Genomic DNA, 71,629 nt, shown 5'->3' with positions numbered 1-71,629 from the left:
CCCGAAATAATTGACCATTAGTTAAAACCCGCCAACTCGTGTTGTATTAGTTTGGGTTTATTTTCGATTTGGCTTGCTTGCTAAGAAGATTTAAACTTAAAAATTAAAGTTAAATTTAATAAATTATAGTTGTATAATTAAAAAAAATTATAATATAAAATACTTTAGACTAAGAAATATGGGAATTTTCCCACTTTCCCATATTAAAAAATTATATTTAAAATATAAAATATTAATATATATCTATGATTGGGTCGGTTCAGTTTTTGTTGGTTTAAAAATGGCCAAATTGAAACTGACCTAGAAAATCAAAGCTAATCGGAAATACTAGAAAACCGACCGACTTGGATCGAGTTCGATCGGATTGGTTATTAAAAATTAATATATATAAAACAATTATATACTCCTACGTATTTCTATTGTTTAACTTTTGCTTAACAAAACTCGTGCATTGCACAGGTCCCCACTAGTGTGTATATATATATATATATATATATATATATATATATGTTAAAACAATGAAGTTTAGAAATGTTCTCCTTTTTTGAATTTTTGAATTTTCTTAACCCATGTCATTTTCGAAATTACCAATTAGACTCTACTATCCCCAAACAAATTCTCCTAAAATCTCTCTCTCTCTCTCTCCCACACACATTCCAATAACCTAAATAATATAATATACTAAAATTTCTCTTAAACAACTTCCCCCCCACTATCCCCATATTTCTCCTAAGTTATCTCTAATTTAGTAGAGAGTTTCTCTCCCAAATTATCTCTAATTCTTATTTATTTCTTCCCCACTTTTTATCTACATCTATCTAAATAAAGTTTGAACTAAAAAATTTAAGAATTATTTAAATATTCTAACAAAATTATCTAATAGCTTTAAAATATTTATTAAAAATACAAAAATAATTATACTTGATTTAATAATATTCATATTATTAATAATTATATATTTTCACAAAATTCATTACGAAATTATGTAAAAACAATATAAATTATGATTTTTTGGATTATTCAATCTAAATGTTATTCAAATAATAAAAATCTAACATTAAAAAATGAAATATTATTCAAATATTTCATTAATTAAATATCTTAAATAACAAAATATTAAAATTAATATTTTAAATATTTATTGAATAACTTTCAATTATAATAAATAGATTAAGATTTTAAATATTTAGTTAAATAACTAAATATTTTAAATAATGAAATATTTAACATAACTAGATTTTAAATAGTTAAAATAAAAAAATTATGTATTAATAGTACTATACTTTTATGGATTATTAAATTCAACAAGTAATTAATATTTTAAAATTTAAATAATGATATTATTTCAATAAATAAATAATATTTTAAATAACTAATTTCATTTATACCAATTTATAATTCTAGAAAATAACTTTCAAAAAAATATTGTTTATTAATAGTAATTTTGAATACTTAATCTTTATTTATTATATATTTATCCATACTAAAGCTAAAATTTATCGTATTTCAGTAATTATTCATTGTATTTTTGTGATAAATATTTTCAATAATTATGTTTAAATATATTTTTGTTTTGTTATTTAATAGAAAATTTTCAATAGTTATTGGAGTTTAAACTACTGTTAATTAGCTTTTTAAATTTAATTTATTGTGTATTTTTGCTATAAATTTATAATAATTATTGGAGATTAAACTATTGTTCAGGGTTGGTCTGGTTCAATTGAAGATTGTTTGGCCAACCAAATCGACCTTATCAGGTTGGGGGGCTGGTCACTTAGGTTATATTGGTTTAGGCCAATCTTTGATTTGGTTGGTCAATTCAAGAGATTTAAACTTAAAAAATTAAATTTAAAAAGTAAGTTTAAATTTAAAAAAACAACAATGGCATTATTAACAAAATTAAATTTAAAAATTAAGTTTAAATTTAAAAAAATTACAATGGAATTATTAACAAAATAAATTTAAAAATTAAATTTATGATATAAACTAGTTTAGCCTAAGAAATTAATTTTGGAATTCTCTCACTTATCCATATTAAAAAATATATTTAAAATATAAAATATTAATTTTGGAATCTCATGTCATTCGATTTTAGCCAGATTACAAATTGCCAAAGTGAAATTGATCCAACCCAGTTGGGTTGGGAAATTGTTTAAACAAAACTGATTGGAAATACTAGAAATCGGGTTGGTCAGTTTCATTAGTTTGATTTGAAATGGCAATTAGGCAAGGCGGGGATGATGAGTCTCTCCTCATTCCCGTCCCTATGAAAATCCCCATTCCAAGTCTCCGTCCCCATCCCTGCTAACGAGGACAAACATATTCTTTATAATGTCAATCATTATGTTTTTTGTTTTTTTATTTAAAAAATAAAAATAAAATAATTAAAATTTACAATTCTAATAGAAAAGATTCAAACATATTCAACCATATTTTAAAAAATATTAACATGTAAAGATATGTATACATATATACATATACAAACATATGTGTATATATACATAATATATTAGCGGGGGTCGAGATCCACATGGGGCAAGGAGTGCTCTGCTTGTTCCCACATTGTCTCCACCAACGGGGGTGAAAATTTCCCCATCTTTATACCTGTGGGGGAAAATCATCTCCATCCCTACACCATTCGGTGCAAATCCTTGTCTAAGTTTAACAAACAACCTTATCTAAAATTAATTATTACTATTTTATATTATTAAAAATATTAAGAATAATATATAAAATATAAATAATTATTAACTATTATATAAAATAATTGTATACTCATACATGTTTCTTTCATTTATGAAAGGATACGTAGAAAAACCTCCAAACACTACCCCAACCTACTGTGTAGTCGATCACCTACCCATAAGATTCCTAAGATGCATGTGTATATCTCCACCTTCCCCCACGCGATCGGCAACATATTATAACAATTTATTTTGACTATTTCTCTCTCTCTCACCGACAATGACACTAAGTGCTAATGCCAAATGTTGACATGCATATATGATATATCCCACCCAGACCAGTGCAACTCACATGTGAAGTTGTCCCATCGAGACCTTAACATCGCCACCAACTCCATTCCCATCACTCTACAAATGCAAATGCAAAATTAGCTACACGCTTATAATTATAATTAACATTAATTCTTAGCTCCATCTCTTTGGAGCGGGACGTACGGTCCTTAATAGATATTTTAATGCTAATGCGCATGCTTGAGATAGAGGAATTTGGAATTTGTGCAATTCTATTTCCTACCCTAATTTGGCATATGCTGTTTTTGACCATCCTTCAATATATATATAGTCTCATGAATAGGGGTGGATTCAAGCCGAAACGAATAGTATGAGGTTTGAACTCGGCTCAAGACTGTTCTATAAGGCTTGAACTCAAGTTTGAGCTCGACTCGGTTCGAATTTGATTTTGAGAAAAATGTTTTATAAAAATAAAACATTATATATAAAAATATTTTTTATTTAATATTTAAAAATTAAGAATTATAATATTTTTATTATTATATATATATATATATATATATATATATATATATATATATATATATATATATTCGAGTTGGCTCGCGAGCCTCATGAGCTAAGTTCTAGTAGGCTCGAGCTCGGCTCATTTCATAATCGAACCAGTGAATTAGGCTCGAGCTCAGCTCGAAGCTTGGCTCGTTGCCACTCCTACTCATGAGTACTCATCCACCCATGTGCATATTTTAGTTTTACCCTTTCAAGTGAACTGATTATTATTTTCTCAACTCACCTAAACTCACAAAGGTTGCATTTGATTTGAACCCAAACAGGAGAAATAGAAAGTTGAAATCAAACACATTCTCAAGTCTTAATAGACCTTTCAATTAGGGGTGTTAATTGGACTAGATTTGGTTTAGTCCAATTCATTTCAATATGAGTCTATTGTAGATGGACTAGGCCCAATCTGATCTGATGAATACTCTAGACCATTTTCGAACTAGTTTGGATATTGGTTCAATCTGACCCGGTCCAACATAAATCCATTAGAAATGGACCGGGTCCAATCTAATCCAATAAATACTTTAGACCATTGAGTCTGGACTGATCAATTCAATATAGCTTATTGGTCCGTCCAATCCTCAAATTGATTTTGATTTGGACAATGTCCAACCCATTGAGACCCCTACTTTCAACTTAGAAAGAGAGTAAAATAGTTTAGTCTGCGTTTCCTCATTTTATCTTGTATACTAGGGATACTTCAAATTTCTTAAGATTTATATGAGATGTGATTCAAACCAATAAAATTAGTAGAATATTTTAAAATAAAGCAAAATAAATTAGGGAAGAAGAAGAAGATAGCAAGAAGAAGAAGGAAGATTGGAGAAGAAAGGAGAAAGAAAGGTAGAGTTCGATAATCTCCTCTTTCTCCCCCTAATCCTTTTTAATAAACTTGCTTAAGTTACATAGTTTATAAGATTGCCCTTAAATAGGCGTCCACATCAGCACTATACTTAGAAAACATAAACAAGAACTAAAGGCCCAATAAGAAAACATAACAAGAAAGAACCAATTGCCCTTGAGTATAGATATCTATTATGCCCATCTTGCTTATACAATGAGCAAGCTTTTCTTTAGAAACACTTTTTGTCAAAACATCAACCAATTGTTCTTCAGAAGCAACAAATGGTAAACAGACTTCTCCTAAGGCAACTCTCTCTCGTATAAAATGCCTGTCAACTTCAATGTGCTTAGTTCTGTCATGTTGAACAAGATTATGTGCAATGTTGATAGCAGCCTGGTTATCACAATATAACATCATTGGTTTCTCATAGTCTATACCCAATTCATTTAAAAGTGATTTCAACCACAAAAGTTCAGAAACTCCATGTGCCATTGGCATATACTCCGCTTCAACTGAAGATCCTCCACTATAGACTGCTTCTTATTCTTCCATGATACAATGTTCCCTGCTACCATAGCGTAGTAAACTGAAGTAGACCTCCTATCATCAATGCATCTGGCCTAGTCAGCATCAGTGTATGCTTTCAGCTTCATGTGTCCATACTTAGCAAACAAGATACCTTTCCCTGGAGTCCCTTTTAGATAGCACATAACTCTTTCAGCAGCTGCTAAATGTGCATCTCTGGGAGAATGCATAAACTGGCTGATTAAACTAACTGCATAGGAAATATCTAGCCAAGTCATGCAAAGGTATAGTAATTTCCCAACTAGTCTCTGGAACACTCCCTTATCAGGCAACAGTTCACCTTCAATCGCTAACAACTTATGATTTAGGTCAATAGGAGTAGAAGTAGGTCGAACCCCCAGTTTCCCAGTCTCTGCAAGGAGATCAAGAGCATACTTTCACTGAGAAATGAAGATACCATCCTTAGATCTGGCAACTTCAATTCCCAAGAAATATCTGAGTTCTCCCGAGTCTTTAATTTCAAACTCAGTGTTAAGAAAACTCTTGAGATGAACAACTTTCTGAGTATCATTACCTGTAACCACAATATTGTCAACATAGACAATCAAGAGGGTCACTAAGGAATCTCTCCTCTTAACAAACAAAGTATGATCCGACTGAGTCTGTGTGTACCCAAAATCCACAAGAGCAGTTCAAAATCTATTAAACTAGGTTCTAAGAGATTGCTTAAGGCCATAAAGAGACTTCTTTAGTTTACAGACATTTCCTTGCATCTCCTTCCCATACACCCCTAGAGGTAAAGACATATAGACCTCTTCATTTAGGTCATCATTTAAAAAAACATTCTTTACATCAAACTGATGAAGAGGCCAATCAAAAGCAGCAACTAAAGATAGCAAAACTTGAACTGAAGCCATCTTGGCTACTGGGGCAAAAGTTTCTAAGTAGCCAATACCACACATTTGAGTATATCCTTTAGCAACCAAATATGCCTTATATCTCTCAATAGTACCATCAGAATGATACTTAAAAGTGAACATCCACTTACAACTAACGAGTTCCTTTCCCTCAAGCAAATCCATAATTTCCTAGGTATTGTTCTTATGCAAAGCATCTAGTTCAATCATCATAGCATCTCCCCATTCTAGTTTAGACAAGGCATCTGGGACAGATCTGAGAGTTACATGTGTGAAAACAGAGGCAAGGAAAGAATAATAGGAAGGAGAAAGAAGGTTGTAGGACAGGTGTTTGGAAATGCAATGAGTTGTACATTTTCATTTGCCTTTGCGAAGGACAATAGGGAGACCAAGGTCAAGGAAGGTATCCGAAGTGATAGAAGAGGGCTGACCTATTACATCACTAGTGATGGGAGGAGCAAGAGGCACATCTGAAGGCGTGGAAACAACTTGCCTGTCTCTGAGTCTTTGTCTCTAGTACCACCTCAGGATAATAGGATGGGAAGGAAAAGTAGGGGGATGAGAAGGAGAAGGAGGGGGAGCAGTGATAGATGACTCGACTGGAGGAGATTCTATAGAAGATTCAATAGTAATTGAAGTGGAATAGATGGTGATAATGCAAATAACTCATCTGAATGCTCCCCCTCAAGAGAAGTACCAAAGAAAGGAACCGACTCTGCAAATATGACATCTCTAGAAACAAAGTGAGTGCCACAAACTGGATCAAAACAGTAGTACCCCTTCTGTGTGGAGGCATATCCCAAAAAGACACACTTATGTGCTTTAGGCTCAAACTTATGTCTTTGATGACTGTGAACATGGACATAGCAAGTGCATCCAAACACCTTGAGAAGAAAAGAGAAGAGATCCTCATTTGGGAAAAGCAAAGTAAAAGGAGTTTTAAACCCCAGAACCTAAGAATGCATTCGATTTATCAAGTATGTAGCTGTAAGGACAGCATCACCCCAAAACTTAACAGGAACACGAGAAGCAAAAAGGAGGCTCCTTGCAACCTCAACCACATGATCATTTTTGCTTTTTCACCATTCCATTTTGTTGAGGAGTATAGGAACATGAACTCTAATGAATAACTCCAAAGGTATCAAAGTAGGAGGAGAGACTCTTCTCAAAATTTGGTACTTCATATCGAGATTTTAGAAGGTAAACCCATGTGTAATGAGAGAAATCATCAATGAAAAGAATGAAATATTTGTAGCCCCCCATTGCAGGTAAATGATATGGCCCCCACACATCAGAGTGCACAATATGGAAAGGAGAAACAAATCTTTTATTACTCATTGAGAAATATTGCCTACAATGTTTTGCAAGTTCACATGATTCACAATGAAGACTCGATAGAGATATTCCCTTAAACATTTCTGGAAACAAATGACTCAAGGCTGAAAAAAATAAATGACCAAATCGGAAGTGACATATCATGACTTTATTAACTGACTCTGATAAAACTAAAATAGACTCCAAAGCTACTCCACTAGGTAATCCAGGACTTTGATCAGAAACATCCAACAAGTATATCCCATTCACCTCATGGTCACTCCCAATCGTTCTCTGAGACTTCAGGTCTTGAAAAACACAATAAGTAGGAAAGAAGGTTATGCTGTAGTTCATTGATTTTGTTAAACTACTAACAGATAAAAGGTTAGTGCTAAGTTTGAGAACATGAAAGACAGAGGATAATACAAGTGAGTCAGAGGCTTTAATATTCCCCTTTCTAGAGATGGGAACAAGAGACCCATCGACAAGAGAAATCTTCTCTCTACCCGAGATGAGCTAGAATGAACAAAAAAGGTTGGGTATGCTAGTCTTATGGTCTAATGCATTAGAATCTATGATCCAAGGAATTCTACGATTACCTGAGATTGTAGCATGATTTGTAGAAACATGGATACCTGAATGGGCAAAAGCGGATGTAGAGGGGGTGCCTGAGGAGGAAGATGCAACAATAGACTTCAAGTGGTTTATCAACTTCCCATATCTCTCAAATTTTGCCTTCACTACTGCCAACTGTTCCACAATAGATTTTTTTTCACATTCAAACACTGTAGCAACATTTGCATTCTTGAGTTTTCCAGATTGAGTCCGGCTTCAGTTCAGGCTCTTTTAGTACGCGCATCGTTCATGCATTCGTAGGACGTGTCGTGTGTCCTCCGAAGCGTGTGGTGTTTTCAACGTGTGGAAGGGTTTAACCACCGTTAGTAGCCTCTACTGTTAATGGCTAAACCTGGATACGAGTCTCTCTTTGAGTCTCCTCTCCTCTCCTCTACCAAATGAGTCTGAATCTCACGCTCGCTCCTCTCCGCTCGGCTGCGATTGCAAAACCATCACTGTCGAGACTATACAACCATCACCGCCAGCGGATCACAAACCTCAAGTATTGTGTTTTTGCATCCCATCTTCCTTCCATCTCTCATCCCCTGTCTTGACTCGTGGGAGACTCTCTCCACCACAACTTCGATTTCAGAGGTGGGAGTATACCTCTATAGACCCTGCCAAATCCGCCGCTACCTAGAAGTTCCTTGTCTCTGAACCCCTTGATGGCGAGGTAGAGATCCTTGTATTTGAATCTGTGAGGCTCATACTCCATTTCCCAATCTTCAACTAATTCCGTGAACTTTCTCTTCCTTGCCATGATAAATTGGACTTCGTAGACCACGGTGGACACAAAAACTATGATAACAATCGGCAACCCAAGGGTCAAAAACTTGGATTTCTCTTTTGGTCCTACTCGAGGAAGCTTGGAAAGTTGAGAGAAAATGAGTTTTTTTGCTGGTCCATTCAGATTAAAGCTCCATCCCAACAGTAGTGAGGTGAAAGAACAGAGCCCGTTGACGATGAGGATCCAACGTACATGGGGTCTTTCATGATCGAAGAAAGATTGATTTTCAGAGATAGGAGCGGGATATCAGGTTTATCTATATTAAACAGAGCTAATGTCACATTAATTTGCTTTTCCCGGCCATTATACTCTATCCAAAGTTGCATAGGCTTTTAGGTCCTGACTGACACCATTATGATGTGTATAATAGGCCGGGGCAGATACAGAAGAATTTAAACTGTTAATATCAATACCGACATGAATATCATTGATACTAGAGAACACTTTGCTTTGGTTGGTATCGATCTCAATGGTGACAACATGGTTGTTCAAATCACCACTGCTGGACTCATTAAAGAGGCCAATAAACTGGCTTGGTAGAGCTCTTGAAGGTGCGATCACGAAAGCGATTCCGTGACCACTTAGATCTGGGTATGGGGGGACAATTCTGAATACAGAAGTGGTAGAGAATGAGACAACATTACCGTCATCCAATTTGGGATTCTTGAAATGGATTGGAAAAGGTAGAAAGCATGGCCTTGCTTCTGTATGGTTTTGTTGGTCAGCATTAACAAGCCAGTTGGTGTTGATCCGCCGCCGGAGATGGTTTGTGTAGTTTTCGGTGGTAATGGTTTTACAGTCGCCACCGGGCGGAGAGGAGCGAGCATGAGGTTCGGACTCGTCTGGCAGAGGAGAGGAGAGGAGATTCAAAGAGAGACGTGGTTAAACCCCTCCGCACGCTTGAGAACATCACATACGGCGCGTCCTCTGAATGCGCGAACGGTGCGCATACAAAAAGAGCCTGGACTGAAGCCGGACTCTTCCAGACTGACCACCCTTCTTAAAGCTGTTATTGTTCCGAAACCTCTCAGGAGGAAGATCTAGATGAAGCTTCCAACAAGAATTCTTAGTATGTTTCGGCTTCTTGTACTATTCACATATCACCTCTTTTTTTTTTTCATTTAGCCCCTTTGGTTTTATTCCAACATGTGTAAAATGTTCTGGAGGAGGTGGGGTCTGTAGCTGTACCTGTCACCTGCTCTCTTCACTGCTCACCATAGAGTATGCCTGTGCAAGTGACACTTCATCCTTGGCCAAGATATTTTGCCTTGTAATATCAAATTCCAGATTGAGTCCTATAAGGAACTCAAACACCCTTTTTCTTTCCACAATTTTTTTGAAAGTTTCAGCATCTTTGGTGCTTTCCCATACAAATGTTTCCATAACATTTATCTCTTGCTATAGTGACTTCAACATTGAATAATAGACAGCTATACTCTTCTCCCCCTGTCTTAAATTCTTCACATCACTCTTTAGTTTGTAGGCCCTTGCAATATTTAATTTCTGAGAGTATGTCTCTGTTTCACTATCCCAAATCTTCTTGGTTGAAGTCATCCACAAATACTGTTGACTTATATGGGGCTGCATAGAATTTACTAACCACCCAATAATTGTGTAGTTATCATGCCTCTTTTTCTCATATGTAGGATCAGTCTCATCTAACATCGCCTTACTACCCGTTAGAAACCCTAATTTACCTCCACTACAGACATGGATCTTAATAGATTGTGCCGAATCAAGGTAATTTGTTCCGTTAAGTTTAATGTAGTTACTCTTGTCAAAATGGAATCTACGAGACCAACCCTCGACACCGGGATCTACTTCACCTCACTTTCAGATTGCTCCATCAATCAAACAAAAATAAAAAAACAATGTTTTTAACCTTTATATACCTAACTAAGGTCAGCCAAGCACTTAAAAGTCCCAAAACTAGGGTTTCACCGTACCTGGCCTCCGAGGAGAAAGAGAGAAGAGGTAGTTGCTCAAACCAGAGCTATCCAAACCACTTCCAACTATAGCTGCCCACTTCTGGAGATAAAAAGGAACCCTCCAAGCCTTGAGCGCCACACTCAAACAACCTCTTCAACCCATAACTAGAAATTCTCTAATCGGCTAGGGTTTTGGGAAATAAATCTGCAATCCCACTTTCTTGGCAATCTTCGACCAGATTTTAACTCTCCAAACCCTCTACCAACTAGGCAAACAAGATCTCTGAATAATCAGCAATTTATCTCTCCATACATCTTTCGATTAGAAAAAAAAGTGTATGGGAAAAAAGAAAAAAAAGGGAAAAAATGAAAGGGAAACATGCTCTGATACCAAGATGTGATTCAAAACAATAAAATAAGTAGAATATTTTAGAATAAAACAAAAGAAATTAGGAAAGAAGAAGAAGACAACAAGAAGAAGGAAGATTGGAGAAAAAAGGAGAAAGAAAGGAGGAGTTCCATAGTCTCCTCTTTCTCCCATTAATCCTTTTTAATAAACTTGGTTAAGTTACATAATTTATAAAACTGCCCTTAACTAGACGTCCACATTGGTATTATACTTAAAAAACATAAACAAGAGCTAAAGGCCCATAAAGAAAAAGCCCAATAAAAAAACATAACAGAAAAGAACCAATTAGAAAGACACGAAGGCCAATCTCTCTACAATATGCTTGTTTTTGGAAACATTCTCTCATTGGAACATTTCTGATATTCGGCTTTGGTGTAAGATAAAACAGTTGGGGCCTCAATAACTTGTAACGACCAAAGGATCAGGGCCTGCAAATGAATCGGTTCCATCTAAACCAAACTAAAGAATTAGCACTTTTGGTTGGATCTAACGGGCCGGTATCCAAAAAAAAAAAAGATACCACTACCAATATGTATGTGGACTGTGGCATGTATAATAAACACTCCCATGTCCTTGATCATGTAGCTTTACTAGAGTCTCTGGTCAAGGTTTTTCCTATAACTATTTTACAACAGATTGGCCCCCACGCTGTTTTATTTTAATCCTCCATTAATTTTATGGATTAATTGTGAACTAATCCATCAGAACCCTCGCCTACTAATACTATATTTTCCACTTATTTTTCGTTTAGGCTATATTTACATCGTTGATGATTGAGGCTCCGGTCCAATGAATGATGTAAAACAGAACCGGTGTCTTGCTGGGATTTACTCTATTATCGTTTGACACTCATGGTGTAAAAGCGTGGATGCAAAATTGCAGGCATTTGGAAACAAAGGAATATGAGAAGAGGAATGATGGTGTAAATGCATATTTACTCTATTGAATGACGGTGTTGATGCCTTTCGGGCTGAATCAATTTCTACAAATAGAAAGTAAAACCTAATTGAATAACAAAGCAAAACCAATGGATTACGTCGAAAAGCATAGACCTTGTTGAAGTAAATAAGTATTCCTGTTTCAGAGAAAATGACTTGGGTTTTTGGCAGCAGAGCTGAGAGGACCTTCAACAATCTTAAAAGGGTTTTTAAGGACAGAAGGAAGAGGCAGAGAATGCTTCAAACGGTGGGTCTGAACTTCCCTATAGACTCAGAAAAATGGTTGAGGTTGAGTACTAGAACAAGCTTTCCGATAGAGGCATTGTTGTTAGGGATGACCAAAGGAGAGGAAGACATGATTAGCATGGATCGACGAAAATCATGAAGAGAAACCAAAAACAAAAACGATGGAGATTTGAACAGCGAAATCCCCAAGATGGAGACCTCCTCATGTGGTGGAAGTGGCATAGCGGCAACTTCTTCCTCTTTTTTCTTTGGTTTAATCAGGGTAGTATGAGCTTCTTCGACTACTTTTTCGGCTTCCCCTGGCTTCTCTGGAGAAAAAGAGGAGATCTTCACGATGGTTTCTTCAATGGTGCAGATGTGAGAGTGATAGGCATCCCTTACTTAGATTCAGTACCAGTCTTGTAGAGCAGGCCATTTTATGGTGGAAGAGTCATCATACATGCATTGTCGTCAAGAGGGAACACTAGTGCTATTTGACCTTTGCAGCGATTGAGAGGAGGTATGAGCAGGGAGTTTTACACCGATAGAGAAGATGAGTTTTACATCAATTTCATCGGTGGTTACTTTCCACTCAATTTTGATGTAAAACATGCCTAAAGCAGAGTTTATCTGTGATGTAAAACAATACCTCAACCAAACGTCAGCAAAATTGGTCTAAGGTGTAAAGTTTATCCCGATTCTCATTTACACCTTAAATAAACATGGCCTTAATTTCTTGCTTTAGCTTCTCATTTCCCAACCAATAAATGTGAATATTAGACATTGTAGTTGTAGGATTCTCATGGTATTCTCACTTAGGAGAGTGTTTTCATCAAATCATCACTTTGATACCACTTCACTTTCTCCACCTTCTGCTTCTAGAACCGGTCTGCACCGGTTGCCCTTACACCACCCTCCTAATTGCAGTTTGGGTTCTCATAACTCACAACATTGAATATGGCAGATATATTCAGGAGATCGTGACCCATTATTGGATTTGAATGGGTCTTAGACTCTATATAAGCTTCAAATAATTAATACTAATTTTGATTTTTGATCACCATCCAAGTGTTTTCTTCAAAGCATCTAAGTTGATTTTTTTATTTTTTTGCATGGTAATCTTTAGAATCGAATCCTTTGAATTGATGGTTAATGGCAATTTATGGGGCCTCAAATTACATAGTATGGCCATGTGTCCACAGACCTAATTTTTGCCTTGTCAAAACTGATATGACATTGAATAGAGATACCTCAAATCAGCATATCCTCTATTCTTTAAAGATCTCACTCTTATCCAGAAAAGGGTAAAGAAAAGTGTATATTTCCCCTTGGTTTTGTTTAAATTTGGCCAGGCGAGCAATCAAACATCTTTCTATATACCCTTTTATATCTCCCAATATATATATATATACGTTAAAAACAAATAAATATTTAGATTTTATGGAATGAAGGATGCCCGAGTATTTCACTCACGGCCAGCTAACATCAAGTTGAACGTCAGCTTTGAGAAAAAAATCAAGCTTTAATAAAATGTTGACTACGTGGGTCTCTCAGTACGTAGACGCTTGTGTCCGGGCAAGATTTTTCTTTTTCTTTTTTTGTTTTTCATTCTTTGAGTAGATAAGGTAATAAACTAATAATAGGATAGATCCAATTGTTAGACATGATGATGTCTGATCCGAAGTATTTAGAATTAAGGATATAATCAAATAGTCTAGCCAATTGGATGAGACTGAGGTAGATGAACAGAGTCGTGCATCGAAATCTACAACCAGGAGAAATGTCAGAGGCCCGATGAGTTATTTTTTGGGTAGGTATTCTAACGTTCAAGTCAATAGGGTAGAGAATTATGTAACCGGGACTATAACAAGTTAAAATAGTACTAGTTCAAGCCAAAGATATAATGCAAAGATGCATTCAAAGAGTGTAATTCCAAAAGTCCCTTACCTCGAACGAGAAATACCTATTTATAGTTGAGCATCCGTATCTTAGATAGATAAGACTTCCGGGATTGTCGAGATGAGGACGATCGCCAAAGTCTTTGGGTGGTTTCCCCTTTCCCAATGGAATTAGCTTCTTTATTCATACAAGACACTCCTTAATTGCACTCTTTCGTTATGCATAATGTCAACTTGGCCTAAGAGAAGAGCAGCCACAAAAATTATCGCGTGACATCTTGACCAACTCAACCATATTCTCCCGAACAAAACCCATATCAAATTATCAATATATCATCATCATCAATATTATAATCACAACATCAATGGAAAAGACTACGTACCTACTACTTCATACTGCTTTCCATTGTCAACCTTTTGCTTTCGATTCAGAATCAGACTATATATATATATATATATATAGTAATATAGTCTACGTCACCATATTTTTTTTGTTTCAAATTCTTTTTTTAATTTTCTGATTTTTTAAAATTTTTATTTTTTTAATTTTACATAATTACCCATTAATCCAATAAAAAAATTATATAGGCTTAACTATTTCTAACAATCATAAATAAAGAGGAATTTGATTTTCTAATGTTTAGCCAATTGACACCACTTTCTCCTATTTTCTTTTAAATTGACTCTTATTCCTATTTATCTCTTAAATTATCTATAACTCATATTTATCTTCTAAATTATCTCTAACTCCTATTTATCTCTTAAATTATCTCAAATTTAACAAAGAGACTAGTGGGGCCCTATGCGATGCATGGGATGGGCACTCCTCCTTGAGTCCCTGTCCTTCCCTTCATAGTCAAGACACTAAACCCCATCCCCGCTAGGTTCTTGGTGGTGGGGCGGGTTCAAGGTGAGGCACCCATTCCTTGTCGGGGATAGGAATCCTCAAATTTTTTCCACCCTGAGGCAACCACCTAAAAATAATCTAATTTATGGATACTTTACAAATAGGATTATTAGAATTTGGGGTATTTGAGGAATTGGATTATGACAATTTGGGGGTATTTTATCAATGGAATTATGGGATCCTAGGATTATAAGAATATGAGAAAAACTTAGAGATATTTTAAAAATAAATATTAATTATGTTCATATTTTACTAATTTACCATCGGGCTTGGGGAATTATATGCAAACCTCATACCTGATTTGGAGCAAAAATATGTTCCCCATCCCCACCCTATCTCTTCACCATCCCTATTTGAAATTCGACAAAACTTTTTATTTGTATCTATCAAAAGAAAGTTTCAATTAAAAATAATTCAGAATTATTTAAATATTATAACAAAATTATATCTATATTTATATCTATCTAAAGAAAGTTTTAGCTAAAGAATTTCAATTAAAAATTTTCAAAACACAAAAATTAATTATAATCAATTTAATAATATTCATATTATTGATAATTCTATATTTTTACAAAATTCATCATGAAATTATGCAGTAACAATATAAATTATAATTTTATGAATTATTCAATTTAAATATTATTTAAATAATAAAAATTGAATATTAAAAAATAAAGTATTGTTTTTAGTAACTAAACATCTTAAACAAAAAACATTAAAAATAGATAAATAATTATATAACAAAATATTTAATATTACATAATAACATTAGAATAAATAAAATTCAAATAATGAAAATTTTTAAATATTTTACATATTATTTAAATATTTATATAACAAAGTATAACATGACTAACTTTTAAATAGTTAAAATGACAAAATTATGTAATAAATTAAAAACAATTCTTAAAAGTAGAAAAATAATTATAATAGATTTCATAATATTCATAATAATAATAATTTATTATTTTACAAAATTAATGATTAATTATGTAATAATAGTATAATTATAATTTTATGGATTATTAAATTAAATAAATAATATTGTAAATAACTAATTTCACTTATATTAATTAATAATTATAGAAAATAACATTCAAAAAAATAATATGTGTTAGTAATAATTTTACAATAATAGTGTACATTCACTATAAATTTATATATACTAAAATTAGTAGTTATTTTATTTCAGTAATTATTTATTGTATTTTTGATAAATATGTTTTCATAATTATTTATAAATACATTTTTATTTTGTTATTTAACAGTAAATTGTCGATAATCATTGGAGATTAAGCAACTATTATTTAACTTTTTATGTATTTTATATAATTTATTGATTAAACTATTATTTGATATTACACTATTTATTGACTAATTTAGTATATTTTCAGTATTTATTATATTTTTATTCGATATCTATTGTATTTTCATTATAAATTTATTTTCAATAATTGTGTAGTTTCGCTATAAATTTTTAATAATTATACAAGATTAAACTATTGTTATTTATTAGAGATTAGACTATTAATTTAGCTGAAATGAGGAGTGTTCAAAGATTGGTTCAATTCATTTGCAGGTTGTTTTGCCAACCAAATTGACCTAGTTAGGTCGGGAGTTTGTCACCCAAAATGATTGACCATTAGTGAAAACATACCAACTCGGGTTGTATGAGTTTGGGTCTATTTTTTGTTTGTTCAAAAGATTTAAAATTAAAAATTAAATTTAAATTTAATAAATTACAGTGGTATTATTAAAAAAATTAAATTTATGATATAAAATATTTTAGATTAAGAAATATGGGAAATTGCTAAACCAAAGCCAACGGAAATAATAGAAAACCGACCAACTCGGGTTGAGTTTGATTGGATTGGCTATTAAAAAGCAAGGTTTTCAAATCATCATTGACCTGGACGATTGGACCGTTTGACCCGACAACTGTTCAGGCAACCGGTTTTGTTTTACCCCACACCTGGTCCCTGGCTAAAAACCATTGAATTGATCAACGACCCATTGGACAGGGCAGTCAAACCGTTAACCCATTTAACGGTTTTTGGTCATTTTTTTAATTATTTTAAGTATTTTTTGTCAAAACGAACCGCTTGTTCAAACCGAACGGTTGAACTGTTGACCTTGAAACCGGTGCCCAGAACGATTCCAGTTCTGAATTGTTTTTTGGAATATTATTAAAAAGTTAAAATATAAAACAATTATATACTCTTATATATTTTTATTGTTTAACTTTCGCTTAACAAAACTCGTGCATCGCACAAATACCTGCTAGTAATAAGATATAACTATGCAGGCTCATGAACTAAATTGAACCCCAATCTGATTATCTTCCTTCGTCCTTTTATCATAGTCAGTTTTTTCTTGTCTCTAATCCATGCATTAAGAATCGTCAAATACCGTTTGTTATTAAATTAAAACTTCGATTAAAAGAGCCAATACAGTTTTACCTTAACTTTGAGCGTATGGCTCTTAGTTTTAACCCTTACCCAGAAGGTCGAATTTTGATTCAACCTAAGCTCCATTTTTGTGAAGTTCTGCGGTTCAGTTCCGTGTCACAAAGAGGGATCAATTGATTCAACAACACGTTTGATGGGCACCCTTCAAAGTTGTTTTCCCATTTGATGTCAGAAGGAAAGGTGAGGAGATGATGCCACCACACCGTCGTTCATCAGAGGCGCAGTACTGAGACAGAGTTCTGAGTTCGATCTGATGGAACGAATACTGTGAATACCCGCATAAACCAGTCCCGGCCAATAAATATGTGGGTCCTGTCTTAGCCGTAACAGGAAAGTTTAATGAGGATTAAATGATTAAAAAATTTATTTTTTGTTTTTATTTTAAGCACAATTTATTTCCATTTTGGTTACAAAAGCAATCAACAACAGTCATGGTCATGGCCTGTGCTGTGCAAACAGTCTGCTCGGACCTGGATGTTAACCTCATTTGCAAAACCATCGTCGATTTATTATATATTAATGGTGATGCCTCCCTTCCATTACTGTGATTTTTGCTTTTCCTTTTCCGGTCCCCCCCAAAACGTTCCATGGATCTTCAAAGAGTCAAAGACAGATTGTCCCGGTTGGTGTTGGGTCGGTTTGGGCTTATGGGCCCATTTGAGTAATGAGTTTTATTCGAGGTTCAAACAGCAGGAAAAATATAATCAAGTTAAAAAACCCTAGAGGACTTCTCATTTCCGAATTTATGGTAAGTTATTGGTAACAAGATGGATTGCGTGGGAGGAAGATAGATGTTGTTGCACATAAAGGCATCAAATCAAACGTCAGGTGGTTGGAAATTTGAATTGAAGCCAAACGCATGCATTATACGCAATAGACCGAGTCCGGCCCGGACTCTTGACTCAACCCCCGACATTGTGACGTGTGAACCACTTATCGGAGACCCCATTAGAAAGTGTGTTGAGCCATATTGATATTTATATGAGCTGTTAGGTTTTAGAATTTATACCATGCACGATTATATACATGACATGACCATAAAGGAATAGAAACCAACGCCACAAATCAAAGGTTTCCGCGAAAAGGCGGTGCAAAGTTTGTTCAAGTGCCCAAGTGTTCGTCACACTGATTAATGTTATATCTCAAAGGCATTTAAATTACTATAAAATAGTGTTAGAGATAGAATAATGCAAAGGTGCCAATCAACTGGTTAATTACTTGAAAGAAAATTGAGTGAATTGCATGGGTGGAGTTCTATTTCCCTCCATCTTGGAACATACTTCCCCTTTTTCGAGATGGATGTTTAAGTTATCTCATTTAATATTTAAAAATTTTTTCGCATGCGTGTAACTCACTCAGCCTTATGATAGATCATCGGCCGAGTCCCGATAAACCGATAAAGTATATATAATATAATACTAACTACTAAACAATTTTTTTTTCTTAATTGACAGCGCAAATAATGCAACTAAGAAAATGCTCATGTTGGGGTTTGGGGGTCATCAATTTTATAAGTCAATCTCGGAGGTTCCAACTAGTTGTTTCCTGCCTCCAACCAGGTTGTACTGCTGTAAATGATTTTGATTTAGGAATTAGGAGTGAGCGGCAGGTGGGAATAATGGACCTAATTAAAAAATTAAAAAATTAAAAAAAAAAGCCAGCCAGGCAGCCAACCAGCCATCTTGAATCGTCTCGGTTGGTTCTCTGGAAGCTTTCTGCCTTTACTTCCAAGGAGTCGACTGGGATTCTTTGACCTTATGCTGATGAAAAGAACATACTCATAAATAAAATATTTAAGTAATGTGTGGATGATATAATACTGAATAATAACTACATAAAATATAATAATAAGTGGTAAATTAATATTCGACTATTTTTTTTTTATTTCTTTTTTGAATTCGTTGGATTAGTTTCGGTTACAAAAATCAAGGAAGCCTGGCAAAAGAAAAAAAATTGTGTTCAATAATTATTGCTTTTTTTTTTCCATTACTGCGCAAAAATACATTAAAAAAATAGGTAGGACTTAGGAGGAAGGAATCAAGCAGACAACAATTTGCCAAGTGGCTACCCCCTCCTAACCAAACAATACTGCTTCCAACTGTAGAATATGCAAGCACAATACTATACTTACTCTTAAATACATCGAATTTGGGCTTTGGTGAATGCAAATACTATACATAAGGGGAAACTACACATTTACATAAAGACATTGACCACGTCACTTGTCGACTTCCTTTATTGGCATCCAGGCGGATCTGAGGGATGTGTTAGTAAGTATTGAGCTAACATGGAAGAAAGCGTAACTAATTGTGTTTGTGTTTGTTAAAATTAGATTAAGCCAATGATTAGCTTTACTTGATTTTGGACATCACACATCTTTTACGTGTCTTAAATCACTTGATTTGTTGAAAATAATGGGTTTAGTTAGAGTGCAGGCGTTGCACGGCTGCAGGGTTTCTTTACATGCAACAAAGTTAGTGCTTTGATGACAAAAATGAATATGGAGATAGAGGGTCTATTAATGACAAAAGATACAAATGGTAAGAGGTTCCATTTTTAGGAAGAGTCCAGTCACTCATTGCATCCCCCTATTACCCGGAGTGATTCTTCCCAATCCCCCCCTCTTCTTTCATGGTGTAATGTGTACTACAAACCCCAACCCCCAAACACTACCGGCCACCGATGAAACAGAAGCATAAACCAACTAGGCAACTACGCCCCGTCTCGTCCTTTCTCCCTTATTCTTGAAACTGCCACCTGTAAGTAACCTTTTCAAGTAAAGACAGCCGAGGAGTCTGGATTTGCTCCACTTTCCTTCATTTTATGACAAGTGTCCTTTTAAATCGGAAATCTCACTTCTAATTGTCCACCTGTCACACATCCAATGGAAGTTCAGGAAATCAAATGCAGTTGCCTCCCCACCTTCTAATTATCCCACCACCTTTGCAGAAAAAAAAAAAAATAGAAAAATAGAAAACCGTTCTTACCCTTCTCCGTTTCATACTTCCCGACACGCCCACATGGCAGTCATGTCTGTGGACCCTCAATAAGCCTCCAGCCCCACCCCTTTCTTTCTTTCTCTCTCTCATCTATCCTCTCTTATTTATTCCGGCAGGTTGTATCAGACGACGGCAGTCGGTGTCAGACAACTTTTTTATTTATATAAAAATACCTTACCACTTTTCTACTCACCGCTCCACTTTGTGAACTTAACAGGCTTTCATAGCTTTTCTACACACAGACACAGACAGTGTAAGCAGACGATTCCGAACGCGATAAAACGGCGATAGGCGAAACAAGTTCAGTCGGCTCAAACGTAAAGATAAGTTAATTGAGGATTCTTTTGACCTATGAGCGTACGATGTCAACAACACCTCCTGAAGGGTACACGTTTCTCATGAAAGCCTGCAACCCTTCCTAACATCCCCTCTTTTTCTACAACCCACGAGAACAACAAGACGCCCTCCTCCCCCCACCACACCATCTCATCAGTCGTCACTACCACCTTTCCGTCCTTCTCTTTCTCTTCTTAGTTGGAGATGATGAACACTGCTTTACCGGAGATGTTACATTGTCTACAGACACCGGAAAATCTCGCCGGAAACGGTGCGGACCTGACTGTTTTGGAAAGACAACGTGCACAGCTGAAATGGCTGCAGCAGCAACAACAACAATATCAACAAATATATTTTAGCGAAAGCCAATTCAATGTATTTTTACCTCCGACAACAGACGCACTGCAGCTTCAGGATTTGATCAACAATGATACGACACTTCAGAAGCTTGTGAACCGGTCGATGAAGGCCGACTCGGGTTTGGCAAATGAGTGGCCGGATTTCGGTAAATACTCCACAACCAGTACTGGGTTTGCTGGCCAGGCTACGAGCTTTGCGTCGAACGGGTTAGAACCTAATTCTTTAGCGATGGGCCACTGCCTTTCGAGGACTTCTAGCTGTCCACCGGCGATGACCCTGCCAGATGGAGAAGGGAGAGACTCGGTCTTCATCGCCTCCGTGGTTGAGAGAGAGCGCATGAAAAAGAGAAAAGCGGATGAGGCGCAGAACCCAATGGTTTGTTTCTCTGTAAAACTGTAACCAGATTTTGTGCTCCTACTCTAAATTCATTTCCGCTGTTTTGTCTCTCTCACTCTTTCTTTAGTTTTTTTTTTTTTTTTTTTTTGAACTGTTGCAGCATTCATTTAATGAACTTCTGTCTATAAAAACAGAAATTAAGTAACAGAAGGTTTTCTTTTTCAGATAGTCTTTCATTAGTTCCAAAAAGGATGAGCCAAAGAGATATGTTGATGATGCTTTACTGAATTAACTAATCAATGCTCTTGTGGAACCCAGGTTACTGTATCTGAGGACATAAGAGATAAGCGGGTCAAAGTAGATGCAGAAGAGATGGAATCCAAGATTACAGAACAAAACACCTCCGCCACCATCTCCGACACACCCCCTACGACCACCACCCACAATAGTAACAAGAACGACAACGCCAACAACAACAATAATAGAGAAGCTTCGTCTGACACTTCAAAAGAGAATCCAAAGGCTCCTCAGGTTCCAAAACCAGATTACATTCACGTCCGAGCGCGTCGTGGCCAGGCTACTGATAGCCACAGCTTGGCAGAAAGGGCAAGTGACGGAATTATTATTATTATTATTATAAAAATTGTTCCTTTTATGCAATTTGAGTTAATTTGCTTATTTTGTGTGTAAATTAACTGTAGGTGAGAAGGGAAAAAATCAGTGATAGGATGAAATACTTGCAAAATTTAGTTCCGGGGTGCAATAAGATTACAGGCAAGGCTGGAATGCTGGACGAAATCATCAACTATGTCCAATCTCTCCAGAGACAAGTAGAAGTAATCTCTTCACACTTACACTTGTCGTTGCTAGCTGCAATAATTAATTGTTCTACTTTTCCTTACTTTTCATCACCACATACAGTTTTTGTCCATGAAACTCGCTGCCGTGAACCCGAGGATCGATTTCAGCGTGGACAACCTCTTCAGGAAAGAGGTAATGCTGTGGGGATTGATGAGTCCCCTAGCTATAATTAATTTCCTCAGTAACTAATTCTATTGTTGATCTTTTAGAGTGCACAGACTTTTCCTGCACCTGATTGCACTGGTAATTTTTCGACGGCCGGATTGTCATCGGAAATGGCCAATCCAGCGTACCTTCAGTTTAATCCAGTCCACCAAGTAGTCTCGTTGGATAATCCCCAGGAGATGGCACTTCGTAGGACCTTCAGTGCTCCAATGGCGGTTCCCGCCGACACATTCAACGAAACGGCCTCCTTCACTGTAATTTCTTCTCCATTTGACAACAGATGGATTCCGTCACTTTATACCTTCCTTTTGCTTTCATTGTACGGTTGTTTCTCATGTGAACCAGAATTACAAACAATATTTGCAGCAAGTCCCACACTCTTGTTCAACTTGGGAGAACGATTTACAAGGTCTATACAATATGGGGTTTCATCAGCAAGGAAGATCATCAGCTGGGTTTCCGCCTCATGCATTTCCAGGTAATAACAGTGAATTTTAATTAATTGCTTATAATTACAATTATTATCTTATGTTTTGTCCTTTTTTCCATGTAATCTTCTTTCTATCATCCTGTTTGTTTGACAAGTTGATCAACAAACAAATTAAGATGGAGAAAGCGGAGGCAAGGAGGGTTATGGGTTAAAGGATAGGCCATAAAAGGAAGCCCCACAAAAGAAAATGCCTCAACTCCACAACAAACAAGCTACAAAAGTTCCCTCATGTCATAATCTTTGCAAAATACCAAACAATCTTTCGAGGTTACAGTACAGATATCTACATCTTCTTTTTCTTTTCGTTTCTTCTTCTTCTTAACAATATCACTTCACCTCAGCCATCTCATCTCATCTTTCAAAAGGAAAGTAAGTAGATGAATAATTAATTAAGAATAAGAAGAAAAATATCATGTTAATCCTCTTACCAACGTAACTGTTATGTCAATCTAAAGTCAATGGTTGAGAGGAATCGTCGAATATTGAGTTCGTTTTACACTTTATCCCTGCATCAAAAAAAGTTGTTGTATACTTTGTCCATCAAAGATTTTATTTGTATGGACGTGTATGTAGTGGGCCCTCTGCAAGATCAATGATCAACGCGATCATCAATAATTCTATGGATGCTATAATATTCTTCCATACACTTGATACCCATCATGCAGCAGCTAGCCCTGCAATGGACAAAGGAAGATAGCCAGTATTATTCCCTAGCTGGTAATTGTAGCGCTGTGGACCAGACCAGACTACCAAGGCCCAAGGGCAAGGCTGATGAATTTGTCTAGTCCTGGCCGGGTGGTCTACCACACTACAGTACTGCTTCTAATTACCTAGTTTTCTATCTAGGACAATGGATTCGGACCAGATTAGTCTAGGGATGAAAATTGCTTATATAGATGAATTTGCTAGATTCATCTAAAAATATCTGTACGTTTACTTTACTATTTCGCAGGCATGCCGGAAGCCAACAATCTCAAGATGGAGATGTGATTAATTCCTCCTCAACCCATGAATCATGAATCATCATAGATTAAAATATACCAAAATGCCTACAGCCCGGATTTGTTCTTTCTTTTTTTTTTTTTTTAATTTTCTTCCTCTTTGTCAGTGCTTAAGAAATATTTGTATGTATAGTATACTAGCAGCACAGTAATAATAACAATATTGATCATATGTTTTAGTTAACTCTCAAAATTGTTGTTAATTCCACTTTGGGACAAACAATTAAGCATCCTATGACATGGGTTGATCCTCAGATCTCACAGAGATCTAGAGAGAGAGAGAGAGAGAGAGAGAGGACCACTTACAGGGGATAAAAACGAGTTGATGGAGATGGAGAAGGGGACTGCAAATGAAGAAGTTAGGGGGAAGTATAAATATGGTGGGGGCAAGAGAGGTGGAGCGTAGAGGGTAGGCTTAATTAGGTTGATGAGACGAGACTGAAGGTCGATACCAAGAACAGCTGCTCTGACATGGAAAAAGAAACCGTATATATATATAACGTAAACGTGGTCTCATGGTTATGCCCAATGGAGATCGTCGCTTGTGCATCTCTGCTCGGTTTAGACATCCTGAATAGGATTTTGGACATTCATGACTCAACCGGATTAACATGGATGATTTGCGTCCGATTCGCATTAACAATTCGGCCCTCCTTCGAATGGACCGGACCCAATTAATATGGATAAGGATAGCTGAGTGGGGATGGAGAGGACAGCAAGAGGGTCAAACTGGTTAAGCAGGCAGTTTGACATGTTGCTGGTGTTCTGATAACAATGGCCCTATTTCATTTTACTCATGCCTCGGCTGTTTTTATTTGGAACAGTTAAATCCTTGTTTTTTTTTTTTAATTTTTTTGGCATTCGATAAAGGAAAGGTAGTGAAGCCTCAAAAATAATCCTCAAGGATTATTTCCAAGAGGGAATATCCTAGATTTATCACTTGGCTACCAAGTAATGTATTTACAATAGCTCACTACAATTGCCAAGACTCACTTGCACTAGGAGGGTGCAAATCCGATTGTGGGATTTAGGTGAGGGTTGGTGAACCCTAATCTTAACTTAACCCAACCCAAGCTGTTGAACCCCCAATTTTAACTCTAATCCAATTTGGCATGACATTATTATATACTAATATAATGATACATGCATTGCACATTGTACATGTACAAGTAAAAGGGTGAAGATATAAATTCATATTATATAATTAAATTTAACTTTATATAACATACGCTAAATGGGCATAATTACCATGGTTTAGAAAAATTACCTTTAAGCTTCAATTATATTTACGTTTAAATACATACATAAATACGCACGTATATCCATAAAGTATTTATGAGTGAATCATGATGCCGAAAAAGACATGATACTAAAAAACTTGTAACCAATCAATTGGTATCATAAAATGGGTATCCATTCAGGTTGTATTTTATTTATCAAAATCCATAGTAGTATTGATTAGTCAAAGCTCTTCTGATATCATATCTTTCTAGCAACAAAGATATTTTCAATATTTATACATATAAATTTAAAGTTAACTTGGGTTTGGTTCAGATTGGCCATGATCTCAACCCTAAACCCCAACCCAAAGTTAAATTGGATTGATTCTTCCCTAACACTAACCCAAACTTCAACATTGTGTGTGTGTTCGCGGTTCGGGCTAACCTGTTTCCCATCCCAAATTGCAGCCCTAGCTGGCATGTATCTGTAGATTCTGCACCAACTATTTTACAATGACCAAAGCTCAGTTAACACTTCGTTTTAGAACAAACCCTTCAATTGCCGATCTAGAATCCTTAAGACATTAGGTTGGATCCCAATGTTGAATGAATTGTTCGTGAAGCTGTCTCTAATCTATGCCCTTTGAACTCTGCTCCGCCTGCCGCCTGTCAACCACAAACATTAGCCAGCAGCCAACAGCTGAGGCACATCAGTTTAGCCAGGGAAAGCAATGGCCAATGGGTGTGGTACGTGTGGTTAATTAGATGAAATGACCAGATCGCAATTAAGTTAGACGGTTCAAATGGATGGAGATCGACTGGTGGAAGTGAATCGTTATTTGAAAGTTGTAAACAGCGACACTGTCACCCGAATTTCCCTACCAAAACCTACCCTTGTGTGGAGTTATCTTGAAGCCAGCAGATAAGAGGAACTTTTCAGGCTAATACTAGGGGCCGGCTATGCAGGGGTAGGGGTCCCCCACCCCCACCACAAGATAAAGGAGATCGGCTTCAGTCACTGCAAGACCCGTTCTAACACTGATCGAACAGTCTTTTCAGCCTTGCATCGGGAACATCTCTAAAATTTTATGCTTTATTTCATGGGGAGATATTCCCAATGCAACGCTAAGATAGTTATTCGAACGGGCGTTGCAGTGACTGAATCCCATCACAAGATAGAGATGCCTTGTTACGTGCAGTGCGCCTTCTATGCACTTTCGCGTCCTTGAGATTCTCTAAAAGTAAAACCGGCCTCATCTTTGCTTTTTCCTTTTGTAAGCAAGCTTGGAAAGAAGAAGAAGAAAAAATATCCTTTAATCGGCAATTCATGAGAGAGTTTAATGGTGGATGAGGGAGGTGGGTCCTGGCCTCATCCAAAGGCAAGATCTCAAAGATTCGCTTTTTTAATCCCACGACGAATGAATTGGTGGAGCCTGGGGATGAATTTGCAATTTTCTTTTTCCTGCTCCTGTAGGTGTAGGCCCACATGACATCACATAAGATGATTGGAAACTTCCGAGCCTTGATGTGTTGGATTAGGACGGTCTGGTGGTTTCATCACTATTATGGTGTCAACTTTCTCCGTCCCGGACGGGTACCCGGGCTCCCAACCCGATGAAGTCGGGTATGGGGTACTTTGGCGGGATCGGAGTCGGGGATGGGGGGATCCCTGAATCCCCGATCGGATTTGGGGACGGGGGTGGGGAATGCAATCCCCACCCCGCCCCGGCCCCGGCCCCAATTAATATTATATTGTAATTATATATAATATTATATGTTATATAATTATAATAATTATTCATTTTTTTTAAAGATTAAAACTTAAAAAAAGTAAAACACATAAACACTCGAATAGTAATTAGTAAAACCCTTCGACTAAAAATCCATTTTGAGTCTTTGATAGAGAGAAGAGAGACGACTAAACCCTAACTTTGTCTTTGTTGCTGACTGTTGCCACTCATCTCGTTGCCCGTCAGACATTGGACAGAGGAGAGGACAGAGATATTCAAGTCTCGACCGAGGACAAAGAAGAGATACTCATCTTCCTTCAACCTTCGTCATTGTCGCCCTTGTCGACCTAAACTCTCGCAATGGTCCTCTCCCTCTTTCTCTCTCTCAGTTTCAGTAGCTCATACTCTTAGTCTTTCTCTCAACTCTCGCAACGGTCCTTGCTGCCGTTGCCATCACCCTTGTCCAACATTGACACCCCGTAAGTTTCGATTATGTTTTTTTTTTCCAAACCTGTTTTATCTTCAATCATTTTGTTTTGAAGTGATTACAACTTATTAAATCTCATGGTTGTTAAATTTATCAAATTTTTTCAACATATTCAGTTACAGAGATTTAAGGCCTCAAAGGAACTGTCATAGTGTTCAGGCAACCTTTAAGCTGCTTGTATATCTTCTCTATATCCTGTTGGATACAAGAGAGTTTCTAATTTTTTAATAGTACATAAAAATTTTAATTAAAATAAAAAGAGAGAAGATGGGGAATTTGAGGATTCGGTGTCAAGGTCAGGGATTTCTTTCCCCATCGGAGATCGGGCACAAGGATGGGGGTGATTTGGGGGTCGAGGTCGGGGATGGGGAATGTAATCCCTGCCCCGAGCCCGCCCCATTGCCATTCCTAATCACCATTTACCAATCACCACCCCAAGGGCCCCTTTTTCACACAAACTGGATTCAATCAGTACAAATTCCGTTCCAACACTCATTATAGCCTTGCATTAGAAATATTTCTCAATAAAATAAAATTCTCATTATAGCCCTGTAAAAGCTATTTGAACATCCATTCAAATGGACTTTGCACCCACTAAAGCCAATCTCTTTTTTCACAAGGGAAGGCAAGACAGGATCTGCTCCTCACATAGGGCACCTCACATGCATATCCTACCATTCATTGGGAACATCTCCCGTCCTTATTAAGTTATTATTCACGGGGAGATATTCCCAATGCACGATAGACGTGCATGCAAGGCACCCAAATGTGAGGAGCAGATCCCCGTTCGTTCCAGGGAAGGCAGGCTTCATTCCCACGTTGTTGTCTAGACTACGTCAAAATTCCCAAGAATTCGAATTCGATTCCATCTGCCCTAACCCCCGTCCTTGGCATTGGGGGGAACTCTAACCCTGTGGAAACTTGTTATGCACGTACACTAGCCAGGTAGGAATACTTAAGAGGTATATGGTATCCGATATGGCACGTTGAGCGGTGGCATGAAATGATCTTTTTCATTTTACTACTGATTATTGATTATGATTCGATCGGGATTCGGAACTAGCGGAATAGGACCCTACCTACATAAGAAGTAGGATAGTAGGATCGATGTGAATTGTGAAGCGAACCCCTTGGCCCCTGTGATGATATTATATCCTAGCACAGTAACTGGATGAGCATCACATTATCACAACTGGGAACTGGGCATTTAATTTCTAATTTCTAGCTGCAAATAGAAACACAAGTACTGGGCCTAAAATGGTGTAGAACGTCTTTTGCCCAACAAATTAAACCCAGTTGTAGGAAGCCACGTGCCCATTGGAATCCTTTGGTCGTAATGTCGTATTATCGCTCAGACGAGGGCTCCATCGCTCATTCCCTCCTCACCTCCTCCTTGGTAAAGTATATTAACAAGTTAAACACAACCTCTTGCCATATTGGCCAAAGAGAGCCACTTGTACTGCGCATCATCTGAACTGCTTTCAACGCATCAAAAGTTGTAACAAAGACTAATCAAGGAACTACAAGTAAATTCATGGCCATTGAAGAGGGATTCCTTTTGTCTTTTAGGCAAATACATGGACAAGGATCAAGAAGCCAAATGGAACTTGGTCAAATTGCTGACCATAACAAAGAAGCTAATGTATATCTGACCAGACAGACAGACCTTCTATTCCTATTCCAATTCCAAGTGGAATAGAAGACTACTTTATACTTTGTTTTTTCCCATGAGCTGTTTGGTCCAGTGGCGTTGCATTTTGAGTTGATCAATACAATTTTGTCAATTTTAGGGAGAGATTTTTCTACTTTTAAGTGTTTTTAGTTAATGAATACAAATTACTATTTCTGCCTACAACAAATTGATCGTTTGTAAAACACATGCATTTTCTAATTTTCTAATTGAAATGTGTCAATACATTATGTAATCGTTTCTGGTCACATATACCATTTTTTGTGATGTATAAATTTTTTTGGCTAAGTACCTCGTTATTTGACCTGGTGGTGACGTGCTTAGGTGATGACCTACTTGGTGGCAAACTCCCTGGTGGAGAACTGCCTGGTGGCGAGCTCCCTGGTGGAGAGCTACTTGGTGACGAACTACTTGGTGGCAAACTCCCTGGTGGAGAATTGCCCGGTGGCGAGCTGCTTGGTGGCGAACTCCTTGGGGGTGAACTGCCTGGTGGACTTGCGAGAACTGAGGTCATTTCCTCTCCTTTGTAGGCGGCGGGTGCTGAGGTACCTGCGAGAACTGAATCAGAGGACCCGGGGGTGTTTTCCCGGGGGAGACTCTCCGATGCCTAAGTTAGCATTCTGATTACAGAGAGCTTGGAGAGAAATGAGAGTGCTAGAGAGCAGGGGTTACCATCCTTTTTTCCCCCCTCCCTCCCCTTTGGGGGGGTGAGGTCTTTATATACTGGAGTCCTCGCGGGTTAGGTGGGTGAAAAGCCTCCAAACGGTAAGACTCGTCACATCCCGTCAGAACCGGGGTACGGTGGTGAACTCCTCGAGGTCGTCAGGCTGGCACTTGTGTTAGGCGGCCAGGTCGGCGCCTGGGCCAGGTTGTCAGGGCGGCACCTGCGTCAGTCGGCGGGTCGGTGTCTGGGCCAGGTTGTCAGGTCGGTGCCTGTGTCAATCGGCGGGTCGGTGTTTGGGCCAGGTTGTCAGGCAAGAGATCTTCCTGCGATACTTGGGGACGAACTGCTTAGTGGCGAGCTGCCTATGCAATGCCGAGTTGTCTAAGTTGCTAGGCTGAGGGTGAGCTGCCTGTGGCGAGCTGCCTATGGCGAGCTGCTTGGGGGGAGCGGCCTGTGGCGAGCTGCCTATTGCGATCTACCTGTGGCGAGCTCGAGCTGCTTAGTGGCGAGCTGCCTATGGCGAGCTGCCTGTGGCAAGCTGCTTATGGCGAGTTGCCTATGGCGAGCTGCCTGTGGCAAGTTACCTATGGCGATCTGCCTATGGCGAGCTGCTTATGGCGAGCTGCCTATGGCGAGCTGCCTGTGGCAAGCTGCCTATGGCGAGTTGCCTATGGCGAGTTGCCTATGGTGAGCTGCCTATGGCGAGCTGTCTAGTTATCAAGAGGCTACACTTAGTGGCACGAGGTGCCAGGTGTCACAATTTCACTGGAGGGCCAAATCTGCCCTCATCAATTGCCCCCCACTCCCGAGCTGAGAGTAACTCAGCGAAGGGAGTAGATTTCTTTTGGCCCGTAAGTCAACGAGCTAGTAAGAGCTGATCCAATTCCTTAGGCTTCGGGAGCTGCCTATATGTGGCGAGCTACCAGTAAGGCAAGGGGGTCTCCGCCAGTTCAGTAGTGTAGCCCTTAGACTCTGGGGCGATTTATAATTCACTTTTGCTGATTTTGCTCCTATTGAGGAAGCGACTGGATATTTAGCAATAGTGTGGCCCGTAGGCATTGGGAGTGACTTGTAGTCTACTCTTCTTTTGAATTTTGCCCGTGCGGAAGAGGCGCCCGGGTCTTACGCAGTAATGTGGCCTGTAGGCTTTGTGATGTACAAATTTTTTTGGCTAAGTACCTCGTTATTTGACCCGATGGTGACGTGCCTTGGTGATGAGCTACTTGGTGGCGAAGTCTCTGGTGGAGAACTGCTTGGTGGCGAGCTCCCTGGTGGAGAGCTACTTGGTGACGAACTGCTTGGTGGCAAACTCCCTGGTGGAGAACTGCCCGGTGGCGAGCTGCCTGGTGGCGAACTACTTGGTGGCGAACTGCCTGGGGGACTTGTCATTTCACCTGCTCGAAGGCGACCTGCAACTCAGAGGATGGTGGAGCTCCCTGGTGCAGCGCAACCCGACAACCCTCTCCATGAGGTGGTTTCCTCTCCTTTGTAGGCGGCGGGTGCTGAGGGACCTGCGAGAATGAAATCAGAGGACCCGGGGTATTTTCCCGGCGGAGACTCTCTGATGCCTAAGTTAGCATTCTGATTACAGAGAGCTTGGAGAGAAATGAGAGTGCTAGAGAGCAGGGGTTACCATCCTTTTTTCCCCCTCCCTCCCCTTTGGGGAGTGAGGTCTTTATATACTAGAGTCCTCGCGGGTTAGGTGGGAGAAAAGCCTCCAAATGGTAAGACTCGTCACATCCCATCAGAACCGGGGTACGGTGGTGAACTCCTCGAGGTCGTCAGGCTGGCGCTTGTGTCAGGTGGCCAGGTCGGCGCCTGGTTCAGGTTGTCAGGGCGGCGCCTGCGTCAGTCGGCGGGTCAGTGTCTGGGCCAGGTTGTCAGGTCGGCGCCTCTGTCAGCCGGCGGGTCGGTGTCTGGGCCAGGTTGTCAGGTCGGCGCCTGTGTCAGTCGGCGGGTCGATGTCTGGGCCAGGTTGTCAGGCAGGAGATCTTCCTGCGATACTTGGGAACGAACTGCTTAGTGGCGAGACGCCTAGTGGCGAGATTCCTATGCAATGTCGAGTTGTCTAAGTTGCCAGGCTTAGGATGAGCTGCCTGTGGTGAGCTGCCTATGGCGAGCTGCCTGTGGCGAGCTCAAGCTGCCTATGGCGAGCTACTTGTGGCAAGCTGCTTATGGTGAGCTGCCTATGGCGAGCTGCTTATGGCGAGCTGCCTATGGCGAGATGCATGTGGCAAGCTGCTTATGGCGAGTTGCCTATGGTGAGCTGCCTATGGTGAGCTGTCTAGTTGTCAAGAGGCTATACTTAGTTGGCATGAGGTGCCAGGTGTCACAATTTCACTGGAGAGCCAAATCTACTCTCATCAATTGCCCCCGACTCCCGTGCTGAGAGTAACTCAACGAAGGGAGTAGATTTCTTTTGGCCCGTAAGTCAACGAGCTAGTAAGTGCTGATCCAATTCCTTAGGCTTCGGGAGTTGCCTGTATGTGGTGAGCTGCCAGTAAGGCGAGGGGCTCTCCACCAGTTCAGTAGTGTAGCCCTTAGACTTAGGGGCGATTTATAGTTCACTTTTGCTGATTTTTCTCCTGCTAAGGAAGCGACTGGATATTTAGCAATAGTGTGGCCCGTAGGCTTTTGGAGTGACTTGTAGTCTACTCTTCTTTTGACTTTTGCCCGTGCCGGAGAGCCGACCGGGTCATAAGCAGTAATGTGGCCCGTTGGCTTTGGGAGTGACTCGTAGTCTACTCTTCTTTGACTTCGCCCGTGCCGGATAGGCGACCGGGCCTTAAGCAGTAATGTGGCCCGTAGGCTTTGCCTGTGAGGTGTCAAGCTTTGATTGTGCTGCATCAGCTTCGTAATGCCGGTCACCCACTCTTACAAGAAGCTACTAGGAGCTCGACCTTCGGGGGCAGCACTTATAACTTTAGGTCGCCAGCTCACACGGGAGCTTTGGAAGGCTCGACCGATAAGGGCGCCTATGTAGTCCGTTGGCCGCCAACTCCCGCGGAAGCCACGAAGAGCTCATCTTTGTAAGGGGGTGACCTTGCGGAGAGGACTGATGAGACATTATCTTAATTGAAAGTAAGGTTGGTAAAGCTACTTAGTCTGCTAGCTCCCTGCATAGTCTTTGAGTTCATAAAAAATGTAAACTATAAAGTGATAGCATCAATTTCTAAAAAGTGAGGACTTAGCTTTGGTAAGATGAGAACTTAGCTTTTGTAGGATGAGAACTTAGCTTTTTGTAGCGTTTTCGCACAAACGGCGCCAATTGATGTAACCGTTTCCGGTCACGTACCATTTTTTGTGATGTATAGATTTTTTTGCCTAAGTACTTCGTTATTTGACCCGGTGGTGACGTGCCTTGGTGATGACCTACATGGTGGCGAACTCCCTGGTGGAGAACTGCCTGGTGGCGAGCTACTTGGTGATGAACTGCTTGGTGGCAAACTCCCTGGTGGAGAACTGCCCGGTGGTGAGCTGCCTGGTGGCGAACTGCCTAGTGGCGAACTCCCTGGTGGCGAACTGCCTGGTAGACTTGTCATTTGACCTGCTCCTAGGCGGCCTGCAACTCAGAGGATGGTGGAGCTCCCTGGTGCAGCGCAACCCGACTACCCTCTGCATGAGGTGGTTTCCTCTCCTTCGTAGGCGGCGGGTGCTGAGGGACCTGCGAGAATTGAATCAGAGGACCCGGGGGTATTTTCCCGACGGAGACTCTCCGATGCCTAAGTTAGCATTCTGATTACAGAGAGCTTGGAGAGAAATGAGAGAGCTAGAGAGCAGGGGTTACCATCCTTTTTTCCCCCCTCCCTCCCCTTTGGGGGTGAGGTCTTTATATACCGAGGTCCTCGCGGGTTAGGTGGGTGAAAAGCCTCGAAACGGTAAGACTCGTCAACTCTCGTCAGAATCGGGGTACGGTGGTGAACTCCTCGAGGTCGTCAAGCTGGCGCTTGTGTCAGGCAGCCCGGTCGGCGCCTGGGCTAGGTTGTCAGGGCGAGGCCTGCATCAGTCGGCGGGTTAGTGTCTGGGCCAGGTCGTTAGGTCGGCGCCTATGTCAGCCGTCGGGTCGGTGTTTGGGCCAGGTTGTCAGTTCGGCGCCTGTGTCAGTCGGATGGTCGGGGTCTGGGCCAGGTTGTCAGGCAGGAGATCTTCCTGTGATAGTTGGGGACGAACTGCTTAATGGCGAGCTGCCTATGCAATGCCGAGTTGTCTAAGTTGCCAGGTTGAGGGTGAGTTGCCTGTGGCGAGCTGCCTATGGCGAGCTTCCTATGGCGAGCTGCTTGTGGGGAGCTGCCTGTGGCCAGCTGCTTATGGCGAGTTGCTTATGGCAAGCTGCCTATGGCGAGCTGCCTGTGGAAAACTTCTTATGGCGAGCTCGAGCTGCTTAGTGGTGAGCCGCCTAGGGTGAGCTGCCTATGGCGAGCTGCTTGTGGCAAACTGCCTATGGCGAGCTGCTTATGGCGAGCTGCTTGTGGCAAGCTGCTTATGGCGAGCTGCTTGTGGCAAGCTGCTTATGGCGAGTTGCCTATGGCGAGCTGTCTAGTTGTCAAGAGGCTACACTTAGTTGGAATGAGGTGCCAGGTGTCACAATTTCACTGGAGGGCCAAATCTGCCCTCATCAATTGCCCCCAACTCCCGAGCTGAGAGTAACTCAGCGAAGGGAGTTGATTTCTTTTGGCCCGTATGTCAACGAGCTAGTAAGTGCTAATCCAATTCCTTAGGCTTCGGGAGCTGCCTATATGTGGCGAGCTACCAATAAGGCGAGGGGGTCTCCGCCAGTTCAGTAGTGTAGCCCTTAGACTCTGGGGTGATTTATAGTTCACTTTTGCTGATTTTGCTCTCGCTGAGGAAGCGACTAGATATTTAGCAATAGTGTGGCGCGTAGGCTTTGGGAGTGACTTGTAGTCTACTCTTCTTTTGAGTTTTGCCCGTGCCGAAGAGGCGACCGGGTCTTAAGCAGTAATGTGGCCCGTAGGCTTTGGGAGTGACTCGTAGTCTACTCTTCTTTGACTCCGCCCGTGCCGGAGAGGCGACCGGTCCTTAAGCAGTAATGTGGCCCGTAGGCTTTGCCTGTGAGGTGTCGAGCTATGATTGTGCTTCCTCAGCTTTGTAATGCCGGTCACCCACTCCTACAAGAAGCTACTAGGAGCTCGACCTTCGGGGGCAGCACTACTATCTTTAGGTCGCCAGCTCACACGGGAGCTTTGGAAGGCTCGACCAGTAAGGGCGCCTATGTAGTCTGTTGGCCGCCAACTCCCGCGGAAGCCACAAAGAACTCATCCTTGTAGGGGGGGACCTTGCGGAGAGGACTGGTGAGGCATTATCTTAATCGAAAGTAAGGTTGGTAGAGCTACTTAGTCTGTTAGCTCCCTGGATAGTCTTTGAGTTCATAAAAAATGTAAACTATAGAGTGATAGTTTCAATTTCTAAAAAGTGAGGACTTAGCTTTGGTAACATGAGAACTTAGCTTTTGTAGGATGAGAACTTAGCTTTTTGTGGCGTTTTCCCACAGACGGCGCCAATTGATGTAATCGTTTCTGTTCACGTACCATTTTTTGTGATGTATAAATTTTTTTGGCTAAGTACCTCGTTATTTGACCCGGTGGTGACGTGCCTTGGTGATGAGCTACTTGGTGGTGAACTACCTGGTGGCGAGCTCCCTGGTGGAGATCTACTTGGTGACGAACTGCTTGGTGGCAAACTCCCTGGTGGAGAACTGCCCGGTGGCGAGCTACTTGGTGGCAAAACTGCCTGGTGGCAAACTCCCTGGTGGCGAACTGCCTGGTGGACTTGTCATTTGACCTGCTCCTAGGCGGCCTGCAACTCAGAGGATGGTGGAGCTCCCTGGTGCAGCGCAACCCAACTACCCTCTGCATGAGGTGGTTTCCTCTCCTTTGTAGGCGGCGGGTGCTGAGGGACCTGCGAGAACTGAATCAGAGGACCCGGGGGTATTTTTCCGGCGGAGACTCATCAATACTTAAGTTAACATTCTGATTACAGAGAGATTGGAGAGAAATGAGAGAGCTAGAGAGCAGGGGTTACCATCCTTTTTTCCCCCCTCCCTCCCCTTTGGGGGGTGAGGTCTTTATATACCGGAGTCCTCGCGGGTTAGGTGGGTGAAAAGCCTCCAAACGGTAAAACACGTCACATCCCGTCAGAACCGAGGTACGGTGGTGAACTCCTCGAGGTCATCAGGCTGGCGCTTGTGTCAGGCAGCCAGGTCGGCGCCTGGGCCAGGTTGTCAGGGCGAAGCCTGCGTTAGGTGGCCAGGTCGGCGCCTGGGCCAGGTTGTCAAGGCGAAGCCTACGTTAACCGGCGGGTCAGTGTTTGGGCCAGGTTGTCAGGTCGGCCCCTGTGTTAGCCGGCGGGTCGGTGTCTGCGCCAGGTTGTCAGGTCGGCGCCTGTGTCAGTCGGCGGGTCGGTGTTTGGGCCAGGTTGTCAGGCAGGAGATCTTCCTGCGATACTTGGGGACCAACTGCTTAGTGGCGAGCTGCCTATGCAATGCCGAGTTGTCTAAGTTGTTAGGCTGAGGGTGAGTTGCCTATGGCGAGCTGTTTGTGGGGAGCTGCCTGTGGCGAGCTGCCTATGGCGAGCTGCCTGTGGTAAGCTGCTTATGGCGAGTTGCCTATGGCGAGCTGCCTATGGCGAGATGTCTAGTTGTCAAGAGGCTACACTTAATTGGCATGAGGTGCCAGGTGTCACAATTTCACTGGAGGGCCAAATCTGCCCCCATCAATTGCCCCCCACTCCCGAGCTGAGAGTAACTCAGCGAAGGGAATAGATTTCTTTTGGCCCGTAAGTCAACGAGCTAGTAAGTACTGATCTAATTCCTTTGGCTTCGGAAGCTGCCTGTATGTGGCGAGCTGCCAGTAAGGCGAGGGGGTCTCCGCCAGATATTGGATCAGATATTGGTCCATTAACACTTATATTCTTATCTTCTATCAATGGATCAGATATTGGCTCAACCCAACCCAATTCAATATTAATTCATTATAGATGGACTAAGTCCAATCCAATACAATAAATACTTTGGACCATTATCTGAACTGATTCAATTCAATATGTCTTATTAATCCATCTAATTCATCCAAATTGATTTTAATTTGGACGGGTCCAATTCAAAACCGGTCCATTGACACCCATAATGGTCAGCAATCCACAAATGAGATTCAATGCTTCACTATGTTTTCTTTTTTCCTTTTTTTTTGATAAACGATGCTTCACTTGCTTGCTACCATTTACCGTTACTCCAATGGAGTGACTTGTGAATCAAAAAAAAAAAAAAATGAATAAAGAAATAACAGAACAGAAAAGCAGAACAATACCTACTGTGTTACTGACAAGTGTACAGGGCTTATGGTCATTGACGTTGTTGGGTCCTCAAAACTACTACTCTTAGTATCATCTGTTGACCTACCAAGGCTGAATTTTTTTCTTAGTATAACTTAACTTTTCAGATTGAAAATAGCTGTCAAAATTTTGGTTTTCACCATTTCTCACCCTCTGTAATTTGTTTTCGATCAAATGACAAACGAAGAAGGTTCAGATGAAAAATATTTCCCGAGCATTCCACTGTTGAAAGTAATGTAATCATGTAGTATTTGTGTAAATTGATTAATTTAATATTGATTGAAAGATGGCTTTTTATTAATTTTAAATACATTTAATTAATGTTGTTTTATTTTTATTATTACTTTATATAAATCTTTTTATTATATACATATATATATATATACACATACAATATGTGTTTTTACATTACCTAACCCTTTATTTAAATTCCACTATTTTCTATAATTTTAAATTTAACATTTTCATTATTTCTTAATGTAATTAAAAAATATTTGCCTAATTTACTATTATTTTTATTAGCTATTGTTAGATAAATTTGTTTTATCTTTTACTAACTTCGTTAATTAAATCTACAATTAAGACTTTTTATAATTTTATATTTACTGGGAAATACATGTTCATTCTTTATTTTCATCATGGTTAATTTTTATTATTTATCTTATTTATAAAATACAGTAATTTTTATTTTTGATCAACAATGTATATGTGAGATATATGGGAATCACCACATAAGGTACGGATTAAATTGCACCGCACCTTGTAGAAAGTCTCTGTGGTTATAGTGTGGTTCAATCCACTTATTTTTGTGTATAATGTAGAACAACTCTGTGGCATGGTGTGAATTCATCCACGTTATAGAACAACCCCCCAGCTTTAAAGATAGTAATGCAGAACCAAAGCAAATTTTGTATTCTAGTTCATTTTTCCAAGTGTCTGGTAAGTCTTCATTTTTCTATTGAAAATGAAAGCAAATTCATTTTTGTACAGATGTTTTTGCATTCAAAATAAAAGCAAATTAATTCAATCAATATAAAATAGGCCCAGTCTAACCATGAGATTTAAATTTATAACTTCACAACCAAATGAGACATTTTAAAACTAATTTTCTTTCTATTTGCAATCTTAACAAGAGTAGCAGAAAAAATTGCTCTTAAAATTGTGTGATTCTTGGGAATATAATTCGTCAAATGAAACAGTGACACATATGGCGTTCGTTTTTTGGGTAAACAATGGGAGAGTTGGCTTTTATTAACCCATAATATATCATATTACTTTTTGAGCAAATTGTGGGTTCCACAATAAATGATTTTTCTTTGAACATCAGGAAAAATTGTCAACATATGATGAAACAAAATTATCCTAAACGGTCATTTGATTAATTTAACTGGAAAACAAAAGAACATGAATACTCTTACCCAGGTCAATGAGCAAACGAAAGACGAACGGGAGCTAAATGTTAAGGATGAAGATTTTTTTGGTCAAGTAAGAATTCATGGGCATTAAAATTTTGTAATGATTGTACTTATCAACAACCCACATATATGTAAGGCTGCCCTTAAATCCCAGGACCTCACTGTAATTGCACTGATTATCTTCGGCTAATACTGATCATTTCTAAGCCGGCCATGGTTATCCTGCAAAATTTCTAGCTTGGGCCTGGGTCCATCATATATTAAATATAATGTATATAGTCCTAAATTCGGTAGCCCATTAGATCCAATTTAATCCAATGACTGAACTAGATTAATTCCAATTCAAACCTGGTCCATTGACATTTGCATTTTTATCTTCTATCAATCGATTGGATATTGGTTCAATCTAACGTAATCCAATATAAATTACAGATGAACCAAGTCCAATCCAATCCAATAATCTGTCCAATCTAATTTAAAATTTCTTATTGATCCACTAATCTGTCCAAATTGATTTTGATTTGGATGGAATCCAAACCAAAACCCATCCATTGACACCTGTAAATATCTGTATGTTATGCGCCCTATTGCAAGAATAACGCCAGCCCTTTCTAAAAGGAACACCTGAGCCTGGTTTGTTTCGTGTAGGTATCCAAGGCTGCGTTCTGTTAAAAGTCAAATTAGGCACAAATTGTGCACTTGGTTCAGTTTTACATCTGTTATGATTTATATTGTTATTCAATGCAAAATTTATATTTCTTTTGTCTCATTTGCATTTATTGATAGTGCAAATTTTACATCTTAAAAACTGACGCAAATTTTGCATTACTTTTTATCTACATCAATTTGTTCATATATGAAGTGGGAAACACATAAGCTTGCTTCTTACCTCACTCTAAAACAAATGGCCTTCCTATCTCCTTATATTCTTTTTCGTATAAAGTAATTTACTTTTCACAAATAAATAAGACAAAATCAAATATAAAACAAAAACTAAAGTAGAATTTACAGTCAACCTATTTGCACTCCAATGAATTCGTACAGTGTAAATGAAATTTGCACTCCAAAACCAACAAAGCCTTAGGTCATGGTGACACCACACGGTAAAGGGGATGGGACGATGGGTGCCAAATAAAAAATTAAAAAAAAAATTGTTATACATACAAAATTAACATCTGACAAACACACTATCACACTTAATATATATAGAGAGAGAAAGATCTGGCAAACTGTTATAGGCTTCTGGCGACCAAAAGCATGCATTACTTGTCGAAGAAAGTTTCCAAGCTTCAATAGATCAAATGACCGATTCCTCTCCGACCTCTGTCAATGCCAATCAGAAAAACCTTATTTCAATAACTAGTTGCAGAAAAAAAAAACAAGATTTATTAATGGAATAGAAGAATCAATTGTGAAAGGCAAGGGTACAAATCATCATAACTAACTTTCAATCCAATGCTTAAGGATTGAAAGTTTGCGATCGAATGAACATATTTTATTAATTACTAGTATAAAAGCACTTGCTATATACATGTGTAAATAAGGATTGACCATAATATATTGAATTTAATTTTTGACCTGCATGCAAACTAAGACGAGTATCTACTTTATATTAATGGACTTACACATTCAAATGGACTAAAGTAATAGTGATCTATGTTACAAACAAAGGTGTTTAATGATAGTAATCCATATATCTAAGGCCCAAACCATATTTATATGGATTGCTGGTTTGTTCATGGTTTTGATTGGTTACGTAGTCCATTATTGTACATGTCTTTGTTTGCAAGTTGTAACAGATCTAGAGCGAGTGATCAAATTAACAAATCCAGAATGGATTTATATTCTTTCTATCTTCAAATCCTATATTTTAAGTATTTTTCTCACTAATAAATTCTATTATTGTCTTTCAATAATATAAAACACATGTTTTTTAATACAACCCAAATTTTTTTTTGTCTATATAAGCAATTTAATCATTAAGGTCAAATAGTTCAATACATGATGTCATAATTAAATAATAAAATGAAAATTTTGGGTATATTTTTAATATTTTATATTATATATTAAAAAACAAGTGTGATAAACAACAATTATTTTTATACTCAAAAAATATTTTTTTTTCTTATTTAGTAATGGGTCAACAATTGACCCCTTTAAGTCAAATATGTCAACCTTTCATTATAATTAAATATTAAAAATTCTAATATTATATAGTTCATCGTATGAAAAAAAAAATATTATTTTTATAGACATAAAAATATAAACAATTATAATAAAATTTTAAGACACTTTTCTATTAGTATTAATATCATTATCATTGTTATCTAAAACTGCCGTGTGCAACAAGTGGGAAAAGAAACAAGAAACAAGTTGTGTAGCCCCAATCAAAATACAAAGAAAGGAAACAAGTGGAAAAAGAAACAAGAAACAAGTTGTGTAGCCCCAATCAAAATACAAAGAAAGGAAACAAGTGGGAAAAGAAATTTCAAACTTTACCTTTACCAGGAACAATTATAATAGGAGCTGATTTACAGTTGTGGAAGCAATACTCGCTGACGCTTCCCTGCAGCACACTGAAACAAAATATCCAACAGATAAGAATGCTAACATTTGTTGATAAAAATTCTACTTTTAATGAATACCCTTGATAGAATGAATGGATGGTTCTAATGAGTAATTTCTCTATGTTAAATGGGCCATGAGACCCAACGGAATTAGATTAGTTGATCTTGGTCTTAGGCTCAGAGGTTGGAACTTGGAAAAGTGGGGGGAGCAGGGAAGCTCAAGCCTGAGAAGGAGTTTTTCCCTCTGTTTGTTAAATCTTTACCTTTGGATTAAACTCCTGCCTCGGGTGCCCATAACAACTGCGCCCGGCTTCAACCTCTCGGCTTCCTTACAAATCGCCTTGCCCGGATCTCCTTCCACGATTCTAGCCACCGACCGCACCTGATTTTTACAATCAATTTCCGGTGATTTGCGAGATTACGTTAGGGAGACGAAAACAACAACAGACCCACACCCAAAAAAATGTTCAGACGATCAGTCGATGATGATATCTTCCTGAATCAGGCCATTATCTATTAATTAGATTGAAAGAGGAAAACAATGAAATGCGTACAGTTACAGACCATGGAAACTTGGAACGCCTCCACCGCCAATTTCTCCATAAGGCCCCTGGATGTCTCGTAAACAATTTCGTTCTTCACACCTTTTTTTTTTTTTAATTTAGAAGCACCCAAAAAATAAAACGTTAAAATCAGAGATTGATACTTGATAGAAGAAGATCTGTCAGATTAAAACATCGAAACTTATTAATTACTTAACTGGAGACGACATGAACGAGGTGGAGAGTGTCGGCAAGCCTGCAGAGGTGGACGAGAGCCCAGTCGAAGGCGTGCTTGCTGTTAGGGCCATGATCGACGGCTACCAGTATGTTTCTCCCTCTCCTCCTCTCTCCCGTTTCTCTTTCCAGCTCCGGCTCTCCTACAATAGGTATCAACGACGGCAGCTTAACCTCTCTCCAACTGTACTCCTCTTCATCCTCCATTACCGTTTCCATCGCCATCCCTTACCTCCTCCTCTTGTTACTATCCCAACACAAATATATCGATCCTCAATTGATACCAAAGTGACCAAAAACAAACAGAAGCAAGACAGATTACCAAACTTTTCAAGGGATTTTCTTCAGATAATGTGACAGGAAATGCTCCTTATGGAGGCTTTAATGGATGTAATAAACAAGTTGAAGAGTCAAATTGCGTGTTGGACTTTTCAAGTGAACATATTTGGGTATGGTAGAACTAGAACCTAATCGTACCTATAGGCTACAGGCTAGAGGGAGGAGGAACTGAGTTGAAGAAATAGGCAATGTGATTGTGACCGTCAGATGACTCAGACCAGATAGACGAACGTGGCGGCCGGATTGACGAGCAGACAAGACAGTGGCTCGTGTTCAGGCTTCTAGAAACCAATCCAAATGATAAAGCCATGTGTGGGTGCTTCCGTCTTTGAATACGGGTGGGTCGGTGGCTTGAACGTTTGAACGTCAACCTTCTTGTCGTCACTCAGTGCCTGCCACATATGCATCTCGTGTAGCATTCACCAATCCATCCCAACCGTTAGATCTGCAATAATAATTTGGGTCCCACGTAGATTTCACCATGGCATTCAAAGCTTCGGATTTGGATCTCCAACAAAAAAGGCCAGAGTCTGACCCGGATAGCGGGGACCCATATCGGGCAATGGCTTTATTCAGGCTGAGGTGATCAACAAAATACACGGATACCCACCCTACCTTGCATTCTTTGGCTCATAATTCAAATTGCAGCACTCTTCTCCTGAATGAGAATGATTACAGATACTACTACTATTGCTTTGTTCCATGGTACTAGAGAAAGGTAGGATTCATGAGAATATTTTGGCAGTTTAGGAACAGATTTGATGCATTCAGACTTTGGGATCAAAAACACTCAAACAGGGTTCTGTCGGGAGTTTTTTCTTTTTCTTTTCAGAAGCCCGGTTCTCTTAGCCGATTTTTTTTTTACCAGATATCATCTCAGTTGCATTCAAATGGATAAACCCAACTTTGGTGATAAAATACTGGGGTGTGCACCAGTATTGTGCTGTTGCATTGAGAAAATTGCAATATCACAAGGGTTCTAGCAGAAAACCATTCTCTGTTTTTAATTTCCTTAGGTGTGTTCATCTTGGTTTCTGACGCAACAAACACACTGTGCATTGGATGGAGGTTCGCATGTTTCCTGGGATTTCTTTTCCTTGGTTGGTGGAAATTTGGTGTCCACCTCTTCTCAACATTTTCATGACATCAGTTTTTCTCAATGCCCTGGAGTATTGTTGCTACTTGTAGCAGTAGAAATTAGAAAAGGGGATCAACCAATGGTTTGCAATCTATGCCCTTGAGCTTGGTGCCTTGACTTGGTGCGTAGCGTCGTTCCAAGTCGTTGGAGATTTGAAATGCCGGATGCCTGTTGGCTGTCTCCAAGTATATAAATATATAGTAGTCTGACCTTAAAACCTTATAGACAGGATATTGATACATGAAATCATCTTTTCAAACAAGGTTCCCAACTTCCCATTCAAATGAATTGTCTCTTGACAAGGATAGTTCAGCTTTGATGGGGATATTCATATTATAACAAATTTCTAAAAGTAATCTCCTTTGATGAAATCGGCGAGGTGCTTCATCTCCGCATTTTGCTGCTCCACCACTTGTCCAACAACATCTACAATGGAAATCATACCCACTACCTTCCCATCTATCACAGGCACATGCCTTATCCGATTCTCTGCAGCCACCAACAACTACTATTAGTTATGCCACAATACACTCCTGATTAAACTCTTGCTCTTTCACTACTTACCTGTCATGATCTGCATCGCTTTGAGAATGTTTGTTCCAGAGCTCACTGTAATCAATTTACTCTGAGGCAGGTTCAATTCAGAGGGTGAAGGTCAGTTTGCAAAATAAAGAAAAAAAAGCAGTTAATCATTATTGTTCCAACTTCCAAGTAGATTGAGATTTGTGAGGGAAGGGAAATAACCCCATTACCTCATCAGTCATGATTTCCCCAACTCTTGTTAATTTGGAGGATCTTCCCTGTGCGATTATCTTCCTTAGATAATCTGGTTTAGCATACATTCAATTCAACCATCACCAAATAAAATAGTCTTATTGTCAGTTTTCTGTTGACAATGAAAGACGATTAAGCCAGAGCAATTTACCTCTTTCCGTAATAATCCCAGATAGGATTTGTTGTTCCCCTGGCTTCAAAACAACCAAGGATCCAACATTGTTTTCTGCCATCTGCGATGTTTACCGAAGAAATTACAACTACCATCAAACTTAATAAATCATGCACGTTTAATCCTTGCAAATCTGAGAGAAGCCCTACTTGTAATACGGCATCATAAACAGTATCATTTGTGCGACACCAGTGGAGAGAGTCCTTTCGTTCTCCTTTTGTCATGAGAACATCCGCCACGGTTGTATTGTCGAGCCCTTTATGATGTATAGTGGGAGAAATGGCACATAACTCCAATCGGGAAAGAGGGCTTGTTCTAATTGATGCATCCGGCACATGGGATTTCAGAGCCCGAGCAACCCATTGCAATATTGACCCTCTGAAATGAACATGCAAGAGTTAAACATCAATTTCCCTCACAATCGATGCCGATAGGGGTTATGATGTAGAAAACTCTTCCAATTAGGTTCTAATTCTTTGATTTAAATGTTTGTTTGTAGCTGTCAAATCAGTTTCCTTCATCTTCTTCTCCTCAGTCTACCCAGAGAATTTCTCTTTCTCAAGACTGGATGACTGGGATTTTACATTTCTTCTGCTACAGTTCTTCCTATCGCATTTCAACTAACCAAATCATATGATTGATTTTATTCATTGAGTTAGGCCAAATCTTAGGTAATGGACTTGAAAGTTGAAACCTGTTCCATTTTGCTGCCAAAGTTTTAAGTAGTATCACATCATCCTAGGTTTTATCTGACGATGTCATACTACTTCCAGTTTAATATTTTCGTGTTTTAATTCTAATCTAATTCTTGGGATTTTGAAGATGGATAAATCATGACTGCAAGCGATATAATCATGCTGACTTTTGGTTTTGGGTAGGACCTCTTTTACTTGGGAGTTGGGACCCATCTTAATATCTGGCCTTCATTTTATGTATATTCCAATATCAGAACCGGACAACTACTTTTAATCAAAATCCGGTTGAATTATCAAGGAGGTAGTTAGGGTTTTTGAATATTAAAGGAATGTCCTTCCTTCCCCAATTCCCTTTGGTTATGTTTGGTTTAAAGGAAAAAGTAAGGAAAGGAAAGAAAACCTTTACAAACCTTGTATGGGTTTCTCTGCCTTTCCTTTTCTTTCCTTACTTTTTCTTCAAACCAAACAAGGTAAAGAAAGTAATGTTTTGGAATATTACAAGGTTAAGAAAGGAATGTCCTTCCTTCCCAAATTCCCTTTGTTTATGTTTGGTTGAAAGGAAAAAGTTCAACCCAAACACAGCCTTTACTTTCGATCTGATTTATGCCACTAACCTAATGTTGTTCCACAATCTCACAGGAGGAGGTTTGCAAGATAAATACCCAGTAAGCAATAAGCTAACTTAAACTGGTTGTTTGCCTTTCTTTCACTGTGAGTCTGTGACATGGTTTCAGAAAAATGCCATCCAAAGACCTAATAAGAGAATTCATAGGTTGTTTCACTTGTTAGTATTGGTTTGCAACCACCTCTGGTCTAAGTTAAAAAGCCAGAACAGCTTCCTCGAGGTTGCAACCACCTTGTCCTAAGCACCACGATTGCTCGTTTAAATGTTTTAGTACAAAATATAAAACTTTTTAACCAACCCCAACCCCCGGCGCTTTGGCAGACGCAACAAGAACTTGTTTTACTATCCGTGGTCTAAGTCACTACTTTCTGTTACCAGAGTTCCACACAGACCTCACAGTACATCGATCCCACCATATATACTGTGAGGTTGGGTGTGCAGAGAAGACGGACAGACTCGTGTTAAACAACAACTTTATACGAATTCTTATCTAATACTCGTATCGGTGTTCATGGATAAACTGCCTATCGCTTTAGTTCAATTGTTTCATAATTCAACTCTCTGAAAAACCCAAGATTCAACTTCAACAATACAAGTCGCATAAAGAATACCATAACAATACAAGTATCAAATGCAGGTGATTTTATTGTAAAAACCACCCTATATGTATTTGACAGCGAAAAACGAAGGACCAGTCGCAACCGATAGAATTGAGAGATGGACAAGATTGGCAAATGAACAAGAAGTAGAAATAGAAGCAGAAGACCGATGAACGTACCTTGAGAGCATTAGGGTAGGAAGAATAAAGGGAGGTAGGGAAACTTTCCAAAGAATGGACGGGGAGGTTGATGAAGACTCGTACAGGCACTGTGAAGGAGAATTTCTTGATTGCATGTTTTAAATGTTGTATACTGTAAGGAGATTGGTTCTTTTCTTGAATGATAAGGAAAAGAATTAGCTTTGTTTGGATTCTTAACTTCATCTCGTCTCTGAGCAGTTCAAGACTCCAGATAGGAGACCGACCCCCAAATACTAACTTGCAAAGCAATCACTAATGCTTCTTAACTCCCTTCCCATAAATCGATTCACATAAACCCTTTTCTCACATGGCAAACAGAAAAGAATACAGGCTAGGCCACCCCTCCCAATCCAACCTCTTTTACCTATCCCTGTGTGCTATAAGATTGCCTCTGTGTGCTATAAGATTCTTACCTATCCCTGTGTGCACAAGTATGGAACATTGCCTCTGTGCTATAAGATTCTTACCTATCCCTCAAGCTATATCTATAGTATAAATAATAAATAAAAAGAACTTTTACATCCGCAGCAATATTGTTCAAAACAAATAGATCAGAGGAAAAGCAGGTTATTATTTCGTTTCTAATCAAACAAAGGAGGAATAAATTCCCCAAAGGAATCTTATATGAAAACGTCCATAGAATCGGCAACCTCCTAATTTCAGGATTCTAGAAACAGATATCTGAATCAATCGTAAGAAAAGTTACAAATATCTGAAACTGGAAAAAGTTAAAAGAGAAAAAAAAAAGAATTAAAAAGGTGCTCAGAATCTTATTAAGAATGGAAGAAGTATAGAGTCCTCATTGGAACTTCAGATTAACGAGATATAAACCATCATTGCACCTTATCTTCAATCGCTTTCCTCCCTCTGCATGTAAAATCTATCTACTACACAGAGAGTTAAAACGATGAAGCAACAATAGAAAAAAGAAAAGAGACCGATCGGAATGCGTTTACAGAGATTGGAAAAGTAGACAGAGGCAGAGAAACTCAAAGAATCAAGAATCCGTCAAAGAAATTTAGAGGTATCCAGAGATGAAATAACAAAAGAAAAGGAAGAAACTAGAAAAGAAAAATGTGAGGCGCAAGGACAAGGCGCTGGATTGCATTCCTCCCCCCCGGCTTCAGTGATGCGTTTTATAAGGGGTTGTGTGATTAGGGTTTCTCTCTGATGCTTTTTATATACGGGAGCGGGAGGGTACCGTATAACTGTATAGAAGTATCGCGTTTGCGCCACCATACAAGAATTGCATACGCTGAATGCAATGGCTGTTCAGCGGGTTGTGTAAATTATGATAAACTTGTGAATGACCCGTATTAAGTACGGTAATCAATAATATTAAATTTATATTATGAAATCAATATTGTTAAATTTATATTTATTAATATTTTAAATAATTATTAAAATTTTAAAAAATATTTATTTCAAAAAATAGATTTTTAGTAATTATTAAAATATGGATAGTTTTTTTTTTTGTGATATGATACTTAGAGGTTTAATGATTAATTGAGATTGATTGAGTGTAGGCAAAAGTGGTTGTGAGGATAACTATTTTTTTCATTTTCTATATTTTTTAGAAATTGATTGAAAATGGTAATAGTGAATTGTGGGTTTTAGAAACAACTTCTCAGAAAAATGTCATGTGTCTCAATGGTGGGGATCTATAGCCTGGTAGTGGGTTGTGGGTTTTAACCGGAATTTCTCATAAATTACCATGTATATAGCTTTTTAGAAAATGAAAAGGTCATTTGTCTGAATGATGGTAGTAAGCTATGGGTCTAAATAGTGATAATGGGATATGAGCTTTAACGGCAACTTCTCAAAAAAAAGTTCACTTTATTACCCTTAAATTTTGGACAAATATTATTTGAACTTTAAAAAAACTGTGAATTGGATCCCTACTATTAGTATCCCAATAGGTTCATCGGTCACGTGACATGTGATGACTTAAAATTTTGAATATGTCTGAAATACCCTTTAAGCATAATTTAGGACTATTTTACCCATTTCAAATCGGTTTAATATTTCTCCCAAATATACGACTAGTTGAAATTGAATGGTGAAGATTGGGTGCCGCCACCTTTGTCGTAGCAGAAGCTGTGAACTTCCAATGGCCCCAATGAAGAATATCACCTCACCTTCGCTACGTATCATGGCATGGTGGTGCCGCCCAAATTTATCCCGATAAATGATGACAATCGCTGCATGGTGTGCCTGCGGGAAAACTAGAGAGAGATAGAGCCTGCGGGAAAACCAAATTAAGAGAGGAAAACCAGAGAGAGTGTATGCGCCTGCGAGAAAACCAGAGAGAGATTGAGAGATCACAAATAACAAAGCCACGATTAGCATGGAGAACGACCCTAATGTTGGACGAAGTAGAATGAGTGAGATAAAGGAGGTGGAAGTGTTATGCGTATGTAATCAATCAGTAACAAAGCCACCATTTCCCAGGTAAAAGCTTATTGTTATTGTTAATTTACCCCACCTACACTTCCTCTTGTTTCTTTAATTCTTTCCACTATGCTTTTTCACTTATTATTTATTCATCTATGGATCATCATATTCAACTCTGCCTTTTCACTTCCCAGGTTATATGCCCAATGCTCTAAAAAAAGCTCTTTTTTTTCCTGCAACGCCCTTGTTTTGTTTTATCTGTTCAACCACAACTTTGAACAATTTGGATTAGTTTTTTGTCTGGTGGGTAGAGTTGTGGATTTCATGGGCTTTTGGCTCCACTAAGAGAATACATATGGTTGTGCAAATTTGAGAGTGGTTTAAGAGATTCTTCTTCTTTTTTCTTCTCTCATCTTTGTCTACTCTTGTGCTGCAGGGCCTAGGTTTTCAGGCGTTCATTTGGGAACTCATATCATTAAATCTTATCTGGGTTTAGTCACGAACTTCACCACCATGTTCTAATTGTCAATGTCGTGATAGAGCTTTAAGGCTTCTATTTGTTCTCCAATTGGCATATCCTATTCGGCAGCAAATCTAACCAATAACTGATGCCATGGAGGAATGTTGTTTCTATAAGATGTTTATAACAGAATAATTGTTACCGATGTGAATATGTCCATCCATAGATCGTTAGAAATCCAAGGTGCTAGAAATAGAGTGAGAAATAAGATTTGGGCTATATCATTCGATTCAGCTCCACCTTGAATGGTTCACCCTGAACATAATGGATGGATTTTCTTTGAGTTTCTTTGGTAGTTCTACTTTGAAGACTGCTTGTTGGATGAGATGAACGACTATGTTATGTACACTCTAACAATTCAGACCAATTAGATCTCTGTCATGCACTTCGTTGAAAGAGGATGAGACTTGCACAAGGTAAGAGCAACGACATAACACACCAGGATTTTATGTGAAGGATAAGAGCAACCCTTCCCCGAAGAGGTTTCTCTCCGGCAACGACTGAATACATCGAAATTTCTCTCCGGTAACTAGGGGTGTCAAATGGACTGGATTTGGTTCAATCCGGTCCAGTCCAATGTGAGTCCATTACGAAAGGACCTGGTCCAATCCAGTCCAATGAATATTTTGGACCGGTCCAAAGACTATCCAATCTGTTCAAATTCATGTTAATTTAGATTGGTTTCAACTCAAACCTGGTCCATCAACACCCATGTTCTTATCTTCTATCAATGGACCAGATATTGGCTCAATCCAATATAAATTCATTATGGACGGATCAGATCCAATCCAATATTTTATATTGGTCCATCCAGTCCGTCCAAATTCAATACGTTTTATTGGTCCGTCCAATCTATCCAAACGAATTTTGATTTGAATGGAGTCCAATCCAAAACTGGTCCGTTGACACCCCTACCGGTGACGATGTCCAAGATGAACTTGTTGGCGGAGAACGCTGCAACTTCTAACAGGACCTCTGGTGTTTGTTGTTAACAGAAGTTCTCAGTCTAAATCAATAAGGGTTTAAAAGGGGGTAATTTCGACATTTAAAAAATCATTTTCTCTCTTTTATTAACCATTTGGGACCAAGTTGATAGTTTTCGAAAGTTTGGATACTGTAGTGACATATTTAAAGTTCGGATACTAACTTGACACTACCCCCAAAGTTTAGGGTACTAAAGTAAAATTTTCTCTAAAATATATAAGAGGGGGCCATGAATTTATTATTGGCTTGGAAAGCTAGGTTTACACTGAACTGAACTGAACCGGCCAAGCTTATTATGGTTGGAGACCGGTTCTTGCCATTTTGACTTGGAATCGATTATATGAGTTTCTTTTTTCTTTTGATAATAAAGGAAAAGTCATGCTATACTATTACATGGTTAAATGATATACAAAGTTCTCTCAGTTATATTGTAATTTTTGTTATATTTTATGTCAAACGAGTAAGTTTCATAGATAATATATGCCATAATTTTGGTTAAAGCACTTGTTTTATCACATATGAACGATTTAATATTTTACTGTTTATAATTGCTGAAATCTCCCCTGAATTTTGATAATTGCAGTCACCTCCCCCAAACTTTTTGATGTAGTTGCAAGTAGACCCCATCTGTTAGAATCTTCTAAAAAAGGTACAAAAATATACAAAATACCCATATAATTGCAACTTCACCTTTGATTGATATGAAGGGAAATTTTGGAAAATTAAATCAATTTCAGAAAAACGAGATTAGAAGGGTTTTGATTAGCGAGTCAATTGGGTGGTTTAATTGGGTGAGACATGATTGTCCCGATTAATTATCAGAATGGTTTTAGGTGTAATACATGGAACTGATTAAAAATAGTTCGAGACTGAAAACACCTTGTCCCCAACTAGATCTAATGTAGTGCAATCCGGCTGCTCCCAGTTGGAGGTGATCTGGCTTCCAGTAGACGAAAGACTCAGTTGAACTGCAAAAAGCGAATTAGAGAACCCGGGGTTGTTTACCCGGCGAGGTCGTTCTGATGCTAAAGTTAGTACTAGGTTGCGAGCTGATAATAACTTATAATGCAAGAGAGCTAGAGAGTAGAGATTGCACATACCTTTCACCCTCGGGGGGTGGAGCCTTTATATAGTGGACCCTTCGCGGGTTTCGCAGAGCAGTTTCGAGATCCTCGTTACGATGAGGTCCGTTTCCGCGTTAATTGGGGATAGCGTTGCCAACTGGTGAGATTCATCACTTCCGCCCAAATCGGATAGGGGAGATAATGCTAGCTGTTACGAGGCGTGATCCTATAAAGTGTGGAATCTGGTGGCAAGATCTTCGGGGTTGCCATGCTGTGGCCGGTCAGTATTACCCGAGCTAGTGTCCTTTGGATCTGACCTGGTACGAATGCCGAAGTGCCTTGGGACCGAGGTGGTCCTGATGCGATCGTGCATCGAGGTGAACTTGTCTCGAGGTGGACTTGCCCCGAAGTGGTTTGGTTATCCGAGCTCGATTCGTTGCAGACTTGTTGTATCGGACTGAACTGTCATCCTGCTAGTTAGGTCATTTCCACGTGTCCCCCTATTACTAGGTCGGGCCAAATCACCCTACATCAAGATCCAACTTAGAAATCCAAATATTCTACTCACTGAGTGCGCTCTTTGGATTCCTTGTCTAGGAAAAAACTCTTTTATCCAATTGATTTTTTTATCATTTACTAGGTCACACCTTATAGTCTCACAAATTTATTTAAACCTACACTATAATTTCCATTTTATTAAACGCCCCTTAATTTGCAATCTCTTTACTTAATCAATCATTTACCAAGAATTATTTGTTTTGTCATCTAAAAATAGCAGCATGATCACCTAAACTGAGTAGAAAATGTTTAAATGCATGGGCCCATGGTTGTTTAATCCAAAAGTACCCCTAACACTTTTCATATAGAAAATAAAATTGGTCAAATATAGTAGTTCTTTGTGTCTTTTTATTAAATTGATTGTAAACTATAAGTGTGTTTTAGTAAAATGTAAACTATAGAATAGGAATTATAGGAGATGTTTTAGTAAATATTATTAAAATGGTGCAAGAAGGAAACTCACATTACTTCAAGAGGGGTATATCAATACAACCTTTGTTTATCAACATGCCAAGGGTGTATCAGCAATTCGAATCATGGGCATTTTATGTTTCTTTTAGTTATTTTCAAGATATTTTATATTATTTAATAAAAATAAAGGGTTTCCTGAAAAACATCTTTAAATAGGTGTATCAAAAGTCAAAACCCACATGATATGAAACGATATGTCTAATATGGGACATATTGTATCAATACTTTGGACCTTGCATTAGGAATGGCAATGGGGCGGGTTCGGGGCGGGGATCATATTCCTCGTCCCTACCCTCAATTCTGGAATTAACGACCATCCCCGTCCTTGATCCCCGCTGGGATAAAATTTGTCCTCCATCCCCGATCCCAAACGAGGATGGGTTCACCATAGGGACCTGAATCCTCCAATTTTTTTAGGTAATAGTATTTTTTAAAAGAAATTTACTTAAAATAAATAAAAATATTAAAAAACACCAGAAAGTAGGGGTCGCTAAGGTCCAAATGAACACCAGAAAGCCAAAGAACAAAGGGAAATTATCTAAAACTCACCATGAGTTTTCAACATTTCCCTTAAACTCATCACAAATGTCAGTAAGTTTTTATTTTCCAAAACTCACCCTCCATTAGTGCACCGTTAATGCTTCTTAATAGAGGTGCTCATGTCAGCATAAATAACAACTTTCATGACCAAATTACCCTTGAATGGTGATTTAGAGGAAAAATGGTCTGTTTTAGTTTTCAATTTTCTTGTTTTTTTTTGCATTTTTAGTGTTTTGTTATAATTTCCAATGTTTTTTTATAATTTCTGTTTTTCTATGTTTTTCTATTTTCTACAATCTATATTTTTTTTTTGTATTTTTTTGTTATGTATTTGCAATTTTTGTGTTTTTCTATAACTTTTGGTGTTTTTTTCTACAATTTTTATTTTCTTATTTTGTTTTTCAATTTCTATAATTTTTTATATTTTTTTGTAATTCCTATGTTTTTATGTGTTTTATATTTGAAAATATTTTTTTTGAATTTTTTCCTTTTTTTCATGTCTAAATATTAAAATGGTAATTATATTAACACCCATTAATTTATTATATATATATATATTATAATTTTTTATGAAGATTAAAATGGTAATATATTAACACCTGTTAGTCTGTTTAACGTCAAATTAATGATGTTGTGAGTTTTAGACATTTTGAAAAGTTGTGGTGAGTTAAAGAGAAATGTTGAAAACTCATGGTAAATTTTAAACAATTTCCAAAAAAATAAAGCATACCTGTGATTCATATGGAAGTTATCCAACAACTTAAAGCCCAAACGGTTTAAATGACTGAGAGTGCCTAAAGGGTTTATACGACTGAAAATAAAGTGGACAGTAATGAGCTTTCAAGAACACAATAAAGTTCGCTTGAAAACATACCTGAAAGTTGTTTATCTGACTGAGACGTTTCTGATCGGTTCCCTCCCCTGCTTCCTCCAAAACGACTGAGAAAATTGAAATGAGTGAATAGAGAAAATGACGGAGAAAAAATTGCTGATGAGAGAAAACTGAAGAGTGAATATATTAGTTTGAAGAAGGGTGGGAAAACAGAGGCATGTTGGCTAGGGCTGCAAGTCGGGCCGGGCTAGGTAGGGTTGAGGCCAACCCTAGCCAAACCCTAAGTTCTAAACCCCCAACCCTAACCCAACCTTCAACCCTACCCAACCCTAACCCTAACTAAATTCCTTCAACCCAACCTTCTTCCCATCCCTTAAAACCTCCTAGAATTTATCGATTTTAGATCTTAACTCAACTTTCAGTACTACTACATATATTAATTCTATGCTTCATTAGTATTCCTTTGTTGATGTTTTGTTTTTTTTTATTCTTTTGGTACAAAATTCAGAAAAACAAGTGCTAAAAATGATTATAGTTGATCATGAGTTATGACTCAAGATAGATCTTTTATAGGCGGCAAACAACAAGAGGAATTGGTGGGGGTTATACAAATATCATGCATCTAAACAAATCAATGTATGTTATATATTACATATAACATATATTTATAAATGACATGTATTATAGAATTGAGTTTGAGTTGGGTCGGATTGTCTAAGGAATCAACTTTAATTCAACCCGAAGTAAAATGGAGTTCATGAATTTCAATCCTAATCCGAGCATCAACCGAACTCAATCCAAACTTTTTGGGTTTTATATAGATAGATAGATAGATAGATAGATTATGGCAATAGTTTTAACAAATACAAATTAGAGCAATAAATCATTAGAGGGTGGTTGATATTGAAATGAAAGGTAATCATTGAGTTCAAAATTCAAATGTTAGAATCATACAGCACATGGCGGACTGACCATGCAAATTAAAGCAGACGAATGATCCACATAAATTGAATGATTAATTTTTGGTACATCAATACATCATACAGGTAGGTATAATAAAATATTATAATAACTATTCATTATGATAATAAATAGTAATTAAAATTAATAATTACTATTTTATTTTGCCCAATGAGTTTTATTCCCATTATGATGTTATGAGTACTCCATGCAAAAACCTCATATAAGTAATTTGACTTTTGACCCAAAAATTGGTGATTTAAATTGATATCTACATATCACGCCATGGGTGATTTAAATTGATATGGCACACCACCGCTGAACTAATTTGATATTAACACACCATGAGTGGTTTAATTTAATATGGTCACATTATATTTTGTGCATGATGGAAAGACAAATTTGATTCATTGATATTTGAAATCGAATAGGATCTTATAGATTCATTGATCTTATCTATTGGATATATAATTTTAGATTACGAGAATAAAATATTGAATTGTATAAAGAAGTTAAATTTAAAATGATTAAAATATTATATATTATTAATAAAATGAATAAAAGATAACTTTTATGTTATATTTCATGAACAAAATGAATTAAAAACTATTTGTATAAAAATTAAATACAACATTGAAAGCAACTTTACTAATATATAAAATTTAAACCTTTAGTATGAACGTATAATAATTAATATAAATTTAGTTTTTATCCATATCTAAAAAATTAATAAAATCTTTCTAACCGAACAATGTTAGGTTCGAACTCAAACTAGTTTGACCTAATTGGGAATGTTTATTGTACAATAAATAACAAAGTGAGATTTTCTTGGGGTTTCTTTCCCTCCAATTTTGCTTGATAAAGCTCATGCGTCACACAAATCCTAATCATTATATTTGAAACAAACAATATAATGCAGTACATGGAAGAAATATGTAATGCAAATTGACGTTATATGATCCGAAGGGTGCTGAATTGAATATACAGCAGATAAATACTGCCAACTGAGCGAGGCTGAAGTGGAAATATGAAGTCGTGCACCAAGGAAATATGTAAATAAATAAGGATCAGAGGCTGAGAATGAAGTCCTCGGGAAGGTACTCCAACACTAGCCGAGTTGAGCTGTAGAGAGCAAGCTGCTTTGAACCGAAGAGAGCAGTGAGTGAGCAAGAGAACTATAGCATTTGGAGAGTTGAAGATTCAAATACATTGTCTTTCGAATCAAATACAGCCTAAAACCTTAAGGCCCTGTTCACATTTCGGTAAGTTATTTATCTGGGTAAATGCACTTTCCCAAGTAATTATTTTCCCAGAAAGATTTACCCGGGTAAGTTTATTTATCCATTTTCTTTTATTTTCCATATAAATAAGGCAATGACCATTTTATCCATAAAAATTCATTATTACAAGGGGCATTTTTGTCCCTTTCAAGTGTTGGCAACTTTCCTCCAAGGTGGGAAAGTTATTTACCCACCTAGGAGATGGGTATACTCAGGAAAATAAAATTTCCCTGGTATCCACATAAATCAGAAAAAAAAAAAAAAAAAAACATTAGATTTTTTGTCAATGGGAATCAAAATCCCAACGACCAACTTTCCCCCTCTCAAAATCCAGAGAAAAATGGCCCCAGAGATACGAGTCCAGGGCGAGAAGAAACCATCAAGAATCCAAGTTCACCCAAAAACACGAGGATCAACACTAGGCATTGAATGACGCATAGGTTGGCTTTGGTAAAAAGATACAGAAAGATGCCAAATTGAACCCTTCAAATAAATCCAAGTATCGAATCCAAACCTATATATATGTTACCTGAACCTCCCATCTTTCTCAGACCATCTTCCTCTACATTCTATAGCATTGCCAACAACCAAGCCACCACCGTCTCCCACGGCTATCTAAAAAATCATGGCAGAACAGCCCATCAGGCAGCCATTCCGCTTTCTGTTTTGGTCACTAGGCTCAGCATCGGCTCCTTTTCGTGCTCCAGTTGGGACCCAACCCCAACCAAGGTCCACCACTGTAGCTCCAAATCAACAACCAGCAGCAGTCCAACCACCAGCCCCAGCTCCTTTACCCCCACCAAAGACAGAGTCACAACCCCCATCACAAGTAGGCTCCCAGTCACTATCACCATCTCACACCTCCCCTCCATCACAAATAGGTCCTCAAGCCCCATCACCATCTCCCACAGCCCCTACGTTACGAATAGGCTCTCGGTCCCCATCACCACCTCAATCACAGGTAATAACTTTGACTCCTTCTCAACCCCCATCACCATCTAGAACAGCCCCTACATCACGAATAGGCTCTCAGCCCCCATCACCACCTCAATCACAAGTTGTAACTTTGACTCCTCAACCCCCATCACCATATCCCACAGTCCCTACATCACGAATAGGCTCTCAGCCCCCATCACCACCTCTTGCAGCCCCTCCACTAGGAGTCATTTCTCATCCCCCATCACCACCTCAACCACAAGTAGTAACTTCGAGTCTTCAACCCCCATCACCATCTCTTACAGCCTCTCAACCTAGTTCAAAGTCTCAACCCCTAACCACAACATCCACACATACCCCAGATTCTCAGCACCCATCACCTCCAACAAGACAACACCTAATTCAATCAATAGATCAAACAGGTTCTCAGGCCCCATTCCCAACAAGGCAAGCCCTTCCGTTAACAGCAAGATCTCAGTCCCCACCTACCTCTCAGCCTGATGAGACATCTCAAACCCAGGCAGTATTATTCCCGCACCTGCAGCATTATTCTCAGTCACCTCAGGTGAAAAGCTCGCCTAAGCCAGTCTATCTTTCCCCAACCCAAAACCTATCGCAACCAAGCTCTCAACTGGAAGAGGAAACAAATCAACCTACAAAAAGTATGCCTATATTGCCAATAATATCAGAGCCTTCTGCAATTATTAATGACCTTATTCCTCCTTCAGAATCAGAAGAAAGGAAAGACGAGAAGAAATCAATACAAGAACTTAGGACAGAAGATAAGTCCATTGCCCCAGTTGATGAGGAGCCAAAGCAACAGACAACCGTTGAACTTCATAGCATGGCATCAAGATCAATCACAGCGAGCAAAGGGCCCTCAAGAATAGCACCTCAAGCAGAAAAAAAGCAGCTGGAGAAGCAAGCAGTTCCAGACAAAAAGAAGATAGCAATGGCAGGCTTTAAAGGAAGAGAGAAAAAAGCAGTTGCAATGAAAACAAAGGAGAGGAGCTTGGACAATGAACTGCACCTAAAGCCTACAACATCAAAAAGTGAACGAACTCCCCTACACAAAGAAATCAAGGAAGATGTTTCAAGGTTCGTCCACAAGCTGACAATGGGATATCCAAAGCAGTCCATAGATGAGCATCCGGCATCCATCATAACTCTGGCTGGTGTAAATAGAGGAGCAGCAATGCATATGGGTACTGAATTGGAAAATACAGATGAGGCAGTCCCCATTCAAAAGGGTTATAAGCTCAACCAAGATGACCAAGGAGAAGGAACTGACGATGGAGAGGACACTCCTGATGCAAGTTCAGATGATCCGGAGATGGGAGAAGATGCATTATCTACAACATTCGTTAACAGCAATGCACAAAGTATCAACAATTCCCTTCTTTTTGACAGTTCCTTTTACGAAAGCAATCCGGGAGTTCGCATAGTTCATCATCATAATAAGCCAATGGACACCGTCAACTTGAATACAGAAACAAAATCTTATGAGGCACATAAGACCAGTTTTAACATAACCTCTGGTTCAGAAGCTCACTTGTGAGCCCGTGTTTAGGAGGTGCTTCAGAGGACTCTTGGGAATCCAGCGATTCTGATCCAAGCAACCTAAGCGTCATGGCTATCTTCATAGCTGTGAAGAGAAGGGGCATAGAAAATGGAAAATAAGGTTCTTCAACCAAGAAAGAATGATCAAGTCTACAGCTTTTAACCTGTCTGGCTATATCTACATATAAAGTTTATAACAAAAAAGGAGGTTCTATCTTCCCACTCCTAGATGTTTATCAGTCTTCAGATGATGAATTATGTTATGGGACAGAAGTCCATTTATATATGCAAACTGTAATTACAATTGAATAATTAAAATCCAATTATCAAAGTCTCAATGGTACAATCGACAAGTAGACCTTTTTTATGGTCAACCGACAAGCAACTTTTTTTTGTCGCAAAAGAGAAAGCAGCCATTCATTATTTAGCTAAAGATAAACTGTACAAGTGGATATAAGACTGAGTTATATAGTATCCTAAGCTGATCTTTGCGTGCTAGATATGCTAGTGTATGAGCAGCTCGATTATAGTTTCTGCTTATATAGTATCCTAAACCGACAAGCAACCTTGGTGCAAGTAAAATAGGTATGATAGGATTTCCGCAAATTTAAAGAAATAAAATAATTTGATATTGATTGTAACTACAACATCCAGAGGAAGTGTTACAGGTTAACTCCCACCCACAGAATGCAACCCACAAAACAAGAAATTGTTGCCCAGATTGCCCTCTTAAAAACTAAAGTCCTCATAACTAAGGTACTCGGAGATGACAAGTGGCAGACACGAAAGGACTTCCATTTACAACCACCTCTCATGGAAGTACCACAGCAATGATCTATAACACGAATGGGGTCATTCGCAGGCTGGTTTAGTGTCAAAGCTGCTCAAGCATATAGCAAAGGATTGGAAGGCAGAGAGTGGGTAGCAATAATCCATAGTGAAGATGTCTTTGCCAATCTTTCCAAACTGTAGTATTACCTTTTCCTGCTCTGCTAGTGAGACATTGTGGGAAGGATCCACAGATGCCACGAGCTGGAAATTCTTAACAGAGGCCACCGTCACACGCCCTCTGAAATTTAAACACCAACATTGCAGCTGTTCATGCCATCTAGGTGCTTTGTTCTTTAAAATTAGTGCTTCTCTTGTTCTCTTGTTCTCTGTCTCTGAGAGGCTTGTGGAGCCGGAGTCAACAACTGGATCCTTGGATTTCGAAACTGATAAGCAAGCAGGTGCCTCCTCAAAGGAGTGTGGGAGTTCAGTAGGTGTTGGGGCGGTACCCCCTTCCTGAATTGCAGAGATGGGGATTGAGTTCATTGTACATTGCATTCTCCTCGGTCCTCTTGATCGGAGAACATTGAGCTCATAATTGATGATGGCTACATCATAGTTAGCTGCTGGAACCCTTGGAGATACCTGCTTGGAATGGATTCTCCTATTTGACCGACTACTTGATTGGACTACAGAGTCGCATGGAGGCTGGCTGTCATAAATGGTGAACTTGGTGCCCAGGAAATTGGACCTGGTAAAAGATTGACAACAAATTGTCAATGTCATGGAGCATTTCAGAACAAGCATTAGACGAATGACTAATAACCTAATGACACAATAAACAAAATAAAAAAGGAATGGTTAATAATTCAAATTTACCTTAGTTTTCCAACATATGTATTGCTTGCACGAGAGAAATCATGCCCAACCAAGGATACAACATAATCTGTACAAGCTGCTCTTCTAACCTTCTTGGCTGCAAGAAGCAGTTTATTGTTGTCCCCCAACGGAGCTGTGCATTCAATAAAATAATAAGTAGCATACATGAATAACCAAATTCACTTCATTTGATCAACATATTTACTTGGTCAACATTTGGAAGTCACATGACACAATCATTTTCATTTCATCAATATATTTAATTCGGAGGCATTTGGAGTAGTAGTTTACTGTAGCATTTCAATGCATGAATTGATCACCTAAAACAGATTTGTGGTCAAAATGTTGCTAAAAATCTGAAATCCAATTAAGCAGTATCATGGGTACTGCGTAACAAATTAAATTTCCTTTTCATCAGTAGACAAAAATAAAAAAATTGGATATAACCAAAAAAAAATGTTAGTTTCCAAGTCTTGGGACAAACTCCCAACTTTTGAAAGTGAAGGAATAGATATTTCCCACTCACTAAACAAATAGCTATTTCCCTTACTTATATTCTAAGGGTTCCTTAGATGTATTCCCTTTCTGAAATGTTACTATGGCAAGTTACAAAGGCCAATTTCCTGCAAATATATTTGGGATTACAGGAAAATGCATATTTGAGCTCAATACGTTTTTTCTGCTGTTTTGTGTGTAGCTTATAACTTTGCACCATAGAGATTGTAACGTGGTCAAATAGCATCATCAAATCAGTATCATTCTGTGTCCACATAATAATGCTTTAATACCTTCAAGCAATACATCCTGGAGCACCAATTAGTGCTTGATCCACCCTTCCCAACAATAAAGAAAATTTAAACCAATGGGATAGTTGTCAAGGCAACACCTAGGCGACTAGGCGCTTTTTATTGCTCGCCTCGCCTTAACACCAATCAATTTTATATCAAACCTTACACTATATTACAATGTTTTTATATTTTTATCTCATAATATTAGCACAGGCCACGCTACACCATAATATTGTTTTTATTACTTCATAAATCAATGCATTTGTGATAAAGAGCTCTTTACCAAAAAAAAAAGCAATAAAAAACTGAAGTTCTGTGAAGTTCAAAGACTTCAAGATTTTTCAAGTGATAAAGAACTGAAGTTTAAAGACTTCGAAACTTCGAAGGCTTAAAAGAGTGAAGACTTGAAGCAACAAGTAACACCAGTCAAACACAGATATGTTCGACTCCTCAAGAACAGAAATAGATGTCAGTACCTTCTTTTTCTGGGATAAGAAATAACTGTCTCTCCTTAAATTTCTGATTTATTTCCTTTCCTTTTTGGAACAAAAACAGGGGCTCTGCTCCTTAAAATTTCTGTTCTCCATTTGATTTTTTTTCTCTGCTTTTTGAAATGGTCATCATTTTCAAGTTTTTTTCTTGCATTTTTTTAAAACAATAACAGGGGCTTCCGCCCTTTTTCTCCTTATTTGTTGATTTTTTTCTTCTTTTTTATGTCAAAAACAGAGCAGCACCCTCTTTTACTAGGCGATGGTTATTTCTAAGACACCATCTTACAGAAGAAAAGGTTTATTTTTGAGACACAGGCCTAGAAACAGTATGAAAAATACGTTTAGTTTTGAGACACTGGGCGATGCATCGCCTAGGTGACTAGGCGACTAAGCGCTCCCTTGTTGCCTAGGTTCGCCTTGGCACCTTGAAAACAATCATATGTTTTTCTACTTATGCATATTACAACAACATCAAGGATGGATGCAAAACTAAGCTTTGACTATTTGCTTTTTATGTACTTGTGGTTTGTGAGGCAGTAGTATATAGGACTGCTTGTTATGGCCAGCAAACTTATGTTACTCAGATTCAGTGAGGAAACAGCTGTATATGGTATTGGATACAAATTTCATTTAAAGTTCAAGTATCTAATACGATGTGGCTCCCTTGTACAGGCATCCAAGTATCATAGCAGCAAATGCAAATTTTGCTTCAGAGCTTTTTTCTTTTACTTACCAAATGAAGGTAACTGCAACTTAAGGAAAATTAAGAGTTGTTGTCTTGCAACCAATTTTAAGATCCAACTTAACCAGCAATTATTCTATCAAGTCAGATTTGTTAGTTTCCATAGACCACTGAGATAGTATCAAGTTGAAATGCTAAATTCAAAATTGTAGTTTAGCGATGGTCAAAACAAGCTATTTATGATCAGGTTCTATTGATCTCTAAATGATCTAGATTCTAATTCATATTTCAGAAATAATCAGGTTTGATGTTAATAATAACTATTTCAGGGGTCTGATGAAGGCACTTCCCCAGTCAGAGGGCAAAAGAAAACTGTTTTTTTTTTTAATGGGTCTCAGCATGTCTTTGGGAGCTCAATTCAGTGTGTGCTGCACTGTGGCATTCATTGCTACCATTCATCAAAAACATAGAAGCAACAAAAGATCAAGTATTCAGGACAAGAACTTTCTAAGAAAAAAAAATGTTATACGAATGAACATTGGTTTTTGGTTTTATACCCAAATTTTCACCTCTAAGAGAATCAAATTATGCTGAATTCATTTTTTTTCACCCCCAAACATATAAATTAGGGTCTGAAAATAAAACAAAGATAGTCTTGATATTTTCTTTTTCTAGTCTAACAAACAAGGGGAAAATGGAACCAGACACCCAATTTGCACATGAGCAAGGCAGGCATGGCTGCACTAAAGCTATAGAAATAAGCACCCAAGCAATATTGAATTAATTACATTGAAATTTTTGTTGGATAAGCAATTCAAAGTTTCAAACAATGATCAACAAAAGAAATATAATACAACAATAAAAATAATAAAAATAATGTCTTAGGGGATGAAAAAAATGTGCAAAATAAAGCATATACCAGGGCAAAGACCAAGATAGAGTCGATAAGTAGAAGTTGATCTGTCCCTCCTTATAAAGCACTGAATGGGCGAGTCACGGGGCCCGGGCTATTCAAAGTTGAAGCAATGACAACCAAAAAAAGAAAATTAGTAGAGAAAATAGAGAGCAAAAGAATATTATCTGAAGAGAGAGAAGCGTAAGAACCTGCTTTAATGAGATAGGGAAGGTAATCTTTCCGCATTGCTCGGGAGCCTTGACAATTTCTTTTACAACCTCTCTCCATGACCTACAAACAGACGCACAAACAACGATACTTCTTCTCGCAGGCCACAATGTCTCGCTATTCTCCACTCTCTGGATCACATCCATAAGTAACTCCGGAGGTAGGTTAGCCCACGGGCCCTGTTCAATCGAATCCGTTTGGAACCGTGACACATCAGGGCTAATATGCGATCTCCTGTGGCTGCCCATATCCTTCCCTTCTCCCCCTCTCCTCGATTTGCACGAAATCCCATCCCTCATCTCCCTGAGCTCCCGAGCAAAGCTTTTGAACGGCATCGTAACCAAATAGATTCTTCTCCGATTGATTATAAGATAAGCAGACAAAGAAAAAAGAGAAAATAGAGGATTAGTGAGGTTAATAAGGAACGAACAAAACAACGGTTGTTTAGTTCCGAAAAAAGGATAAACTAAACAGTTGGTAATTTTTCGTTTCGACTTACCTGGAGTATACGGTGCAAATGTTTTTAGGTCTCAATCGAAATTTGATGGGCTCGAACTAAACGGAGAAATCTAACATCATTAAACCTATTACCGTAAATGGAAATTCTGGAAATTTAACGCCTCTATTGTTGCCCAATCAGTTCGGAGAACATTAATGCGAGATCACTCGATGCTTTCCTCTTCAGCTCCCAGTCTCCAACGAGAGAAGAGCAAATGTTTTGTAATCAACTTTGCCTCTCAACGCTGAAATAAGTTGTAATCTTCTGAAAACATTTGAATCCCACTAAATTGCTGTAATAAGTTGTAATCTCAACGCCGAAATAAGTTGTAATCTTAATTGTCAAAAGCAACTACTGCCTGACGACAGACAACATTTGAATCCCACTCAATTGCCTCCAACGCCCGCACAGGAAGGAATTCCTTGAACTTAAATTACAATAATTCGTGATGGACTCCAAGAAAGCCTCAACCCACAAAAGAGTGAAATGTAGGTTGAGCAGCCCAAAAATCTGTGCTTTTCCAATAAGACCAATCGACCAATGTGAAGAAACAAATTAGAAATGCAGCCCAAGAAACGAAAAAAAAAAAAATCGATCTATTTTTCGACGGAAAGAACCAACCTTCGAGCTCCGGCGAAGAACTAATCGATCCACCGGGCCAAACCAACTAAAAATACGGAATGTTCGTAATACGGGTTGCGTTGGAAATCAACAAGAGAAAATCCAGAATCTACCGGAGAAAATAAGGATCCTAGATCCGAGAGATAGAAAGGATGCAAATGCTGACGCTCTAGTGTCCTGAAATAACAAAAGTTGAGATCGGAGAGGCAAAGCCAAGCTCCAAATCCCCTCCACTTTTGTAATTTCAAAACCCTAGAGCTTCCTGGTCATGGTTGACAACCACCACCACCACCACCGCCACCGCCACCACCTCCAGCTCCGCCACTAGCACAACATTACTCGGATCCCAATATGTGTCCCTTGCTCCCTCTGCACAATAGTACGATACCTCCCTCCTCGAACGAATTGAACGGTCCTCCTCTTTTATTTCAGTTAGTTAAAAAAAAAATCTTTTTTTAATCACGAATTCTTGCAAAACCCCTTATTTTCTGTATTTTCCGAAAGAAGGTTTTGCCACCGTGGCACCTTGACCCCACAAGATTCCTGTCCGGATTTTCTTCCTCTCTCTCATCACACACATTTTTTTGTCGCCTATTTTTTTATTCATTGGAAAAGCAATTTGCCATTTGCCATTTGGCAGGCTCTGGTCTCTTATCATCCTTCCTTTTATTGATAAAGTGGTGTCATATCATCCTTTATCAATACATACACGTGAGGAGAGCATGGCAAAGTGAGTTTGGTTGTTAATGCAAGGCCATAAAGACCGTTCCTTGCCAATGGATTATCACGCACGAGTCTGTCTGGATCTTCTGCCCATACATAGATATTCCAATTGACGGGAGTGATATATTGTGGATAGGCGTGGATAAAATTCTCATGAACAGGAGATCCGGAATAATCAGGCACACGTTCGTTTCATTAAATGCTTTTCCATATCCCTTCATTCATCGATGGCGACAGGTGATATAAAGCGTTGGATACAGATGCACCAATCTGACGGACAAGAGAAAGCAAGGGATAAAACGAAAGAAAATCCCGAAAACAAATTGGAATAATAAGGCCGGCAAACGACGACGTGTCTTCCTCTTAAGGTGAATTGGGATCTACTTCTCACACGGACTTCACAGCCACGTAGGTGGATCGTGGTGTGTGGTGGCTCCTGTTCTCTTTTCATCATTTGACCTGTGATCGTGATTCGTGCATGCTTCTGCATAATTATTATAGACAGTAACCACTGTAGGTGTAGGATAGGGAAAGGGAAATATTCTATTTGCTTGGTGAGTTTCAACTTTCAAAGATAAACTTAAACTTACCCTATAGCCTATAGGGTAAAATACCACCCTGAAGCATTGACAATTATAACAACTTTTTCTGAGGTTTTCAGTCTTAACATAAAAAACCTCCCCCGTATTCTCACAAAATCCTGTAGCTAAATTGAGTCGAAGCCAATCGATTGATCAATTGATCGGTTTGGTTAATTAGAGTTCTCGATTTAGTTTCATTGTTTTCGTTCAGTTTTTCAGTTTATTATTTTCACCCCTAGTTACAAGATTACCCTTTAAGACACTTTTCAGTATAGTTCAAAATGTCAGATTTGCCCTTTTAGATTTCACTACATCTAACATTTTTATAGAGTAAAAGTATTCTATTCTTTTCTTTTTTATTCAGTGATTTCTTAAATTAAAAGTAAAAATTTCTTTTATGTACTTTTGAAATGGGTATCTTTGAAAAACTAATGCATTTGGTCAACATTTTCCATCCAAGTCAATAATAAAAGGGAGGTAATTGCAAGTTTTTTCAATGGTATAGGAGAAGTTTTTGTGAAAATAAAATCTCAATAGAGCTTTTTATGATTGTCAAAAACTTTGGGGGGAATTGAAAATAGTAACCTAAATTGAATGAAAATTGTTCAAGGGCATGGGCTAATGGTTGTTTATCTCAGAATTACCTCAAACACTTCTTCATATAGAAAATAAAATTGACCAAATAAAGCCAAACAGAATGGTTGGTTGTGCTTTATTAGGGACAAAAAATGGTATTTTTGTTTTTATTTTTTTGTTAAACTTATTCAAATGTATATTAAGTAAATTGATTGCAAATTGTAGGAGTGTTTTAATAAAATGCAAATTATAGGGTAGGTTTTAATAAATCCATAAAGCTATAGGGTGTTTTAATAAATTAGGGTCGGGAGTAACTAGAACCGGAACCAACCCGACATAAAATATTGAGGACCCGGAACTGAACCAAACTTGATAGGGTCTGCAATTTTTAGACTCAGAACCGAATTAATCAGTACTCAGGACAACTAGGTTTGACCCAGTGGACCCGATTATAATAAATAAATAAATACATTTAGTATATATTAAATATTATATATATTATACATTATATATAATTTATTTAATATGTTATGCATTATATATACTGTATGTACATAGCTCGGGTCAGGTCTAAATCGGTTTGGGCTTGGGTGGAACCAGTTCTGAACTGATAATAATCGGGACAATATTATATTAGGACCCGAAACTGACCCGTCAATCTCAGTTCCTAGAACTAGAAACGACCCAATTGTTTTACGTTCATCAGGTTGGGCTCGATCCATTGACAACCCTACCCTTAATAATACTATTAATATATATAGATAGATAGATAGATAGATAGATAGATAGATAGATAGATAGATAGATTAAAAAATAATATTTTTACATTGTAAACATTAATAATAATTTAATATTTTTACATAATATTGTAAATAACTAATTTCATTTATATCAAGTAATAATTCGAGAAAATAACTTTCAAAAACATTAATATTTATTAATAAAAATTTTAAACTCTTAATCTGTATTTATTATATAATTATATATACTAAAATTAATCTTTATTGTATTTCAGTAATTATTTATTGTTTTTTGTGATAAATGTATTTTCAATGGTTATGTATAAATTTATTTTGTTTTGTTATTTAACAGAAAACTTTAAATAATTATTGGAGATTAAACTACTATTATTAAATTTTTTTAATTTAATTTATTGTACTTAATGTATTTATTGTATTTTTGTTATAACTTATTGATTAATTAATATTTATTAGAGATTAATCTATTATTTGAGATTATACTATTTATTGACTAAGTTGATATATTTTTAGTACTTATTGTTTTTTCTTATAATTATTATATTTTTTTCATTATCAATATATTTTCAATAATTGTGTGTTTTCGCTATAAATTTTTAATAATTATTGAAGATTAAACTATTGATCGGAGATAAAACTATTAATTTAGCTAAAATTATGAGTGTTCATGAGTTGGTTCGGACCCGCCGTAAGCTATTTGGCCAACAAATTGACATAGTCAGGTTGGGGAGTTGGTTAGTTGAAACCGACTAACCTTTTGTGAAAACCGACCCACTCAAGTTGTATCGGTTTGGGTCGGTTTCCACAAAAGGTCAACCGGTTCAAAAGATTTAAACTTAAAAATTTAATTTAATTTTAAAAATTACAGTGCAATTGTAGGTACATGGTGGTCAATTAAACCATCAAAACAGAGGAGGTGTCAAACTAATACTATGCGAATGCCTGTAATGAGTCCATAACTCATTGCACATCTACGATGAATTCATAACTCATCACACATCTATGATGAATTCATAGCCGAAACAGGTTGTGATAAACTTTGGACCCATGTAGATTTGTAATGAGTTTAAATCCATCGTAGAACTGCGATGGGCTTTAAACCCACACGAACTTGCAATGAGTTTAAAGTCATCACATTATCGCGATTAGCGCAGACTCACCACAGATTAGAAACAAGTGATAAAAACACGTGTGTCGTTAAATAACACGCGTGATAGGACACCCCGTGAGCCTAATGAGGGTGCACAAGCTAAATAGTGACATCACCCATGCCACACCATTTTAAAAGGGTCATGAAAGGAAGTAGCACACGTGTATTATGAGAATCCCCAGACAAAAGGAAAATTCGTCCTTAAGATATCTCATAAGACACGTGGTGAAACTATAACAGTGTTCCCCAACAACTGACACCAAATCCAAGATTCCCTTTCCTAATGGGAACCAAACATTTTTTGCTCCCTTCTTTCGGGACCTTGGGATCTCTCCCTATAAATAGAGGTCTAATTTATAACGAGATAATAGTTCTATCACCTCATTTGCCCTAGCCTTTAGCCTACCTCCTGCACTTAGCTTTCTTTTGTCCTTCAATGAGACTCCCATACATAGCCTAACCACCTCACTCACAATAATTATTAAAAAATAAATTTAAAAATTAGATTTATGAAATGAAACATTTTAGACTAAGAAATAGGGAAATTTCTCACTTTTTCATATTTAAAAGTACATTTAAAATATAAAATATTAATATATATTCATGGTTAGGTCGTTCGATTTTGGTCGGTTTACAAATGGCCAAAGTGAAACTGATCTAACTTTGTTGAATTAAGAATTTTTTGAACCAAAGCCGACATAAAATACTAGAAAACCCACCAACTAGGGTCGAGTTGATCAAGTTGGTAGGTTTCATAAGTTTGATGAATAAACCTAACTGAAATTAATTATTGTTATTTTTGTATTATAAAAAAATTATTAAAAGTAGTATATAAAATATGAATAATTATTAATTATTTAAAAAGTTGAAAATATAAAACAATTGTATAGTCTTATGTATTTATATTAGGGTCATTTACTAGAACACACCTTATAGTTTTACATATTTACTTGAACCTACCTTATAGTTTTCATTTTACTAAAATATCCCTTATATTTTACAATTTATTTACTTAATCAACCTTTCATTAAGGAGTGTTTGTTTTGCCATTAAGCCCTTGATTTTTTATTCCAAAAAATACCCTTAACACTTTTTTTATACAAAAAACAAAATTGGCCAAATATAGCCAATAGAGTGGTTGATCGTGTCTTGTTAAGGGCAAAATGGTATTTTTTATTTCTATTTTCTTTTGATTAAATTTATTTAAATGAACATTAGGGTCAACACTGTCATTTTCCATTATCATCTAATGAAAGGTTTATTGCAAATTATAAGTGATATTTTAGTAAAATGCTAACTATATGGTAGATTTTTAGTAAATCCATGAAACTATAAGGGTATTTTAGTAAATGACCCATTCTATTATTTTATCTTTTGCTTAATAAATCCCATGCATTGCACGGTTCCCCACTAAGATAATTATTAATAAAACTAAATTTATTAAAAAATATTTGTTTATATTCAATTAACAATAATTATTTTTTATTAATCAACATTAAATGAAAATAAAATTATTAAATCTTTCAGATTATCTCGTGCATCGCACGGGTCCTGCTAGTAATACTACTAAAACACAACAAGACGAACAACATATATACAAAGACAGAATAGGTTCTACATTTCAGGTTTGGTCGAGTGAATGAAATCTAAACCTTACTCTACTATAATTCTTAATTTTTTATATTTATAAAACATTTGGCTCACAATTAAGCTTGAACTGTGCCAAGCTCAAACTTCCCAACTTTTGACTCGAGTCGGATTCAAGCTCAAATCTCTACCTCGAACCTCATAATTTATTGGTGAATTGAACTCGAGTCGGATTCAAGCTCAAGCTCAAATCCACCCTACTACTTTATGCTAATAAGATTTGGGTTACTAAACCCAATATCCAAAATGATTGGGCAAAGTAATTCAACAATCACTAGGAATGGCAACAGGGCGAGTTCGGGCCAGGGATCATAGCCCCATCCATGACCCTAATTCTGAAATTAACCCCATCTCCGTCCCCGATCCCTGATGGGGATGGGTTCCCCATTTGGACCCGAATCTCTAAAGTTTTTTAGACAACAGTAGTTTCTTTGAAAAATAAATTTACTTGAAATAAATTATAAATAATGTTTTAAATATTTTTGATATATAGAAATAATATATTCAATGTAAATAACATTATATATATATATATATATATATATATGTACATTCAAGGTCGGGGTGGGATAGGGACCTCAAGCCCCATATCTGACTCCACCCTATCAAAACAATCACCATCCCCAACCCAACGGGATTGGTGAAGTCGGATCCCCATGAGAAATGGGAAAAATTGCCATTCCTAATAATCACAAACCCAGTATGTTTTTTTGACACGATAACTTTTGTTTTTTAACGATGAGAGACGACCCACGAGTATTTAGAATAGAGAAAGTTGAGCTACCTTGTGCATGCATGATATGTTTAAGAGAATGGAGTCCTTTGTTAGCAGAAGTGTTTCACAATTCAACTGGTCCTACCGGTGATATATTAATGTAATATAGATATGTTTATAGGCCGGGTATCAGGCTCGGCCCATGAACATTGTACATTATTTTAGGCTCTAGCTTGGGCCAAGTGCGTATAAGATATAACAGCAAGCCAAATCGAAGCCTCACCCATGAACAGTTAGCGGTCTTTTTTAAGTGTAATACCAGATTGGATGTTTATAAGCATTAGATAATTAATTAGTTATCTTCTTCATGATTAGACGGGACACCTCTAATGAAATCATGACCTGCTTGGATTGCAGATCGTGGTGAATTCAAGTGATATGTCCAAACAGCCCATGATTTTAGCATGGCATAATGGCATTATCAGTCATGGAAATAGTTTCCTTTGTGGGCATTCCTGTAAACCTTAATTTAGAGTTGGTTTCTCTTGTTCATGAAACATGGGATTTGGTGTAGTTGCGTTGTCCTCAATTAGTCGTTGGCTCTCCCTAGCAATTTCTCTCTCTCAAAGGTGGTTATCAAGGCTGCCTGAAACTGCTGTTTTGTCTCTAAATAAGTTGTTCCTTTTCCCACCTACTAATCATGTTTAAAGAATCGATCTGTGGTTCTTTAACAACCACACATGCTGTTCTTAACTCCACCATTCAATATGTGAGATGTGACCCCCCAATCTCCCACTCCGAAAAATTCTTTAAAAAATTATAAGTGAACATAGAAAAGGAAAATTTAAAAACAAATGGATATTTTTCTATATTCATTTGAATATAATTAATTGTTCTACAAAAATAAAAACCAAAGCAAGTTGAAAAAAAAAAGGGACAGTTTGTTATGGTTAAAATAAAGTGAAATCTTATATATATATAAACCCCGTGATCACACTTCATACGCATGAAAGGGATAGGGAATTATTGGAAGCATTGAAGGATGTGGAGGACCATTTGGTAAGGGCGTATGACTCTGGCAAGGATGTCTCCAGGATGCTGGAGGCCAATAGAGTTCATCTGCAATCTGGTCTTGAGGAGATTAAAGGTGGGTTCTTTGTACACAAGTGTTCATTTTTCTATGTTTCTCCTCAATTCGTAATGTGGGTATACTTAAAAGTTTTTTTTTTTTT

At 38.0% G+C, this 71,629-nt stretch overlaps 5 protein-coding genes and 1 non-coding gene across 9 annotated transcripts in view; 2 read left to right on the top strand and 4 right to left on the bottom strand.

The window, feature by feature from the left end:
• Positions 1-20,413: 20,413 nt before the first annotated feature.
• LOC104595664 (uncharacterized) lies at positions 20,414-24,052 on the top strand. Of its 3 annotated transcripts, none has more exons than XM_088887072.1 (7): positions 20,414-21,381; positions 21,661-21,948; positions 22,044-22,178; positions 22,264-22,335; positions 22,422-22,622; positions 22,735-22,846; positions 23,811-24,052. In XM_088887072.1, the coding sequence occupies exons 1-7, from the start codon at positions 20,851-20,853 to the stop codon at positions 23,846-23,848; spliced, it is 1,377 nt and encodes a 458-aa protein (XP_088743198.1). In that variant the 5' UTR covers positions 20,414-20,850; the 3' UTR covers positions 23,849-24,052. The 3 variants fall into 3 exon arrangements, with proteins under 3 accessions (XP_088743198.1, XP_010254796.1, XP_010254797.1); XM_010256494.3 differs by having other exon boundaries at positions 20,427-21,381; positions 22,413-22,622; XM_010256495.3 differs by lacking the exon at positions 23,811-24,052 and adding an exon at positions 22,954-23,138 and having other exon boundaries at positions 20,427-21,381; positions 22,413-22,622.
• A 15,342-nt stretch (positions 24,053-39,394) lies between these two features.
• Positions 39,395-42,236, bottom strand: LOC104595663 (universal stress protein PHOS32). The gene is made up of 5 exons (XM_010256493.3): positions 41,740-42,236; positions 41,544-41,623; positions 41,243-41,361; positions 40,912-40,988; positions 39,395-39,735 (listed from the first exon to the last, which is right to left on the bottom strand). Exons 1-5 carry the CDS (start codon positions 41,978-41,980, stop codon positions 39,710-39,712), a joined length of 543 nt encoding a protein of 180 aa, XP_010254795.1. The 5' UTR covers positions 41,981-42,236; the 3' UTR covers positions 39,395-39,709.
• Positions 42,237-43,438: 1,202 nt separating this feature from the next.
• On the bottom strand, positions 43,439-47,458 carry LOC104595662 (CBS domain-containing protein CBSX3, mitochondrial). Its single transcript, XM_010256492.3, has 6 exons — positions 46,277-47,458; positions 44,328-44,556; positions 44,158-44,239; positions 43,985-44,058; positions 43,797-43,857; positions 43,439-43,721 (listed from the first exon to the last, which is right to left on the bottom strand). Exons 1-6 carry the CDS (start codon positions 46,390-46,392, stop codon positions 43,579-43,581), a joined length of 705 nt encoding a protein of 234 aa, XP_010254794.1. The 5' UTR covers positions 46,393-47,458; the 3' UTR covers positions 43,439-43,578.
• LOC148791276 (small nucleolar RNA U30) lies at positions 47,058-47,138 on the bottom strand. Its single transcript, XR_016076994.1, has one exon. It is a non-coding gene; the product is annotated as a small nucleolar RNA U30 (small nucleolar RNA).
• Positions 47,459-58,992: 11,534 nt separating the features above from the next.
• On the bottom strand, positions 58,993-64,645 carry LOC104595661 (tubby-like F-box protein 5). 2 transcript variants are annotated; one of them, XM_010256491.3, is made up of 6 exons: positions 64,248-64,645; positions 63,627-64,136; positions 63,109-63,478; positions 62,924-63,011; positions 60,044-60,176; positions 58,993-59,915 (listed from the first exon to the last, which is right to left on the bottom strand). In XM_010256491.3, the coding sequence occupies exons 3-6, from the start codon at positions 63,460-63,462 to the stop codon at positions 59,249-59,251; spliced, it is 1,242 nt and encodes a 413-aa protein (XP_010254793.1). In that variant the 5' UTR covers positions 63,463-63,478; positions 63,627-64,136; positions 64,248-64,645; the 3' UTR covers positions 58,993-59,248. The 2 variants fall into 2 exon arrangements, with proteins under 2 accessions (XP_010254793.1, XP_088744908.1); XM_088888782.1 differs by lacking the exon at positions 64,248-64,645 and having other exon boundaries at positions 63,109-63,484; positions 63,628-63,765.
• A 6,765-nt stretch (positions 64,646-71,410) lies between these two features.
• The window catches only part of LOC104595660 (uncharacterized), a 1,737-nt gene continuing 1,518 nt past the window's right edge, over positions 71,411-71,629 (top strand). The window contains exon 1 of the mRNA XM_088889027.1: positions 71,411-71,544. Within this exon, the coding sequence (XP_088745153.1) occupies positions 71,493-71,544 (52 nt within the window). The 5' untranslated portion in view covers positions 71,411-71,492. The remainder of the gene's footprint in view (positions 71,545-71,629) is intronic.

Source organism: Nelumbo nucifera, chromosome 5, assembly GCF_055504915.1.
Source record: "Nelumbo nucifera cultivar China Antique chromosome 5, China Antique-T2T, whole genome shotgun sequence".
In the NCBI taxonomy this organism is placed as follows: Eukaryota; Viridiplantae; Streptophyta; class Magnoliopsida; order Proteales; family Nelumbonaceae; genus Nelumbo; species Nelumbo nucifera.
Note: the sequence above shows the minus strand (reverse complement) of the source record. Positions and strands in the feature narration are given on the sequence as shown.

Bases quoted from the DNA above. Each gene is read 5' to 3' on its own strand.
- LOC104595664 (XM_010256494.3), top strand. From the start codon at position 20,851: ATGATGAACACTGCTTTACCGGAGATGTTACATTGTCTACAGACACCG. The intron at 22,179-22,263 runs GTAATCTCTTCA...CACCACATACAG, and splicing joins CTCTCCAGAGACAAGTAGAA to TTTTTGTCCATGAAACTCGC. The intron at 22,623-22,734 runs GTAATTTCTTCT...CAATATTTGCAG, and splicing joins ACGAAACGGCCTCCTTCACT to CAAGTCCCACACTCTTGTTC.
- LOC104595663 (XM_010256493.3), bottom strand. From the start codon at position 41,980: ATGGCGATGGAAACGGTAATGGAGGATGAAGAGGAGTACAGTTGGAGA. The intron at 41,624-41,739 runs GTTAAGTAATTA...AAAAAAAAAAAG, and splicing joins CCTCGTTCATGTCGTCTCCA to GTGTGAAGAACGAAATTGTT. The intron at 41,362-41,543 runs GTCTGTAACTGT...TGTAAAAATCAG, and splicing joins AGGCGTTCCAAGTTTCCATG to GTGCGGTCGGTGGCTAGAAT.
- LOC104595662 (XM_010256492.3), bottom strand. From the start codon at position 46,392: ATGCAATCAAGAAATTCTCCTTCACAGTGCCTGTACGAGTCTTCATCA. The intron at 44,059-44,157 runs GTAAATTGCTCT...ATGCTAAACCAG, and splicing joins TGGGATTATTACGGAAAGAG to ATTATCTAAGGAAGATAATC. The intron at 43,722-43,796 runs GTAAGTAGTGAA...TGGTGGCTGCAG, and splicing joins AGCGATGCAGATCATGACAG to AGAATCGGATAAGGCATGTG.
- LOC104595661 (XM_010256491.3), bottom strand. From the start codon at position 63,462: ATGCCGTTCAAAAGCTTTGCTCGGGAGCTCAGGGAGATGAGGGATGGG. The intron at 63,012-63,108 runs GTTCTTACGCTT...AACTTTGAATAG, and splicing joins TCCCTATCTCATTAAAGCAG to CCCGGGCCCCGTGACTCGCC. The intron at 59,916-60,043 runs GTAAATTTGAAT...ATCTTTTACCAG, and splicing joins ACATATGTTGGAAAACTAAG to GTCCAATTTCCTGGGCACCA.